The 71403-nt window shown below is 40.3% G+C and overlaps 3 protein-coding genes and 1 pseudogene across 3 annotated transcripts; all 4 read left to right on the forward strand.

Annotated features, from left to right (window-relative positions):
* Positions 1-5678: 5678 nt before the first annotated feature.
* Positions 5679-13847, forward strand: NFATC2IP (nuclear factor of activated T cells 2 interacting protein). Its single transcript, XM_074197370.1, has 9 exons — positions 5679-5939; positions 6039-6296; positions 6395-6467; positions 10609-10717; positions 11337-11423; positions 11550-11736; positions 11919-12063; positions 12173-12291; positions 13217-13847. Exons 1-9 carry the CDS (start codon positions 5928-5930, stop codon positions 13373-13375), a joined length of 1149 nt encoding a protein of 382 aa, XP_074053471.1. The 5' UTR covers positions 5679-5927; the 3' UTR covers positions 13376-13847.
* Positions 13848-14757: 910 nt separating this feature from the next.
* On the forward strand, positions 14758-22055 carry SPNS1 (SPNS lysolipid transporter 1, lysophospholipid). Its single transcript, XM_074197369.1, has 13 exons — positions 14758-14881; positions 15548-15866; positions 16380-16445; positions 16606-16742; positions 17040-17191; positions 17381-17447; positions 17587-17732; positions 18115-18270; positions 19326-19515; positions 19735-19800; positions 20227-20325; positions 21164-21335; positions 21621-22055. Exons 2-13 carry the CDS (start codon positions 15608-15610, stop codon positions 21713-21715), a joined length of 1605 nt encoding a protein of 534 aa, XP_074053470.1. The 5' UTR covers positions 14758-14881; positions 15548-15607; the 3' UTR covers positions 21716-22055.
* Positions 22056-22274: 219 nt separating this feature from the next.
* LAT (linker for activation of T cells) lies at positions 22275-28065 on the forward strand. The gene is given in 14 exon segments (XM_074197371.1): positions 22275-22886; positions 22888-22953; positions 23522-23624; positions 23843-23873; positions 24062-24105; positions 25911-25998; positions 26252-26313; positions 26431-26457; positions 26612-26663; positions 26750-26841; positions 27057-27107; positions 27309-27371; positions 27532-27609; positions 27795-28065. Coding segments are annotated over 14 exon segments (900 nt in total). The 5' UTR covers positions 22275-22748; the 3' UTR covers positions 27800-28065.
* A 37959-nt stretch (positions 28066-66024) lies between these two features.
* On the forward strand, positions 66025-67134 carry LOC141494827 (protein FAM131C pseudogene; annotated as a pseudogene).
* Positions 67135-71403: the final 4269 nt, after the last annotated feature.

Consider the following 71403-nt stretch of genomic DNA (forward strand, 5'->3'; position numbering starts at 1 on the left):
TCACCTATTGACTCCTTTTGACTGAAAGATGGTTTCTTTTTTTTTTTTTTTTTTTGCAAGGCAATGGAGTTAAATGGCTTGCCCAAGGCCACACAGCTAGGTAATTATTAAGTGTCTGAGGAGGGATTTGAACTCAGGTTCTCCTGACTCCGAGGCCAGTGCTCTATCCACTGCACCACCTAGCTGCCCCTGAAAGATGATTTCTTATATGAAATTATCTCCCTGCCTCAGAACTAGAGATCTCAGAGCCTCTTAGTATTTCTCATAATAACTGTGTCACCTAGCTGCCCTCTTCTTTTTTTTCAAATCATTGACTAGAGATTTCCTTTCCAGAAAGTGATTCTTTGCTCCAGTCCTTTAGCTCTGCAGAGTAAATAACACTGAAGCTTGCATATCTATCAGAGATGAACATCCATAAGGCCTCTGTTTAATTTCTGGTAGCTAGTTTATATACAAAAATATGTGTACATATATATATATATGTGTATATATATCTATATGCATATATATATGTGTATATATATATATATATATATATATGAGAGAGGTGATGGAGGCAAATGAAAAGATGCAGATTGAATGTTGTAGGGAATATATACTAGTCATCAGCACTATAGAAGTTATTGTTTCTCTAAACTGACATTGATTCTGGTGTTCCCCCCAATTGCTTAATTGAAAAACTTTCTTTCCTTTGTAAATAAATGGGGAGAGTATTGGAAGACAACTCAACTCAAGATACATATTGCTTTATTTTCTTCTAGTTGCAACAGTCTTACCTTTATTAGGTATATGTAGCAACCCAAACTTTCCCAGTCTTTGTGTTCACTCTTTTATTTTTTTGTTTAATTTTAGGGGTTTTTTGGAAGACAATGGGGTTGAGTGACTTGCCCCAAGGTCATAAAGCTAGGTAATTTTAAGTGTCTGCATCCACATTTGAACTCAGGTTCTCTTTGAGTTCACTCTTACACAAAGTAAATATGAAGTAATTTCTAGAGGGAAGGGATTAGGAAAGATCTCACTTAGGAGGGAGTACCTGAATTGACGGGAACTAGGGATTCAAAGTTATAGAAGAAAGGAGGGAAAGCATTTCAATGATGAGCTGCAAAAGAATGGAAGTAGGATGGTCTAGAAAGTAAACACCCTAAGAACTAATTTTTGTCTTTGTGCCCCCCTGTTCTTAGCATAGTTTCTGACATAAACTAGGTGTTCGAAAATACATATTGATTCATGTGTATTATAATGTATAGACCAAATAGAATCTGTGATGAGAAGTAATATGAAATCAATTTGAAAAGCTAGACTAGAGCTAGGTTGGTGGCCTTTTATTGTCCAACAGAAGAATTTTTATTTTATCCTAAAGATGACAGAGTAAGAATCCTAGAAGCTACTTAAGGAGGGGTATGCCATGGACAGAACTGTGCTTTCTAAGTATCAGTTTGGTAACTGGATAGTGATTCATTGCCTCTAGAATAAAATATAAATCTCTTATTTTGGTATTCCAGTCCTTTCTTCTCAAGAGCACTGTAAGGTAGTTAACATGACTATTATTATCTTTACTTTTTAGAGGAGGGAAGAGAGTCCCTGAAATATTAAGTGTATTCTGACTTTAAGCCAGTGATCAAGCTATAGGGCTATGGGTTGTATTTTGTAGTATATGGTAAATATTTAACAACTGACTCTCCAGAAAAACAATGTACTTATGACACATTTTTACTTTTCATCTGCATCATTAAAATTTTCTGTCACTTTCTTATGTCTAAACAGTCAACAAAACAATGAGTTAAGTTTTTTTTTTAAGTGATCCATTTCTAAATGCTCTCACAGAATATTTCGCAATGGACTCTCGCACATCTTTGGATTCCAGGCTCATAAAAAGATGGTCTCATCCTTCTTGGAATCTTCTAGGGGAATAGGATACACACACCCATATAATGATTATATAATATTAATAGTTGCTAGCATTTATCTATTTAATTATTTTTTTAAAGTTTTTGCAAGGCAAATGGGGTTAAATGGCTTGCCTAAGGCCACACGGCTAGGTAATTATTAAGTGTCTGAGACTGGATTTGAACCCAGGTACTCCTGACTACAGGGCTGGTGCTTTATCGACTGTGCCACCTAGTCACCCCCAGCATTTATTTTTAAATAAGTTTTTATTGATATTCTATTTTCTTTACATATTCATAGTTTCTTCTAGTAACTTCTTCCCAGAAAACCATTCCATTAATAATAGTTTTTAAACAAAAAAGGAAAAGATAGGAAAAATCTTCATAACTGATCAGTATATTAAAAAAATTGAAAGTTTATATATTGCACATTTGTGGACCTGTCTCCTCTCCAAAGGAATGGAGTGGGAGTACCTTCTTTTTTTATTTTTTTAGGTTTTTGCAAGGCAAATGGGGTTAAGTGGCTTGCCCAAGGCCACACAGCTAGGTAATTATGTCTGAGACTGCATTTGAACCCAGGTACTCCTGACTCCAAGGCCAGTGCTTTAACCACTATGCCACCTAGCCGCCCTCCACTATGCCACCTAGCCTCCCTGGAATACCTTCTTATGTCTTTTCTGTCCAGTCATACTTGTTCTCTACAATTTTGCAACATTTGCTTGATTTTTTTGCCCCAGGTGTGGAGGTGGGGCACAATGTTCCTTTGAAGTCTAAACCTAGTCCAGGATAAGTGGAGAGTGAGCTCAGTCCTCTCCAAAGGAACTCCCTCCAGTCAGAGGAGAATGAGGATAGGGAGTTGAGAAGGAGCTGAGTATACAAAACTGATACTATTTCAGGTATTCCATTAATGCAATGTATTCCAAGCAAACATCTATGACATTCAAGTGCCATAATTTGGTGCTTCCAAGTCTTTGCTGTCTTGGAAAGTGCTAAATAGCTTGTATTTATAGAGTTAACACTTTGCAGTATATCCTCACAACTCAGAGGGAGATGAAGAAAAGGAGGCAGACTTAAGTGACTTGCCCTGAGTCACACAGCAATAAGAGACTGTATTTGATCTGAGGTCTTTCTAATGCCAAGCCCAGCATTCTACTTGTTGCATCACTTAGCTGCCTTGGGTTAAACAGCTTGGTTAGTACATAGAGAAAATATCACACCTTATTGATGAAACCCTAGTCTTTTCTATTTACAATGTATGGTAGTCACAACTTTTATTAGACTAGTTCACCACTGAGGGGAGAGGAGTAGGAAGAGAGGGTGGCAGAAAAATGTGTGACTTATGCAAGTGAAAGAATGTTGAAAAACTTTCATAACATGTAATTGGAAAAATGAAAGGAAAATAAAAGTCAAACAGTTTATGGTATTCAAAAAAAAAACGAAAGATAAAATTCCACAGTCAGATAAAACCTTTACAAAATCAACGTTTTAGGTTTTTTACCAAAAGGAACTCTAGAAATATTAATGTTTGGAGATACACCCTAGGAGAGAAAATCTTCCAGGAAAGAAAACCAAGGTCAGATCCTAGGAAAAATAAAAAATCACTTTGGCTAGTCTCTCTACTAAAAGAAGAGGGCATTACCTTTGGTTAACAAAAGGATGTTCCTTCTTTAACCCTTTTCCTCTGAGGATTCTTCTTTGAATATGGTCCATGGAGAACAAAAAGGGGTACTTTATTGTATAACAAAGAATGTTCCAGCCCTAAATCTGATCACATCCTTAACTTTTGGGGGAATTAGGACTCAAGACTAAGTAAGAATGAGAACTGATTTGGGTTTCCATAAATAAGAAGTGAGACTCCAGAAAATAATAATAGGTACCATTTATATGAGGCAGCTAGGTGGTTCAATGGCTAGAGAATTGGGCTTGAAGTCAGAAGGCCTGAGTGTGACTAAGTCATTTAATTTCTGCCTTAATACAATGGAGAAGAAATTGGAAAACCACTCCAGAATCTGTCAAGAAAACCTCCTAGACAGTTTGGTTCACTGAGTCACGAATAATTGGATATGACTGAACAACTCAACAAAAATCATTTACATAATGCTTTCAGGTTCACAAAACTCTTTAAAAACATTATTTCATTTATCTTCACAATGATCCTGGGAAGTTTGTGGTATTATTATTCCCATTTTGCAGATGAGGAAACAGAGATAGAAAAAGGTTGTGCCCTGCCTAAGATCACACAGTTAGTAAGCTGTCTGAGTCAGGATTCAAACTCATGCCTTCCAGATTCCTGACTTTAAGAACTGGGCTGTGTCCATTTATAAGCGGTGGTTGATGTTGTTGGTGATGGTGCTTGTAACTAGGCTGCTACTGGTGGTAATAAACATTTACTTAGCATTTTAACGGTGGTAAGTTGTTTTCTATATATTCTTATTTAATCAGAAAAATTTGGCTAAATGTGGTAGAATGTGAAGTAGAGGATCTTTGATGAGTATCACAACCCTAAATCTTTTGTCCCAGGTCATCTTGCTAGTAAATAACAGAACCGGGAATATGACCCAGGTTTTCTGAATACAAGACTAGAATTTTCCCCAAATTCAGTAAACAGTAAATACCAACCCTGCGCAGATCTCTAAATTGCGGGAATAAAAACCTTTAGCCACGGTGACAATGTAACATTGACCGGTACAAGAAGCGACGGCTTTCCAGGATGTGTTTGGGGATGTGGATGTGGCCACTGATGCACATTTAGGGTTTCTCTTTCAGAAAGAAAGAGCCCCACCTGTTGGGAGGTTATAGGGATTAGGCTGTCAACCTTAGCGTCAGTATGGGGGTCCAGTAGATCAGGTGGGGGATGCTATAGGTAGGCGGGTGTCAAATGTCTGTGCATGCAGAGTCTGCGCTTCTGGTGCTGGGCAAGTAACATAAATATTCTGGAGAGCAAAGAAGGGTGGAATGCCCTCTGAAATCAGTTTTTAAAGTCATATGTGTGTAAGAGGATATCCTGGGACACTACGTCGGAGGAGGAGGAGGAGGAGGGGGAGGAGGAGGAGGAGGAGGAGGAGGAGAGGAGGGGGAGGAGGAGGGGGGAGGAGGAGGAGGAGGAGGAGGAAAGAAAGAGACCCTGGGCAAGCAAGCTCTCCTCACCCCATTTAAAGATCTTTATAGTCTGCTCTACTGAAGGAGAAAGTGCAGGCAGCGCCCTCTAAGCAGAGCACGAATGAATCGGCTCCGATTGAGTCTCCGGTGCAGGGCCAGCCACTATGTTGGAAAGGTGTGTGGATTAATAGTGATCGGAGGCGTTTAAGTCTAAACGTACCTATTGTTGGGGATGGATTCCCGACCTTATGTGGATGTAAGATGTTTCGTTCGGGATGTGTTGGGCATGTGAATGAGGTCAATCAATCAATCAATCAAGGATCAACCCAGTAATTGACTATAATACGCCGGGCGCCACCCAAAGCTCTGGCGATACAGAAACGATAAAAAAAAAACAACAAAAAACCCCCCAAAAACCCACTAGTGATGACAGAGAGAACGAATTTCCCCACGGGCAGGAGCCGAGAGGCTCAATTAGTCCCAGAACCGCTGACTTTGCGGTGGGCATCAGAGTTCAGCGCTCCACTCCTTTAGCCACAGTCTTGCTCAGGAACTACAATTCCCAGAAAGCCTCGGACAGAGATTGGGGGTGGGGCGGGGGGAGGGGCAAGGGGAGTGGCTTATTGCATTGACAAATCACCAAGAGACTGGAAACTGGAAGGAGAATGATTCGTTGGAGAGATCCTATTGCGAGACCAGGAAGAAGGCGTAATGGGAAAAGCGGAAGCTGCACCAATCGCAGAGCTCAGAGGCTGTCGCGGAGGCGGGAGCAGAAGACCGATCGCCGATGTATGTTCGTAGCGTGGGAAGACTGGGGGTGGAGGGAAATCGTTACCCAATGTACCGTGACCAATGAGCAGCAGAAGCGACGGCGAGGGGCGGATCCGGCGCTGACTAGCAGGTCCCTCGACCTGTAGATTTGATTGGTGTAGGGCGGGCGCGATGGCCGCGTTGGTGAGCCGGGGCTCGTGGGGCCGGGAGGAGGGTGCGAGCCGTGGGGGGGGGGGCGTCCTGCCGGGCGGCCGGGTCAGGCTGCCTGCCGTCTGTCCGCAGGATCCCGTGGTGGTGGACCTGGTCAGCGACAGCGACGGGGAGGCGGGCGCGAGCGGGGCCAGGGGCGGCAAGGGCCCGGCCCACTCTCGAGGCGGCGGACGCGGCGGAGGTCGCGTCCTGGACAGCGACAGCGACAGCGAGGAGGAGGAGGGGGCCGGGGCGGCGGCGCGGCTGCGGCCCCGGCCCCCGGCCCCGCGGCGGCGGCGCCTTCTGCTCGGGGCCGGGGAGGCCCCCGCGGTTCCCGTGTACTCGGGCAAGGTGGGGGCGCCGGGGGCCCGCGGGGGGCGGGGCGGGGCCGGGGGGGCGCCGGGGCCCCCCGCCAGCTGACCCCCGCCCCGCCCCCTCCCGCTCCGTAGGTGAAGAGCAGCCTCCGCTTCTTCCCCAAGGACCTCAGGGAGCCGGTGCTCACCGAAAGCCCTGGCCGGGAAGGTGAGCCGGGGGTCGGGGAGGTGGAGGCCGCAGCCCCGCAGGCCGGCCGGGCACGTGGCCCCGGAGCCGCTCCCGGCGCCTTCCCCCGGAGCTCCTCCCGCAGACCGCTGCTGGCGCCGGGGCCCGCCCCGAAGGAGCGCCCGCGGACGGCCTCTTGGTAGGGGATGGTTTTTATGGTCCAAATCATTTTTTAAAACGTTAATCCGCGCTTTACTCCATTAAGTGAGCAAATTAAAGCCCTTCAATCGTAATCTGTGCAGGTTAACCAAGATCAAAAAAAAAAAAAGATCCGCTTTCAGAAAGTGTTTAAAAAGGTCTTTGCACTTTTCCCCTAAAATTGTCTAATATAGCATTAATATTCACACATCATAGACGAACGATTTAACAGTTCCCCAATTACAGACCTCTTGGACTACCAAGAAGAATGCTATAGAAGTTTTTTGTCATTATCGATAGTTTTATCTTAAACCCGGTAATAGTTTTAGCTGGTCAAAAGGTATAATTTTGGGGGCTTATTTTTGAATTGTTTTCCAGAATGACAGCACCATTTCATAGCTCCACCAGACAGTGCACTAATGTATTTCAGATGGCACATTCTTTCTGGAGTTTATTCTTTTAACAGGGAAAGTTGTCCCTCAGTGGGGGGAGAGATTAGGACAAGAGAGAAAGAAATGATGCCTGAGCATTTTTTTAAGGGAGAGAGATGTATCCATATTTGTAGATAACCATATTTCTCAATCTTTTTAAACATATACACAAATAGATAATGAAATCGATGATGTAACAAATATACCTGAGCCCATACATCCCAGTCATTTTCCTTGTATAGTAGCCTCCATTCAAAAACCATATACTTATTCCAGGAGTAGATAAAGGGTTCAGGATACAGAGACTAAAATAAAATAGTTTTTGCCCTCAAGAATTTTAGATCTGCATGATGAAATGACATTTACATATATAGACACGTATGAAGAGGATATTCAATAATTCTGTAGAGAGAAAGTTATTTAACAACTGTGGACAATTGGAAATGGTTTAATGTAGGATATAGTCTGTCAGCAGAATTTCAAAGAAACTAGGGTTTTAAAGAGGAGGAAGTGAATTTTCCATAGTAAAGACCTATAATCTGGAAATGGAGTGCCTTGTATGAGGAATACTAAAATGTCTGGTAGGGAGAATAGGATGGTCAGTAATGTGTAATGAGACTGGCAAAGTACGTGAGCCAAGTCCCAAGAATTTATATTTGATCTTTGAGGTGACAAAGGAACCACTTGATTTTTTTGAGTTAGAGGAGTGACATGGTCAGATTTGTACTTAGGAAAATTATTTGGGCAACTGAGGGGAGAGACTTGAAGCAGGGAGACCAAATTGGAGATGACTGAGGGCCTGAACTATTGTAGGACTTACGTAAGTGAATAGAAGACAACATATGCAAGAGATCTGCAGACAGACACAGATTTGGCAAGTGGATACAAGCATAAGGAAAGGAACTGGAGTAGTGGTTTAATTTGAATGGGGAACTCCATTTTCCAGTATAGGTCAGCACTTTTATTACAATTTTTAGACTTAGGCAGTGGTCTAGGGCACTGAGAGTTAAATGGCTGGCACAGTATCAGAGAGGTTGGCCTTGAACCCAGATCTTTCTGGCTGTCTACTAACCCTATGCTGGAGTTACTAAACCAAAAAGTTATCTTAAGGAGCTTAGATTTTAATTCAGGGAGACTCATTTAGGGAATGGTAGCTAGGGAAGGATGGAAGGTCATGGGGATAGTGAGTGCCCTTCCACTGACATGCCATTTCTGTAGTAATATTGATTACTGACCAGAAAATGACTAGGGTAATCAATCAGTCCACAAGCTCCCCTCTCTGAAGTTAGAAGCAAAGGTTTAAGCTTTCTCACGATCACTAATAAAGAAAAACTAAACCATGTTTGGCAATTGAAGACTCATGAAATATTCTAAGGGGTTTGTTATTTTAGCATCGCTTGCAAAGCGCTTTGTACCAAGGAAACTTGTCCCTCAAGCATCTGAGAACTCCAAGCCACAGACCCCTTTATTAATAGTTTTGGCACTCTATTTATTAACTGTTACCTTGCTTGGAAAGAATGTGCCTCAGTGTATCTTTTGTTGAGGTTTACTGGAGATAGTAAAGCCAAACTCTTGAATAGTCACGGATCCCATTTAGGAGGCTTGTTGGTGATGGGATTCCTCGTTCCTCAAACTGAACTCGCAGCTTTGATACCTAGAGTCCGAAATAGAAAAGTCCTTATTAGATATAATTCTGGAGGTCTTTGTCTGGGTCTCACTACTCATATCTTTGCCCAGATTTTTATTTGCTATGTTTGATCATAAAGGTTATGCATTTCAGTCTTTACCAGCAAAATTGTTGGCTCATAATCTTGGTCTGGTTAAAGAGCCTCTGTTCCTATTGAGCTTCACTGGAAATCCAAGGACTGGGTATAACAAAAGCAGTGACTTTACTGTTATCTTGGATTTCACTCCTTTGTAGTTTTGGTCTCTTTTTAGGAGCTGCTGTGGAAAGATTGCTGTCATATCTTTCTTTGTATCTATCTGTCCCATTTCACCTTGTTCCTGACCTTCCCACCTTCAGTTGTTCTTTGCTTAGTTTTCTGAACCATCTCTGGAAACTCCTTTTCCTTTTATAGTCACTTTTTCACCATTTGGACTTGCATCTCTTTTTGTGAGCAATCAGCTTCAGCGAGTTTGGCAGATTTTTTTCATTAATATGAACTGTCTTCAGTCCTCTACCCATCACCAGCCAGACATTTGTCTGCTGAAATGTTGTAATCCTTTGCATTTTTCCAGTTTTAAGTACAGAGAGAAATTTTCCCCTTTTTCTTCATAGCCATCTTTTGTTTAGGAAAGTGTATGGTAGCTGCGGGAGAAGATCAGTCAAGAATTTTCTTATTTTGAATCTTTTTTTTTTTTTTTTTTTTTGCAAGGCAATAGGATTAAGTGGCTTGCCCAAGGCCACACAGCTAGGTAATTTTAATTGTCTGAGGCCAGATTTGCACTCAGGTATTCCTGACTCCAGGACCGGTGCGCTATCCACTGTGCCACCTGGCCGCCCCCTTATTTTGAATCTTGGAAGTTCCATTGAGTCTCTTTGCAATTCCATCTTCTGTATAACTCTTAGCTTCAAAGTTGAAAGCCACTTTTTTGCTTAGAGAGTGTGTACCCCAAGTATTGATTTAGTTTATCTGCTGCTTGAATTGATATATCTTCTGAGATATTTCTAGGGCTACTCATTTCTTATGTTATCTCTAATGGTTTCTTCATCAGCTCTTTGCTGGTCTGGGTCATCAGCATTTATAACTTCTTTAGAAACCCCATTATTTTGCTATGTATGTCTTTTAATTGTCCCCTGTTGAGCAAAGGCATCATAATTAACTTTCCTTTCTACATTGACCTGAATAGACAGGGCATTGGATTTTTTTTTTCTTTCCATATGCAATGGCTATTGGGCCACATGTAATTTTGGAAAGCCACCTCCATATCCAAAATCCTCTTTACAATTTAGGTATCCACCCTTCCTGATATCTGTATCTCTTGATAATGGAACAAGTGCAACCTGCCTTGATCTCTGTAATCTAACCCATTTATACAATCTCATGTTGGTTCAGAAAAGCTGAGTAAATGCAAATGCAAAGCTGGTCAGCGCCATATATTCTGTTGACATGATCATTTATATTGTTTTCCTGATTGATGTGTTCTTTCCATGCTTCTCAGAATTCATCTTCATGGTTTTTTATGACCTAGTGATCCTCCATTGCATTCATATGTTACTTGAGTATCTCTTTAATTTCCATTTCATTGCTACCACACAGAGTTGCTGCTGTTAGTATTTCCCTATATATGGTACTTGGCTACCTGTGTGACTTTTTTGGAAGAAGAATGCCGACAGATTTTGGCAGCTTTTGTAGTTGAGAGAAGTAGTTAAACTGTGATGTTGAGTTGGGATGGCTGTAAGAAGGAACAATGTGATTGAAGCTGTCTATAGTTGCTGTAAACAGCAGGGGATCTCTTGGCTTTTTTCCTTTGCTTTTCCAAATTTTATCTCTGTTGCTGCCTCTTACCTGTAGTTTCTCCTTCCTTCCTTGTTACTTTCCCTTTTCTCCCAGTTGTGGATTTGGATTCAGATAGACCTCTCTCTGAGACCATTCTTTTACCAGTTTCTTCTAAAGAAAAGAATCAAAAGGCTAATGATGAAGATGAGGAGAACCATTTTTCGTGAGTATGCTGAATACTTATTCCAATTATTTGTAAAGATAATTTTCAACAATCATTTTTATAAGGTTTCTCCCTTACACCTTTCCCTTCCCCCCACTCTGGGATAGTAAGTAATCTGATATAGGTTATATATGTATAGTCATGTTACACATATTTCCATTTTACACTGAAAGAAGAATCAGAACAAAAGGGAAAACTATGTGAAGGATAAAACAAAAAAAATATTAAAAAGTGAAAATAGTATGCTTTGATCTGCATTCAGATTCTATAGTTCTCTCTCTGGCTGTGGATGGCATTTTCCATCGCAGGTCTTTTAGAATTGTCTTTGGTCACTGTATTGCTGAGAAGAGCTAAATCTATCACAGTTGATCATCACACAGTGTTGCTGTTAATATATATAGTGTTCTCCTGGTTCTGCTCATTTCACTCAGCATTAGTTCATGTAAGTCTTTCCAAGTTTTTCTGAAATCATGCAGAATACTTATGGGAACAGGAGAATGTTTGGTGTTGAAAACTAGTGGTTAGCAAGGATCCAAAGGTAACTGGGATCTTTATTTCTCCTTATCATTGACTGCTCTGGGATCTACTACCCATTTTCTTTTGTATATTTTCTCTTCAGGGTTCGGGACAGTTCTTCTTCCCCTTCTCCCCCTCCCAGGCGCCGTGGGCCATCCAGGAAACCACCAAGAGCCCTTGGGAAGATAAGGTGAAGTCTTTTCTCTCCATTGGAAGCAGGGGCTGGATTGCAACTGTTTGGAAGCACTGAATTGAGAGTAGTTGGTACTTAGTGACTGGGTGGGTGAGTCCTTGACTCATTTCTCTGACCCTACAGGGAGGTAAATAAGCGCTTACAGGGTCTCAGATCTTACCTGAGCCCCCTATCACCCAAAGACCGTGTTTCTGAGAACTCCGAGGATGAAGTGATCTTGGTGGAGGAGACCAATGTTAGGGAGAGCCCTCGACTCTTAACTCTTAAAGTGAGGTGCCGGGCTGACCTTATCAGATTGCCTCTCAGTACGGTGAGAAATTGGGAGCAATTATAATGCATTAATTTGGGGAAACATGGGGCCAAGTAGCTGACTTTGATTTCCTTGGTTTTCAATTCAGGGGACTGGAAGGTTGGTCAGTTAGATATGAATTTTAGGTGGATTGTGCTGAGATTGGGCATGATAGTGTTTCCTCCTCTTCCTTTTATTCCCAGACTGATCCTTTGCAGGTTGTTGTGGATCACATGGCAACTCGCCTAGGAGTGTCTCCTGCCCGAATTCTTCTTCTGTTCCGAGAAATAGAACTTTCCCCTAGTGCCACCCTCAGCTCTCTAAAAATTGGAGTGACTGACATCATTGGTGAGTGGAGGTAGCTGTGGGGCTGAATCATGGTAAGGCATGAAAACCTATTGGAAGGAGTCCAAGCTGCCTGCTGAGTACCTCTACTTCCTTCCCTCTCCCTTACAAGATTGTGTGGTGCTGTCTAGTACTCCTGAGTCTTTGAAAGAGTCAGAATTGGGTGAGGAACTTCGACTCAGAGTTCAGGGGCAAGAGAAACACCAGGTCTTGGAGGTCACTGTACCCCGGGTAAGTGGGTAATGGGGAAACTTTCTTCTCATACTCTCAGCATTCTCTGTAACCTTTACCACTCTGAGAATGAATCCTTTCTGATAAAGGCACCCAGAGGCTTTCTCTGGGATCCTCTTTACTTTATCTTTTCAAACTTCAATTTTTGTCTTAAAAAGAAAGAAGAGGAAGAGTCTTTCTGAGGCTGAGAATCTTGCTTTCCTTTCTTCTGTCTTCAGGGCCCTCTACTTAATCATTAGGTTAAAACTAGAAGAAAACTTAGAGGTTAATTCAACCCTCTTGTTTTCAAAAAAATGTTTTGTATGATTTTTTTTTTAAGGATTAGTTGAGTATTTTTTTAAAATTTTATTTATTTAAGGCAATGGGATTAAGTGACTTGTCCAAGGTCACACAGCTAGGCAATCAAATGTCTGAGGGCTGTATTTGAACTCAGGTCCTCCTGACTCCAGGACTGGTGCTCTATCTACTCCACCACCTAGCTGCCCCCTGGATATTCTTAATCTGTTGGTTTTACTATGCAAATTTTGTTCTGATGTTCTAATCTATGAAATAACCTAGAGGCATTTTGATTAATATTTTATTAAATCTGCTAATTTGGGAATTGTGCTATTTTTCTCCACTTAACCATTTCCCATAAAAATTACTCATTGTATATATCTCCTGTATACTGAGATAAATTAATGCATAGATTATTTGCTATATTTTTATTAAATAATATTTCTCTTAAATTTTTATTTATTCTGGGTTATAGTTTATATCTTTGATGACAGAGGAACAACTGGGGCCCAGAGAGGGGAAATTATCTTGTCCAAGGCCTTTCAGTGATATTTATTATTATTCCACTCCCACCAAAAATGCTGTATCACCTCTCTATGAAAATCCCCACAATCCTTTTACTCTGGCTTATGGTTCTTTCTTCCTTTAGGGTGCTCCTCTTAGAACACTGATGTCTCACTATGCAGAGGTCATGGGACTTAAAGGACGTAAACTCTCTTTCTTCTTTGATGGTGAGAAACTTTCGGGTCAAGGTACCCCAGCAGAGTTAGGCATGGAGCAAGAGGACCTCATTGAAGTTAGAGGTTGAAGTGCAGTGTTCTGCCTTCTACCTCCACTCCTCCTGCCTTTTCAAACAGTGAGATGTGAAGCTCGGAGATTATTTGTTCTTCTGGTCTTCCTTTTTCTTCTTCTGTCTTCCAGTTGCTCCAACACTAGATCTGAGAAAACAACCTTCCCTTTCCCCCCTTCCATTTCCCTTGTCACCTTTTACCACCTCACCCTCTTCCACAGGTATCCTGGGTGGGGAGCTGCTACTCCAGCATTTGCTCTTATCAATTCCTTTGAGTGCATCCTAGTCCCCTTCTGCTAGCCAACAGATTGTTGAGTCCCAGTTTCCTGTATATATATGTAAATGTGTCCTTTGATCTCTTTCCCTTGCAATAATTCTTTTGGATCTTGGGGTGTGAAGATATGTTGCAGACCTCTTGTTTCCAAATATCTTTTAATGAAACCCGTCATTTTTGTAACTGGAGTTAAAATAAAATGAATGATGTAATTTGGATCTTGGTTAAACTCAATTCCTCCAAGGTCTTTGCCTTTTTGCTGGGATGGGGAATGGAGAGTCAAAGCCTGGTCACGTGGATTAAGGATATTTAGGGGCAGGGAGCAGAGTGTTCCAGAAGGTCCATTACTCTGAATGGAGTTGGGCTGGCTTGGTGGGAGAGGGTCATCCTGTTGCTTATGCCACCTCTCCTCTTCCACTTCTGTGGCTCCCCAGAACACCTGGACTCTGTTTTCAGTATTGTGCTGGAATAGGAAGATTAACGGAGACTTGGTCATGCCCCCAATGGACTCCGAATTCAGTTGGCCGTGCCCAGGCAGTCACCGTGCTTATTATTTCAGTAACTGTGATTTTATAGGTCTGTGTACAAATCCATCAGGTACAGCTCCTGACATTCAGGAGATCTGGAATTAGCGGGCCTGAAGACCCTCACCAGCCCAGGGCCAGCCCCGCCCTCGGAGCTAGGGCCCTCCTGCGTTCTGGGTCGGCTTCTTGCCCGGGGGCATCGAGCAACAGTCCTAGCGGCGCCTGGGCTTTAAAGGGCCCACGGGGCGCGGGAAACAGGAGCTACAGCCGGCGGCCTGCCGCCTTTCCCGGCTCCCCCGCGGCCGAGGGGGGCGTCCACGCCCCTGACACCAAGCACCGAGGTTCGGGGTGGGGGACCCGTGGGCCCGCGGCCTGGGCGGCCGTCCCCGGCAAACCCCGGGAGTTGGGAGGGAGCCCGACGTCGGCCAGGGCCTTGGGCCGGCCTCCCACTCTGCGGGTGCGGGCCGGGGCCTTGGCAAGGGTCGGGGCCGCCACTTTATCGCCGTGGGAACGCGTGCCTGCTCCGTCACGTGTCCGGTGGGCCGGAGATGTCACGTGACGCATCGGTCCAGGCGCCGAACTCACGCACGGTCCCGGGTCACATGACTGTGCGTAACCATCATGGCGCCGGCGGCGGTACGGCCAGGAGCCTGAGGCCTCTGGGTTAGCGGCGGCGGCGGCTGAGCCTCGGGGGCTCCGGAACCGACGGCGTTCGGAGTCAAGGAGGTCCGTGGCCCGAGGGGGAGGGTGGCTTGGAGTGACGCTGCCCCGTGGGCGGGGGGGGCTCACGGAACTATCTTTCCCGCCCCTTTCCCCCTGCAAACTTGGCCTCTTTGGGTTCCTCTCCCCGGACTCCTCTGTCCCGCCCTCCGCGAGCTGAGGCCCCCTCCCCGATAGCTGGCCTTTGGTGCCCTTGCCCGTGCCCCCAACAGCAGCTCCCACGGCGCCGGGCGCAGGAGCCACATGGGCGTGTTTTGTGTCCACCCTCCCGGGTGGGGGGCGGGGGACGGGGCCCTGCCGCCGCCTGGAGGCTGGGGGGGGTCTCACCTGGACATGAGCGCAGACTGTAAATACACATGGAACAGTTACATTAAATGTGAACAGGCATTTTTCCAGGGGCCTTTTTTACCCCATCTGGGGACCGTCTGAGGAATTTTTCTTAAGATTTGTTAGGAGTTGTGAGCTAAGATTCAGGGAATCTGGGTTCCAGCCCTTTCTTTGATTTAACTTCTTTATAACTCTGACTCTTTGGACCAAGTATCTTTCTTTGTAAAAATCACAATTTAGAGCCAGTAGCGACTTAAAAAAGGATCTAGATTTAATTTTCAAGGCTCTGTCTGATGCCTATTTTATGTCTTCTTCATAGGGAACATATCTTTCTCTTCCCTCCAGGTTCAACTGACTGGGACTGACAGTCTAGTAATTACAGAGAGAGCTGGCTGAGGGGCAGCTATGTCTGGGCTGCTGGGTCAGCCAGACACAGCCCCATTTCTCAGCCAAGCTGATGACACAGAAGAAGGAATGGGGGGCCCAATCCCAAGGACTAGCAAGACTCCGAGTTTGGGGGGACCAGAGCCCCAAGACAGAGAAGACCCAGATGGGGAAGGGCTGCAGCTGATAACAGGCATTTCACCTGGACATGCAACTTTGATTGTGGGTGTGCTTTGCTATATCAACCTTCTTAACTACATGGACCGATTTACTGTGGCAGGTAATTAATTTAGAAGGACTTTTGTAACAACACAAAATCTTTGAAGGTTGTGGTTGTTTGCAGTTTTCAGTTGTGTCTGACTTTTCATAATACCATTTTAGGGTTTTCTTAGCAAAGATACTGGAGTGGTTTGCTATTTTGTTCTCCCATCTCATTTTACAGATGAGGAACTGAAGCAAACAGGGCTAAGTGACTTGCTCAGGGTCACACAGCTTGTTAGTATCTGAGAGCAGATTTGAACTCAGGAAGATGAGTCTTCCTGACTTCAAGTCCAGCACTCTGTCCACTATACCACCTAGCTGCCCATTCTTGAAGGTAGAGACTATTTAATTTTTGGTTTTATATCTTGAATACTTTGCCCATAATGGTGCTTAATAAACATTGGATTGAATTTTGAGGCAACCCAATGCTCTTGGAAGTAATTCCATTGCTGGTAAGAAGAGGGAGATAAGCTTGATTTGAAGAATATTTTTCTTCCCTTGCCACCTTCCTTTCCACTGAACTGTTTTTCAGGTGTTCTTCCAGACATTGAGCAGTTCTTTGCTATTGGTGATAGCAGCTCTGGCCTCATCCAGACTGGTGAGTGGGACTTTGTCCCTTGGGTAAGCAGCTTTTACTATGAGGAGGAATGTCACAAAGTCTGAGAAAATTTTTCCTCCACCGTGACTCTTCTGTGTTATGGGTGGGAGAAGATAGGGCATTCTGATGAGAAGGTTTAATGCTTCTGTCTCTTCTCCAGTGTTTATTTCCAGTTACATGGTCCTGGCCCCTGTGTTTGGCTACTTGGGTGACAGATATAACAGGAAATACCTCATGTGTGGTGGCATTGCCTTCTGGTCACTGGTGACTCTGGGTTCTTCATTCATCCCTAGAGAGGTGAACATGGTTCTGGCCCTACTCTTCATTCATCCCTAGAGAGGTGAACATGGTTCTGGCCCCACATTTACCAGTTATCTGTTTTGGGATCCAGCTACAACTCCCTTAAGTGAACTGAACCATCTACATGGTAGCTTATGATTTTTATGTGGATAACCCCTAAGTAAGCATTTAAGGTAGACTTAATTCATTTAATTTTGCCAAGAAGCTTCTTGGCAAAGCCAGGAGTCAGTAAAAGGCTTTTGAAACTCTAAGGTTGAAAATGAACATTTTTTTTTTTTTTAATTCTTCCCCTAGAGATTTTGGCTGCTTCTCTTTACTCGGGGCCTGGTAGGTGTCGGGGAAGCCAGTTATTCTACCATTGCCCCCACCCTCATTGCTGATCTCTTTGTAGCTGATCAGCGGAGTCGAATGCTCAGTGTCTTCTATTTTGCCATCCCTGTGGGCAGGTGAGAGCATGGGGGGGAAGAAGTAGGAGGAATGAGGACTCTGTTTTCAGATTGGGAGAAGGGCTTTCAGGCCTGGAGAACAAGAGACAAAAAAGCTGGTCAGGGTTGAGATTTTAACCTCATCTGGGGAGAGGAGGAAGCTTCTGTGTGGCACATCCTCTAACCTGTATCCCAACATCTTTTATCCAGTGGTCTGGGTTATATCGCAGGATCAAAGGTCAAGGATGTGGCTGGCGATTGGCACTGGGCCCTCAGGGTGAGTCTTCCAACAGGGATGGAGAGAGTGTGCAAATCAGCTTTCCTGAAACTGATTGTGTGCATGTGTGTATGTTTTCCTTCTCTAACCTCCACTTGGTCCTGAGGTTTGGGGCGGGGGGACTGCTCTCTCTCTTCAGGTCACTCCAGGTCTTGGGATGGTAGCAGTATTGCTATTGTTTCTGGTGGTGAGGGAACCCCCCCGTGGAGCTGTAGAGGGACACTCTGACACCCCTCCCTTGAACCCCACCTCTTGGTGGGCTGATCTGCAAGCTCTGGCTCGGAAGTGAGTACCTGGGACTTTTATATTTTCCTACCTGGGACTTTTATATTTTCCTTGACTTATACCCCTTGGCCTCTTTAAATAGGTTCTTTTACACTTCCAGTAATGAAGTGGGAGTTCTTCCTTTAGGGATAGAATCCTTTTCTCCATCTAGTGACTGGATAATGAAATTGCAGTCCAGATATTGGAGAAAATTAACAACTTCATTTTATGTCTCCTTCCTTTGTAAGGGTAATTGGCACTTGTACCTGGTGATATCCTACCAGTTTTTACCCTGCTTTCCTTCCCTTTCACTTCCCTAAATTAACTCTTGCCCTTTCCTTGAGTGTTAGTGAGGGATGGGAGTTAGCTGTTCTGAACTCTAACCTTCTCTCTTCTGCTACAGTCGCAGTTTTGTGCTCTCTTCCTTGGGTTTCACGGCTGTGGCCTTTGTCACGGGTTCCCTGGCACTGTGGGCACCAGCATTCTTGCTCCGAGCTCGAGTAGTCTTAGGAGAGACACCGCCCTGCCTCCCTGGAGATTCCTGTTCCTCTTCAGACAGGTACTGGGAAGGACTCTTAGGGTGGGGAGGGACTCTGGATTCAAGTTTTTCCTGAATGGGAACAGCTTGGGCTGGATAAGTGGTCCTTCTTACTCCCCTATCAAAACTCTATTTTCTGGGCTGATATGTATGTGGCAGCTAGGTAAAAAGATCCAAGAAGGAGCAGATGCTAGATTGGACATTTAGTTTATAGTAGCCAAAGAAGAGAGTGATTAGGGATAAGATATTGTAAGTCTTTAGTTCAGGGAGCCAGAGACTTTGGAACCAGGAAGGTTCAGGAAACTTATTGAGAAATTCAGCTGGGGTTTTGAGAAAATCAAAGGTTTAGAAAGTAGGAGGCAAGTATTAAGAGAGTGGAAGGAAACATGGATTTGGAATAACAGTGCAGATCTTTTCAAATCTTTTCCGTTTCATTTGACCGTTTACTTCTTTTAGACTGAGGGTCCTCATCTATAGAATGAAGATGGACCTGCCCATTTCTCAGGTTCAAGCTCTAATGTTTGCCCTTCATTCTTGAAGAAGACCATAACGTTAGGGAGGTGATGCCAAGACAACCATGTGAATTAGATTTGAATGGGGGGTGCCGTGCTAAGTCACCAGCCTCACTTTCTCCTCCAGAGCCATCTGGGTCCAGTGGCCAGATACAAATCAGAATGACTGGAGATGACCCTGGATGCAAAACAATCAGGGTTAAGTGATATACCCAGGGTCACACAGCTGTCAAGTGTCTGAGGCCAGATTTGAACTCCCATCCTCCTGATTCTAAGGCCAGAGCTCTATCCACTGAGCCACCTAAGCTCTAAAACTCTATAGGAATAATATTTGCTAGTGAAAGTTAAAAGTCCTGGAGCCAAGAACCAGCACTCCCTGTCATACCAGAACTTGGTTTAGGCCAGGGCAGGAGCTCTCACCCATTTGTGATGTCAGCCTTTGGGCCTAGTCCTGCTAGGAGGAGAAGGACACTGAACTTTGGAAAGAAGAGAAAAACCTTTGTCAGAAGTATGCCCAGTCGTGGACCACTTTCTCCCCCTGTCTTCCTCTTTTCTCTTTCCCAGTCTCATCTTTGGGCTGATCACCTGTGTGACAGGGATTCTGGGTGTGGCCTCTGGAGTGGAGATCAGCCGCCGTCTTCGCCACACCAACCCCAGAGCTGATCCCTTGGTTTGTGCAGCTGGATTACTAGGCTCTGCTCCTTTTCTGTTCCTGGCTCTGGCTTGTGCCCAGAACAGCATTATAGTTACCTATGTGAGTGTCCTCAATTTTTCTCAATTTCCAGATGCTACCCAACTCCCAACATACATGAGCGCATACACACAACTCTCCCTTGAGCTTGGAGATGGGGGGGCAGGGAGCAAAACTCATGGTCCCCAGGTTTAATCCCACATTTCCTCTTGTGGGTTAAGAAAGGCAGAGAGCTGCTCATCTTTCCTGAGTTACTCTCTGATGTCCAATTTCTCTTCTCAGGTTTTCATCTTCATTGGAGAGATTCTGCTGTCCATGAACTGGGCCATTGTGGCAGACATTCTGCTGGTGAGAAAGTGGGCCATCTCTGACCTGACATCCACAGCTGGAGACTTATCCTAGTGATTAGTGCTTTGCCTAGTGAGATCTTGGTGAGGGTTTTTGTTCCCTTGGGTCAGTTACTTGGTTCTGTCCTAAGAAACAGTCCCATGACTTTGTCTCACTCATCCTTGTGGATGGGTAATTGGTTGGCTGGTTGCTATGAGTGTGGGTGGCCTAGTGGAGGCCATCCCTGCTCTTGGGTCAGAACTCAGAATTCCACTTGTCCTGGAAGGAGGGCAGTCTTTCTCTTCTATCTCCCTCCATGTAGTTTGAGCTGAGCAGCTGAATTCAGAATGTGTTGATGGGATTTCACGCCCCTCTATCCTGGGCTGTCTTCTCAGCTCCTCTGACCTCTTGTGCAATCTTAACTCTGGCTCTCAATTCCCTACCTAGTATGTGGTTATTCCTACACGCCGGTCAACAGCTGAGGCCTTCCAGATTGTCCTGTCCCATCTGCTGGGGGATGCTGGAAGTCCCTACCTCATTGGGCTGGTGAGTGAGTTTTTTTTTTTTAATGTTTTTGTAAGGCAAGTGGGGTTAAGTGGTTTGCCCAAGGCCACATGGCTAGGTAATTCATTGTCTGAGACCAGGTTTGAACCCAGGTACTCCTGACTCCAGGGCCGGTGCTTTATCCACTGCACCACCTAGCCGCCCCCCAAGTGTGAGTCTTTTTTGGGAGGCTTTAACCCTGGCTGGGTCAACCCACCTAGGGTGGGTTAGGAAGCAATGAGGATGGGACAGGGCTGGGGAAGGCAAAGAGAGACAGACAGACAGAGAGATTGCCTGTCAGCCAGGAAGGGGATCCAGCTCTGTCACCTGAGGGATAAAGAGTTCTCCTGTGGAAAGGGAGATCACACTTGTTCTTACCTCTGGGAGGCAGGTTTTTGATTTGATGTAAGAGTTCAGAAAATGAAAAGGGATTTCCTTTGTGTCAGGTGGTGCGTGCTGCTGAATGACTACTTATTAGGAAAGTTTTCATGGTGGGGCCATATAGTTTGGGGTGTTCAGGTCATTTCTGCATGAATTCTGAATCTGATTTGGAGGGAGAAGACAATATGGTCCTGGAGCCTCTGTAGGGAGATAAGACTCATATCATGCTGGAAAGCTGTTCAAGACAGCATTTGACCAAATGTGTGATAGTGAGGGGCACACAGTACAGACAGTCTGGCTGTTTCTGGACTTCCCCACTGCTCTTGGACTCTATGCCCTCCTCCCTCTGTCTCCTCCTGCTATCCTTTGTCCTGCTCCCCTCTCTCTGACTCTCCCCCTTCCCTTCCCCCTCCCCTACTCCCATCTGTGACCACTGTTCACTCTCTGTTCTCTCCTTTAGATCTCTGACCGTCTTCGCCGTGACTGGCCCCCTTCCTTCCTCTCCCAGTTCCGGGCCCTGCAGTTCTCCCTCATGCTTTGTGCCTTTGTTGGGGCACTGGGGGGTGCAGCTTTCCTGGGCACTGCCATGTTCATTGAAGATGATCGGAAGAGAGCCCAGCTTCATGTGCAAGGTAAGCTTTCCTTCAGAGGCCTCCAGCCTCAGCTCTTTGGGCAGGGTAGGGACCTTTGTGAAAGCTCATGCCTAGACCCAGATAACTCTCTCCATTCTCCTAGAGTCTTGTCATCATCAGTTCCCACTCTCTCTTTCATCTCCCTCCTTCCTAACTTTCTGTTCCTTCTAACCCTCCCTTCCCCTGGGGTGCCCGTGTCCCCTCCCCATAGGTTGTGTCTGTCTCTTGTCCCCTGCTCCTCTCAGAGATGTTTGTCATTCCTGGTGTCATAATCTCTCTCCCCAGGACTCCTGAGGGACATGCCGCCACCAGACGATCAGATCGTGGTCCCTCAGCGTGGCCGTTCGACCAAGGTCCCAGTGTCCAGTGTGCTTATCTGATTGGGTGGACTATGACCTGAGGCCACCTCATGTTCTGGTTCCCCCCGGTGTGGGGGGGGATAGGTGGGTGGTGGATAGTCCAGGACTTTGAGTGACTCCAGAACCTGGACTGTTACCCCCTCCTTGGACCAGGCGAGGGACCATGACCTCCAACCTGGGACCTCAGGAGTGGGACCATGGCTGAGGTTCGTCCCTTTTCCCTCCCTGTACTCATGCACACATAGACACTAAATGCCAAGCAATACCAGTCAGGGAATGATTCTGGATCAGGGAGGGGCAGGCACCCTCAGGGTTGTGTGGGTCTGTTTGGGGAGGGGAGATCTTTTTTCCCTCTGCCTCTGTCAGGCTCTACGTGGTTTCCAAGCTGCCTTCCTGGGTTCAGGGGCAAGGTGCCCCCACCATCCAGGCAAGAGGGCTTGGTGCTATTTTTATTTGAATAAACTTTGTAACCAGAACCTAGTGTCATCTTGTGTCCTTCCCCTCCCAGCGCCCACCCTGGAGAGCAGAAGAGCCCTGCAAGGTGGCAGCAGAACCCATCTCTGCTCAGGGTTCTCTGGGTGCTAGCATTAGAACTTGGACTGGTCTGTCTGAGGAGCCCTTCCTGCCCTGGCGAGTCTGATGCAGTGAGGTCCAGTGTGACACTGACTCACCCACTGCCTTTTCCTAATAGACGCTTTAGAAGCTTGTCCTCTCATCGTCTGACAGGCAGTCTGGCTATCAGGGATGATGAGATAGGAGCTGTCCTGTTCCTCTAACCCGGATGATAAAATCTCGGCCATCCTTCATCCAGCCCACTCCTTATAAAGATGAAAGTTGAGACTGAGAAATGTTAAAAGTTCAATTCTTTTCCCCATCCTCTCTTCTCTTCTCCCCTCCCCATTAGTGTCTTGTTAAATGAACAAGACCCCCAAACGGGGAATATATGGTTCCTAACAATCTATGGTGCTAACCCTAATCATCCAGAACAACTGGGACATCTTGGTTACCAAGGCCCCTAAGAGACCATCCCAGGTAGGATTGTTCGGTTGGGCCAATGAGGGAGACCTGGGGTGCTCCCCTCCCCCTGGGGGGCACAAGAATGGGGGTGGGAGGCGGGCGCAGCCATGCGAGGAGCCACGATAACTTCCTGTCCCCGCCCGGAGCTCACCACAGCTTCCTGCTGCGGGCGGGCAGGCGCTGAGTGTAGGAGAGGAGGGGATCGGGGATCGGGGAACAGAACCTTCAGGACCAGGGACCAGGTACGGAGACATGGAGGGGAGTGGAGAGGGTTTCTGGTGCCCAAAAAGGACCCCTCCCCAGCCAATCAGTCCAGTTCCCAAGAGGCTAGGAAGGCTCAACAGAGACCATGGTGAACTTAAGCTTGTCTTCCATACCCACCCTAATCCTGAGTGCTGAAGAGGTAAAAAGAGCCTCAAAGTCAGCCTTTATTTGCCCAAATTAGCTTCTTGATATCATCCCAAGCCCCAAGATATACAGTCGACTGAGCCCACTGCTTCCTTCTGAATCCTGGGTGCCTCTGCTCCAAGTCTTGTTGCTGGGCGCTTCTGGCTTCCACTCCTTATGTGGGCCTGCCTTTTGAGACAGTGCTCCCCTGACTGAGGGCTTAGGTGTTCTCTACCTCCAAACCTTTTGACTCTTCCCTTTTCTCTACCCATTGTCTTGGGAGGAGTTTGGGATCCGAGTGTAGAATTCTTGCTCTGTCCTGTCAAGTGGGAAGGGGAATATATTGGGTCGGAAATGGGTGGAAGTCTTTCTGGGTCTGGCCTTCCAGGTTGCCCTAACCTGTGGGCCTTGGCCTGTGCCCAGATGGAGACCACCTCTCTGGGGCCCAGCCTCTTCTGGCTCCTCATCCTACTCTTCCCAGCCCTACTTGTCACTGCCCTGTGTTTGTGTTGCCGGGACTTCCCTGGTAAGTGGAAATACTTCTAGCTCATCTCTAGCTTGGATGCCCCTAGACCCAGTCAACCCCATAAACCATCCCTTCACCTTACTCAAAGTTGTCCCCACACTCACAAATTCATCCACTGTACCTCTTTTGGGTCACCTCTCCCTTGTTCCTTGCCTTAGTCTAAAGGAAGTCCTGTTCTTGTCCCATCCCTTCAGCCTCATCTGCCTCCTCCTTCACAGGCCCCAACTCTGAGATCCTCCCAAGGTATGGGTGAGTGGCTTTGACTATTCCTCATTCCCAAATGGTGTCTGTAATGGATTGGTAATTGGCAGGAAGGGAGCTAGCTGAGGAGGGGTTGGTTGGTGAAAGGATGTTGGGGAGGTGGATGGAGATGGGTGTGGAAGTATGGGCCTTCTCTTCTACCACCCCCCAGCCCATGCCTTCCTTCTTCCCACCAGCTCATCTCCGCCAGGCAGTGGATTAGTCATCATCAAACCCCCCGGTGAGTTTGGCAGGAGGTCTCTATATAATTGCTCTCTTCCTTATACTTCCTTGGGATTACTTTGAGGAATAGGGGAACGAAGTCTTGGGGGAGAGTCACTGTGCCGGCGAGTATGTGTCTCTATATAATTTTGTGAGAATTTGAAAGAAATAGCTTTTGTTGTATCCACATTGTATTGGTTGAGGATTTGTTTTCAGTCTCCTGTGCTGGAATGTTTACCACAATCTTTGACTCATGGCATCATTGAATTTAGAATTGGAAGCTATTTTGGAGATTATCTGACCTCATTTAACAGATGATAAAACTGAGACACAAATTTAAGGGGTGGGAGGATGAAACCCAGGGTAAGGGACAAGTTGCCCAATGACCCAAAACAGAGCTCAGTTCTTTGAACCATCTCTAAGCCCAGCTCTGATGTAAAGTGATGCTTTAAGGCAGGGATTCTTTACCGTTTTTATACCATGATTCCTGTGACCCCCCCCCCCCACTGGGACCTCTGGATCCTTTCCAGAAAAATCATTTGTTGCCTTCATTCATAATTGAAGGAAATGCTCCAAATAAAGATGTAAGTTCACAGATCAAGCTCATGGATCCCCTGAAATGTATCCACAGACCCCATGTTAAGAACCTTCCTTAAAACTAGGCTCCTCAGACCTGAGGATCTTCAGCCTTCTAATAGCGCTCAGAGGGAAGGACTGTTTTTCATGTTTGTATTTCTTACTACCTCAAGTGGTAAGAATGGACCATTTAATAAATTCAGTTTGTTGAATTAAATTAGCCAATTGCAAACCATTTAGTTCTATTCAATAAGCATTTAATCAATTGCCTACTCCCTGGCAGGCCTCTAGGTTAGCCATAAAAAGACCGAAAAGATAATCCTTGTTTACGAGTAGCTTCCATTCTCATGGGCAGGTGGTGATGGGAACTAACCACAGATAAATAAAGAGTTGAGAGTTGAGGGAGAGTTGAGTACTAAATGACTTTGAAGAGTGAGGAAAGGCTTCTTGTAGGAGAAGCTACTTGAATTGAGACTTGAAGGGAGTCAAGTCCCAAGAGGCCATTACTTTCTAGTGACTCATATAATACATCCCCCACGTGTGGCTCTCACCTCCTCCTTTATTGGTTTGGGAAAAGTAATAGGGAGACCTGAAGAAAAAGAGTGCCTACAGATCATACAGGATTGGGAAGCTTGGGAGATGACAAGCTACAATTTTCATGTGCTTTCTGCTGTGATTGACATTTTTATTGCTGTATTTATTTTATCCAATATTATTTTTTAGCCCTCTTGTGTCCCACTGAGTTTCCATTGGGTAGATTGAGGGAAAGGGAAGATTTCCTTGTTAAAGGCTAAGAGCTGAAGAATTTCAAATACCCCAGGGGGGGACTTGGCAAGAACTATTAAATGACCACTTCTGGAGAGACCAAGTAGAAATATCCCTAAGGTTGGAGTTGAAAGAACAGAGTTTGAAAGCTTATCCTGTGTTACCTATTAGCTGTGTGGACTTTGGACAGATAGTTCTCTGTAAAGTGAGGGAATTAAGCCAAATGTGAACTTCTGAGGTCTAACAGCTTTAAATTCTGTGAACTTATATTGTCAAAATTACTGTATGTAATAATAATATTTTTAAAATAATATTAGTTATAATACAAATCAAGTAAAAATTAAAAAGAAAGAAACAAAAGAATTTCTCAAAGACAGTGTCATTCTAGGCACTGAGGGGCCACATACTTTGGGTAGGATCTCACTTTCCTTTACGTCTCCTTGGAATTCTCAGCCCTGTCCTTATTCCTTCCCACCACTCCAGGTCCTCGGATACCGGCTGCCACTAATCCTTACCCTACAGACACTAATATTATATGGCCATCCAGCCGGCTAGATGTACCCCCTGTCCCGTGAGTATCTGTTTGCTCAAGTTTCCTCTTTGGTGTCCCTTGAGCCTGGGGCTTCTATTTTCCCAGCCACTAGTCTCACCTGAAGTCTGGAGCCCTGGCCTCGGACAAATATCTTCATCACTGCCCTTAGACTTCTGTCTTACTACATTTATGCATCCCCTGAGCTAAGATATCACTACTCCCCCCAACTCCTGTGGATTTTCAAAGCTCCCTCCTTTCCCCAAGTGGTGACTCCTAATTTTTAACCCTTTAGGAGATCTCCACAAAATGTAGGGGTGCCACATCAGAGTCCTTCTCAACAGGATATAGATAGCCGTGAGTTGGGCAATGAACTGGGTATGGAGGGTGGTTCTGTACCTGAAGTGGGTGGGAGAGGGATCCTGGCTAAGACTGGGTGGTTGAGCTGATGGTGACTCTCCCTTTCCTTCCCAGGCAGTGAGCCCAGCTACGAGAATGAGGGTATATCAATCAGTCTCCACTGGTAGTAGGGGTTGGGCTGGGATCTTGGGCAGGGGGAGGAAGGAGGGAATGGGTCTAATTAGACAGCTTTTGGGTTGGGGAGAAGGCCTCCCCAGATCACCTGCTCTTATTTCTGTGTTTCTCCTGGATTTAGAACCTGAGGATGCTGAAGAAGATGATTATCACAATGACAATGAAGGCTATCTGTGAGTAGTAGGTTTGACTTCAAGGAGAGGGTCTTTGAGAAAGGAAGAGGCTTGGGGGTTCACAGCATCCTGTTTCCCTTTGGCAGTGAGGTTCTACCGGATGTCTGCCCAAACTCTCAAAAGCCCAGGTCACCAACTAACCCAGACACTCCCAGCCTTAGGGATAGTCCATCTTCCAGTGAGTTGGGTGTGATTAAGGGTCTGGGTTGGGGGGAGAGTCATTGACTGGGCAATTGGACTGGGCAGGGATGGGGGCGTTTTTTTGTAAGGGGTAAAGAAGGGTATGTATATGTGGGATAGTTATGGATGACAGAAATGTGAGTGTATGTGTGTGGGTGGTGGTCTCTGGGTGTCCTGGGTCTGACTTCTTCATCCTGGGTCATTTTCCTATAGTGTGGGGAGAGGATTATGTGAATGTCTCAGAGAGTACAGAGGTGTCTCTGGGTAAGTAACTGTTTTCTCCATGTTCTTCTGCCTTCCCTAATCAGCAGGACTCTTCCCCTCCCAGAGTGGAATTCTCCCCCTCCTCCTTCCCTCTTGTTACTCTCCCCTCCTTTTTCTCCTGCACTTTCCTTTCTTCCACTGCTCCCTCCCTTATACCCTCCCAATGTAACTCCTTTTCATTCTTTCCTTCCCTTTGTCCAGGTGGTAGCTGTGAATATGTGAATGTGCCAGAAGCCCAGGAGGAAAGAACGCCTTCTAATCAAAGTGAGTCTGGAGTGGAGGGGAGGGGGGGAAGAGTTTCCAACTGGGACTGGCCCCTTGGTGGGGATGAGGAGGGAGCACACTAGGGAAGGGAGGGTATAAAGGAATCATCAAACTAAGAGTTTGAAGGATTAGGATTCACATTCATCCTTTCTCCCTGCAGCCCCTGTGACTGACCAGGATGGTGAAGAAGAGGGGCCGGATTATGAAAATGTACAGGAACAAAATGGACATTCCTTCAGTGAGAGATTCCCCAAATTTTTCTCTCCCCCCTCTCAACTCTGATCCTAATAAGTGCCCTCCCCCTCCTATTATTCCTTGAATTCCAGTGGTGTTCTCCTTCCATCACTCTCCACAGAACCATCCCTCCTTAGGAACCCTTCTCATCCCCAGTCATCATTCTCACTGCCTTCTTTTATTTGACAGCCTGAGGTCCTGTGTCTCGGATATGGGGAAAGGGAAGCATCAGTGGAACTGCTGACCACCCCTGACCTCTGATTCCCATCCTGAAACCATCCTGAGAGTCAGCCCTTCCTTTAACTTATTGTCACTTTGGAAATTTCCCTTCCCTTACCTGTTCCCATGCAATCTGCACCTTTTTCCTGACGAAGCCTGAGAATTAACCAATCCTCTTTGCTCCCTAGCCTGTGGCTATAGTCCTTCCTTAGTGTATTGAATAAAGTCCAAGACTTTTTAATTTAGTGTGACTCTGGTGCTGTGTGGAGTATGTAAAGATTGAGGGTATGACAGAGTGTATGTGCCCATGTTTATAGCCTTGGGTCTGATATATCTGCATCTATATAGGGAAAAAAAATATCCACTGTGCTTTAGATACTAGAATGGCTACTGAAAATCAGATAGACCTGGATTAATGAATAATTTGCATTCTAAATGTTCATTTAAACACATTTTTTTTTTGGAACTGTATGAAGGAATGTCCCAAATACTGATGATAACTGAAATGAACATTGAAATAATTTTAAGGATCTACTTCATACTCTGCAAATGAGTAAAGTTGGCAAAAGATGGGAAAAGCCAAATGTTTGGGAAAGGCAGACGCATTCATGTACAATTGGATGGAGCCATAAATTGGTACGATCGCTCTTGCAAAACCATTTGGAATTACATTAAGGAAGGGACTAAACCAAGAGACCTCAATGCTGGTATGTATGTTTCCTAAAGCAGATCAGAGGTAAAAGAGAAAGGACCAACATATACTAAAACATTTTTAATAGCATCTTATGTGGTAGCAAAGAACTGGGAACAAAGTATATGTCTATCAAATGAGGAATGGCTGAACAAATCATAGTATAGGAATGTAATGGGATTTTACTGAGCTTCAAGGTTATAGCAAATATGAAGAAGCATGAGAAAGTATGAAGTGATGCAGAGTGAAGTACAGAACCAGGAAAATTATACATATATATATATATATATATATATATATATATATATATATATATAATTATGACAATGTAAAGGGAAAGAATGGAGATAATTACAAAAACTGAATGCTACATGATTATAATGACCAAGTTTGACACCCTTTCTCCTAGTCCCTCCCCTCCACACAATGAGAAAAAACAACACATTCTTTGTGGGGATAGGGGATTAAGGGAATGGGATGTTTGTTTTTGGTCTTTTCCTGAACTGCTTTTTTTTCTTATTGTTTAGAAGATGGAAGGTTGAGGATCTATTTGGAAATGAAAGCAATATAAGAGATACCTTTAATCTTTTTTTTTTTTTTGTGAGGCAGTAGGTGATTTGCCCAAGGTCATGCTGCTAGGTAATTATTAAGTGTCTGAGGTCAAATTTGAACTCAGGTCCTGACTCCACAGGCCGATGCTCTTATCCCCGTGCTACCTAGCTGCCCAAAGAGATAAATTAAAAAACAGTTATTAGAACTTAGAATGTTTCTCCTCTTGTTTTGATATGGTTAAGATCATGGACAACCTTGCAAAAACCTATCATAACCATAATATAACTAAAATCTTTTACTTTTTAATAGATAAGATTTAGAGATAAAAGAAACCTTAGAGATTACAGACATTCTCAAACTTTACTTTCAGGATCCCTGGACCTTCTTAAAAATTATTGAGGACTCTTTATGTCCTTCCCTTCAACCCCAAGAGCCTCTGTTTATGTGGGTGATATCTTGTGATATTTATCATATTAAAATTGATAAATATTAGTTCCTGTGAAAACAACTCATTCCACATTAACATAAATGATGTATTTTTAATGAAAAATTACTTCCAAAACACCTGTGCTGCATCTCTTGAATTCTTCTCTGACACTGCCACAAACCTGGTACAGGTCCTCAGTACCTCATGTTTGTACTATAGAAATAATGTTTGTCCTTCATTTCCAAAGAAGACCACATCAGGGAGATGATGCCAAGACAAGCACGGGAATTGGATTTGAGTGAGGGGGAGCTGTGCTAAGTCACCAGCCTCACTTTGTCCTCCAGAGCCATCTGGGTCCAGTGGCCAGATATGAATCAGGATGACTGGAAATGATCTGGATGCGAGGCAATCAGGGTTAAGTGACTTCCCCAAGCTCACATAGTAAGTGGCAAGTGTCTGATGTTGGATTTGAACTCCTATCTTGAATCCAAGGCCAGTGTTCTATACACTGTACCACCTAGCTGCCTTGATATAACTTGCTGGTGGATCTGCCTGCCTCAGGTCTCAACCTACTGTAGTCTATCCTCTATTTAGCCACTAAAATGATTTTCCTAAAGTGCAGATCTAATCATGTCACCCCCCCATTCTTACTCAGTAAAAATTCTCAGTAAAATGATATTTGATATTTAAAGCCCTTCAAAACCCTAGCCATTCTTCCCCTAACTCCTCTACCTTACGAGTCTTCCTTATTCTAGTGACACTGGTCTCCTGGCTATTCCACGAACAAGACTCCTCCATCTTTGGGCTCCCTGGTCCCTTCTTATTTATGCCTCCTGGTTTTCTTTTTTGTTTTTCAACAGTTTCAGTTGTGTCCAACTTTTCATAATTCCATTTGGGTTTTCTTGGCAAAGATACTGAAGTGGTTTGTCATTTCCTTCTCCAGTTCATTTTACTGATGAGGAAAATGAGGCAAAAAGAGTAAGGGACTTATCTGGGTTCACACAGCTAGTAAGTATCTGAGGCTGGATTTGAACTTGCAAAAATTAATTTTTCTGATTTTTAAGCCCAGTATACCATCCACTTTGCTGCATTGCTTACAAGTCAAAATTAAAATACCATCTTCTACAGGAAGCTTTCCCCAACCCATCTTAATTCTAGGTCCTTTCCTCTTTTAATTATTTTCTATTTATCTTGTCTACAGTTTGTATAAACTTGTTAAATTATATATATATATATATATATATATATATATATATACACATATATATATTGTTTGTATATATATGTTATATTGTTAAGTTGTGAACCCCTTTGAGGGTAGCTACTGTCTTTTATTTTTTTAAGTTTTAGCAACGCAATGGGATTGAATGACTTACCCAAGGTGACACAGTTAGTAAGTAATAAGTGTCTGAGGTCACATTTGAACTCAGGTCTATCCTGACTCCGGGGCAGGTGCTCTATCTACTGCCCCACTTAGCTGCCCTTTAACTACTGTCTTTTGCCTCTTTCTGTAGGTCTAGTGCTTAGTACAGTGTCTGGTACATAGTTGTTGCTTAATAAATGTTTTTTTAACTGACTGAAAACCTGAAAACCACCAAGTATCCTCAATGGACAGATGAAGACACAGATATAGAGAGGTGGAGCAGCTTGTTTTCAGTTAAAAAAAAATAACCAGAATTTGAATACAAATGCTCTCGACTCCAAATTCAAAGTTAATCCCATCATAACTTGCTACTTTTTAAAAATGATTTTTTAAATGTATAATGAAAAGATGGTTAAAATACATAACAAAAATCCAACCCCATATAGTTGTAATATTAGTAATAAAAAATGAATTAGCTATATTTTAAAAACTCTCAAATGATAGTGTTCAAGGAAAAGATGCTTTGTTAGAATAGCAGAGACCGCTAGCATTTCTGAAAGGATTTTTCAAAACTAAGACCTTTGTTTCTAATTTTTCTTTAAAATGCAAGACTTTTTTGTGGCATAGGTGCACCACCAGCACAACTGTGATAACTGGCCTCAGTCTAATCATTTAATACTCCAGTTTACTAATTTTTCTACATTGCTACCTCAACTCTTCTCTCAGAGGGATTCCTGCTGCAGTACTATTCTCAATATTTCATTAATCTTAACTCCAGCAGTTCCTTTATTAGATAGCAAAATCTCTTATTCCTTCTTACTCTTTTGGTAATTTCTCTTGTTATATGAGAATGAATATATTAAACACACTGTATTCATATGTGTTGTACATATATATGTATAAACATGTGTGTATGTGCAAATATCCATATATTCTTATCTATAAATGAATGTACACATACATATTTATATATGACTATAATACATGTATAGATATATGAAATAAAACAAAGAAAAGGAAAGAGTGAGAGATACTTCCATCTAATAAAGGGATTGCTAGAGTTATGAGTAGTGAAATATAGAGAAAGGCAGCATTGTGGCAAGATTCTGTCCTGGGGGAACAACGGAGGTGGCAGGGTAGAGAAACTGGATCAGATAGTTCCACCACAACAGTGAACAGACCAGCCTCTTTAGATTGAAAGGAGCATTCTGAGACAAGGTAGTCACAAATCTTGAAAGTCAGCAAATTAAAAAAAAAAAGTCAGGAAATTGACAATGCAACAGAAAGATATTACTGGTTCTCCCATAGGGATCATGAAATTTAGAGATTGAAAGGACTTTAATTAAACTCTCTAATTTTATAAATTAGGAAGGTAAGGTATAGAGGAAGAAGTAATTTGCTTTTATATCCCCAGCACCTAGCAGAGTACTCTAATAATATTAATATATGTATATATTGACCGGAGTAAAGAATACTGAAATTTAAATCCAGGTCTTGTGACTACATCCAGTATTCTTGCCATTCTTTTTTTCTGTGGCTGCTTCTCAGAAATGACATTAGAACTTTATTCTTTGATGTTGCATGGAGGTGACCCTTGATTCTTGAAAGTTCTGCCTTGGCTGTATAAACTGCATAAAGCTCCCATATATTGATCATGGGTCTGTGTCTGTGACCGAAGACCAGACTCTTTACCTTTGGAAAGCATCAATGCCAGAATGTTGGTTATCAGGGGGTGAATGCTTTTTGTTTTATTGCAACTTATAAAGACCACTGACTTAAGCATGGAGAATTTGTGTCTATGTCTGTGGAAACTGTACTTATATGGGAGAAATTATGGAACCTGGAAGTATTGAAGTCAATCAGTGTATGGGATGATTTGAAGTACAGAGGATTGCTTTAAGATTGCAATGGATAGGGTGCCAAGCCTGAAATCTGAGTTCATCTTCCAGAGTTCAAATCTGACCTCAGACACTTACTAGCTGTGAGATCCTGGGCAAGGCACTAACCCTGTTTACCTTAGTTTCCTCATCTGTAAAATGAATTGGTGAAAGAAGTGACAAACCATTCCAGTATCTTTGTCAAGAAAACTCCAAATTAGGTTATAAAGAATCTGACCCAAATGAAATGACTGAATAACAACAACAATCTGTGGGGTGACTTGCAGTACAGAGAATCTAGAATATAAAGATTTAATTCAGTAAATGTTATCTACTCTATCGAACACTGAGGTTGATGCTGGGAAAGATGCAAACAATATTGTAAATATCAGCCCTTGCCCTTATAGAGTTCCTAATCTAGTAAATGAGGTATCACACTTGCAAAAATCACTGAAACCAAATAACATCAAAGTATTTGAGAAGTTCAAAGAAAAGGCTCTGTGAAGTTTAAGGTAAGGAGATTTAATATCCACTGAGGAGGCAGGGGAAGCTTCCTGAAGAAGGTATTATTGAGGTGGCCTTTAAAGGATGATTATAAATGGATGGAAGATGGAGGCATTCTAGGTTTAGGGAACAGTGTGTCGTTCTTCATTCTTAAAGAGAACGATCGGGGCAGCTAGGTGGTGCAGTGGATAGAGCACCGGCCCTGGAGTCAGGTATACCTGAGTTCAAATCTGGCCTCAGATATTTAATAATTACCTAGCTGTGTGGCCTTGGGCAAGCCATTTTACCCCATTTGCCTTGCAAAAGCTAAAACAAAACAACAACAAAAAAGAGGACGATGCCATCAGGGAGGTGATGCTATGATGAGCAAGTAAGTGCTGTGCTAAGCCACCAACCTCACTTTCTCCTCCAGATCCATCCGGGTCCAGTGGTCAGATTTAGATCAGAGGACTAGAGATGACTCTGGATGTCAAGGAGATGGGCAAGCTTAGACTTAGGACTCCAATTTGACCCAAGCATGGAGGAAGGGGATTAGTATGAGACAAGGTCAGAAAGATGGGATGGTACCAGATTGTGGAGGGACCTAAGGAGTTGGCATTTTTTTCTGTAGTTGTTGGTAGCCACTGTAGATTTTTGGGTAGAGGATAATGCAACCAAGAAAATCACATAAAGATTAGTCTAACTGGGGATAACAGGCAGGGAAATTTTTTTTTTCAGATCCAGGAGTTTATTTTAATATTGGGATGATTACCTTGGCATATAGGTATGGACAACCATTTCCTGTCCTAATATAGGTATGTTTGGATGGTGGTGGTAATGAAATAAAAATAGGAATAAATGTGTAACAACTAAGATGAACTTTGCTCATCACAAGACTAAAAGACTCGTGATAGAAAATACTATCCATATCCAGAGAAGGAACATGGAGTCTGAATGCAAACCAAAGCTTTTTTCAATTTTTAATATTTGTTTTTTATGTTATGGTTTATTATTCTTTCACAAGATGATTGATATGGATATAAACAACATAGTTTTATATCTATAACTTATATTAGCTTACTTTCTGTCAAGTGCGGGGAGGAGGGAATGGAGAAGAGAGAAAAATGTGCAACTTAAAACCTTACAAAATGATTGTTGAAAATTCTCTGCCATTGGAAAGTAAACATTTTAAATTATTAAATTAAATTATTAAAAATAAAATAAAAAAGAATAAATATGTAATCTCATGATTTTTTAAATTATATTTTGGGGTTGTATACAGGCAAACTAAGTCATGACCAACTAGAGAGAAATAAATATAAGGCACATTGGACAAAATATGACATTTTCCATCATAAGCTTAGTATATTTTCCTTGGAATGCTGAATAGTTTTATTAAAAAAATTTTAAATTCAATTTTATATTATTTTCAGTTCCAAATTCTCTCTCCTTCACCCTTTTCTTATCCATTGAGACAAGAATTATACTACCAATTATATATATATATATATATATATATATATATATATATATGAAATTGTGCAGATCAATTCCACATTAGACATATTCTGAAAAAAAAGCAAGAAAAAGGAAAAAGAAAAAATATGCTTTAATCTGCATTCTGAGACAATCAGTTCTCTCTCTCTGGAGGTAGATAGCATTTTCATCACAAGTCCTTTGGAAATTGTGGTTGATCATTATAGTAGATAGTTACTAAGCCTTTTACAATTAGTTATTTTTACAATATTATTATTATACAAATTGTTTACCTGGTTTTACTTATTTTGCTTTGCAACAGTTAATACAAATTTTCAGGTTTTTTGGAAATCATCGTTTTAAAAAATTTATTTACACATTACTAAAATATTCTTGTTGTAAGTGTATATATAACCCTCCCTCCCCCCCTAAAAATAAAAAACCTCATGAGAAATAAAGTGAAAGAAAGAGAAAAAAAAGTGTTTCAGTCTGTGTTCAATACCATCAACTCTGTCGCAGGTGGATTGAGTTCTTTATCATAAGTCCATCAGAGAACTTCCATATTTTTCCACAGTTGCTGTTGCTGATTGCAATTCCCTCCATCCATTCCTCCCCACTACCATCTATTATATTTTTTCTCTACTTTCACTCTGTTGTTTTTCTTCAAAAATGTGCTGTGGGGCAACCGAGTGGCACAGTGGTCAAAACATTGGTCCTTGGGCCAAGAAGCCCCAAGCCTACATCCCACCCCCAGAGACCAAGCAACCACCCAGCCCCTCCTTGGTCCTGGACAGGGCACCCAATCCCACCACCTTACAAAAAGTAAAAAAGAAAATGTGTTATATCTGACTATTCTCTCCCATGATTTACCCTCTTCTCTATTACCTACATCCCCTTCCCCTCCCCCATCCCCTTTCTCTCCTTTTTCTTCTAGATTTCTATACCCTATTGAATATGCAAGGTAGGGAAATGTTAAGTTGTTGCGACAGTCCAAGTGGTTAGTAATGAGGGTCTGTCTATATTATGATGGTGGTAGTGGGAATAAAGATGAGGGTATGGATCCTAAAGAGATTGTTGGGGTACATTCAACAAGACTGATTGATTATTAATGGTAGGGAGGAGGTGGGAGGGAGAGAAAAACATCAAAGATAACAATTAGGTTGTAAATCTGAGAGACTGGGTTCCTAACTTCACCCTGCTTCCTATCCTGAAATAAAATCAGAAGTCGAAGCCAGTTAGCACATAGAATAAACTCTAGTTTAGATATTGTAAAAGCATGTTGAGATCTCCTTTTTAGTTTAACTGAAAATATTAACAGATAAATATTTCTCCTGTGTGAAGTCCTTTCTGGATTTACCTAAAGGAAGGAAACTTTTATCAATATTTAAGTAAACATCAGAAAACACTTCTTTTCACTTAAATCCTTTCCCTCCTCCCCTTTTCTTTTAAGCCTAAGCACTTTCTTTTAGGAAAATATATACAAGGTCATTTGTTACTTAAAACTTCCAATGTCTTCTTTTCTCCTAAAGGAATTAAGGACACATCTAAGGCCTGTACCCTCTTAATTGATTTTCTGAAGGGTTTAGCATATTGAAGGTGGTCATCTGATTACCTCACATAATCTGTGACTAGCTGCGGCTGAAGGTTGGGTGAGGAAAACCCTTGAAAGGAAATGTGAAAAGGAATTGAGTGGTTTTAGAATTGTTCTTCAGGTTCTTAAGAGGAAAGATTAAGTGATTGTTCTATTTGATAAAGTAAAATGTTAACCTATAATTGAGTTTTTTTATCATATTGTGAAATTTTTCTTGTCCAAGATTCCTATAAATGTTGTTTAAAAAACATGTTGGGTTAGCAAATAGGTCTTAGGTCATGTGAAATCTTTGATAGGACATTTCTCTAATAAAACTAGAAATGCTTGGATTTAAAAGATGTGTTAATTTAAAAAATGTTTCTGGAAGACTTGTGTCTAAAACACAAGTTAAGTAAATACACACACATACACACACACAGACACACACAGAAACAGACACACATTCTATGCGTCTGTCTCTGTCTCACACACACATTTTCTTTTTCTTTGATAATGTTTTGAGATTGAAGAGTTGGTTCAAAATGTCCCATAAGTAGTTGGAGATGCAAGTATCAAGCTCAGGAAAGATGTCAGGGCTGGAGGCATAGATTCCTGAGTTATATGAATATAATTGAAGCTTTGAAAGTGAATGATATTCTTCTTGCACAAAATGACTAATATGGAAATATTTTACATGATTGCATATGAATAAACTACATCTGATTTTTTACCATCTCAGGAAGGAGGGGAAGGGAAGGAAGGAAGGAGGGATAAAATTTGGAACTCAAAACATTAAAAAATTGTTAAACATTGTTTGAACATGTAATTGGGGGAAAATAAAATATAAAAAAAAGAAAGTTTATGACATTGTCAATGCAGGAGAAGCACCAAGGTTGCTTTGGGGAACACACAACTTAAGGAGTTAGGAAGCAGACCCATTGAAGGAAACAAAAGAGAGGGAAGATGAGTCTGAAGTCAAAGGAAGAAAGCATATGCATAGGTTTAAAATGCTATAGAGAGATCAAAGAAATTTAGTAGAATAAGAAGTAGAGAATTGATGTTATCAGTCAGGTCCCACTCTTTGTGATCCTGTTTGGGGTTTTCTTGGCAAGGATACTGTGGTTATTTGCCATTTCTGTCTCCAGCATATTTTACAGATGAGAAAAATGAGCCAAGGAGGGTTAATTTATTTGCCCAGGGTCTCACATCTAGCAAGTATCTGAGATCAGATTCAAACTTAGGAAGATGAGTTCCTCCTGACTTCAAGCCCAGCACTCTTTTTACTGTGCCAGAGGAGACAACATGGTAAGGTGGAAAGAGTCCTAGAGTTGAGGTCAGAAGCAAGAGTAGGGACACACATTTGTAAACCTTGTTACCAGGGAAACTGAGACTGATGGATAATTTGGACACAGGAGTTCTGAGTTGCAGTGTGGCTAAGCTAAGCAGGTGTTCACACTAGGTCAGACACTAATATGATAAGCCCCCAGGGATGAGAGGTGTTGGTAGGGGAGAGGGAGTGGAGGAACAAATTGGCCAGGTAAGAAACAGAACAAGTCAAAACTCCTCCAGATCTGTAGAGGGACTGGATCTGCAAATAGTTCTCAGATTTTTAGCTTAGGCAATGTAAGGAGAGCTAGTCTCCTTGGCTTCTGCTCAAAAAATGTAAGAGACTCTGGGTTCAAATCTTAGCTCTACTACTTACTACCTTGGGCAAGTTCCTTCATTTCTCTCTGGGCCTTGATTTCCTCATCTATAAGTAGATGACCTCTAAAGTCCTTTGTAGCTCTATATCCTAAGATCCTGAGGGGACCTTTAAGAGAGCAGTTTCAGGACAGTGTTAGGAACAAAAGCTAGACTTCAAGGGATGGAAGAAAGAATGGGAAGTGAGGGAGGAGAGGAAGTGGACAATGATTACTCAAAATATTAGATCATAAATGGACAAAAAAGAAAAGAGATGGAGTAGATAAGTGAAAGAAATGACCTTTAGGACTGTGGAGACCCGATCATGTTTGCAAGCAGATAGGAGATATTCTAAAGGGAGAAGCTGAAGATATATGATAAAGGACATATGTACTGGAGCAAGTTCATAGAGGAGGCAACTGGGGATAAGATCAAGAGTATGTTCAGAAGCATTAGGCAAAGGGTTAGGGATCTCTCTCTTTGATCAAAGCTTCATATCCTTTCATTTCTCCCTCTGCCTTACTACTGGTAAATATATTCTTCATCCTCACCTTGACCTCTAATTTCCCTGCTCCTAGCTATGCTTCTACTCCACTCCTCTTGCCTCACTTTTCTCCCTTCATTCTTGATTTTGTGGTTGACTAGTTCAACCATATACTACAGAATTTACTCTTAAATCTCTTGTCAGTCTCATCTTGCTGTTTTCTATTTCTGTCTAACCCCATCTTCCTTCTCAGCTTCTACTCTTATACTACTGATTGCTATTGTATTAAGTCATATAACAGTGCCAATTGAGTCCACTACAAATTTGTTACCTAATCTCAACCAAACCTTCATTGATGCCAAGAAATCCTGTTATTCTTTCCTGGTTTAATCTCTGTAAAATTCTTCCCAGTAGCTATTCCATCTTCTCAAGCTTCTTTTACTATTTCTACTCTCATCTCTATTATCAGAGGACCTTATTTCTTATTTGAGGTCATCTGTTATGAAGTCCCCCATTTCCTCCGCTCCACACTTCAAACCCTTTCTATTCATCTCTCATCCAGTCTCAGATAAAGAGATGAACTTTCTCCAAACTGTAAGCTTTTCACTGGATAGAATTCAGCATAAAGGCCAAGGGTTTTATTGGTGATACACTTATGAAGTGCACCAGGAAGACAGTTTCCTTTGCATTACTTTTGTTGTTGCAAACTTTATTTCCATTCCAATTATAGAAGCTCTTGGACCTTGAACTGTATTTCATAGCTCTAGTATGGACCACACATAGCTCCAGGGATTTCTTTCATCAGAGTCCCTAAAATGAACTTTGGTGGGCATGGGCACAGCATCATGAATTAATGAGAGTTATAAGAACTTTTCTGACTCTAGTTGTTTGGGACAATGGATGTGGAGTCAGCATTAGCTATAGGCAGTCAAAATAATAGATTAAATCTTAGTCCAGGGACTTCAGTTGCATTTTTTCTGGCTCTCTTTCTTTGACAAGAAAACACATTTGCTCCATTGGTTAGCACCACACAATTCATATGTGGAATCATTGGTTACAGCAAATGGAGGAGTTTTAAATACTGTGGATATGTTCATTTACCTTGACATTCTTGGGAAGTACACATTGATACTGAGGCTGACACATAGATTTCCAGAGCTCACTCAGTATTTGAGAAGCACCGAAAGAAATTGTGAGAGAGAGAAGTATTAGATTGATTACCAAACTGAAAGTCTATAGAGCTGTTGTGCTGACTTGCTATATACCTGTGATACCTGGACAGTCTACCATCATCATGCCAAGAAACTAAATAACTTCCATTTGAATTGTGTTAGGAAGATTCTGAAGGTCACCTGGCAGGATAAGATACCAGACACTGAGGTCCTTTCTTGAACCAAGCTGCCAGGCATCCAAACTCTACTATAGAGAGTGTAATTCTGATGGGCTGGTCACATTGTTTGAATACCAAATGTAAGCTTGCCAAAAAGACTTTTATAGAGAACTCACATGAGGCAAATTCTCACAGGGGTTCAGAAAAAGGGATACAAGGACACTCTCAATGTCTTTCTTAAGAATTTTGGAACTAATTATGCAACATGGGAGACACAGGCACAAGATCGCCCAATATGTTGTGCCCTCATTAGAGAGGGTGTTGTTCTCTATGAGCAAAGCAGAATTGAAATAGTTCACAGGAAATGTGAGATGCACAACTTTAGAGTATCCACTCCAGGTGTTCATTGTGGACTATTCTTGTCTGACCTGTAGTAGAGCATTCTGATGTCATATCAGATTGTTCTGTTCAACCACAGTCAGACACACTGCAAGACCCTACCATAGTGATGCCATTTTTTCTCTTTGATAGTGGACAACAACCAACTATGATGGATTATAGTCCAAGTGACTAAGCACTAAAAGTCTTGTCTGTCTGCCCAAATAATGAGCATAATATTAGCAGATGACAAATGAGATGACCCTTAAGAGATAGAACCTAGAATTTGGGAGCTGAAAATGATCAAGAGGGCAAGGTCCCAGAGAAGATGACCATGAAACCATTGGAGAGTTATCAAGAAGAAATGATCTTCCCCATGGAGAATAGAATGATGATATCACTTTTGGACATTAGCAGTCTTATAGTATTGGAAGTATGAATTGCATATGTGTTCCTTGTATGTATTTGCCTCTGTACATTTATTATGTATGCCTATACATAAATATGTATGCCTATCCCCTATGGGCATATGGTATGGTATCCTGTGGGAGAGTATTCTATACCTACTCAATTAAATTTTATTTTTTTTGCTCTGTTGTTTGATTAGATGTCTCTAGTTTTGAACAAATGTATTCTCTGACTGGCTGACTCATAAAAGAGACATTGGTAGGAGTTCCTGAAGTCTGGTTTTGAGTGGCATAGTTTTCTTGGGGTCCCATGCATGAGAGAGGTATCATGAATGATTTATTCCCAAGCTGAACCTCTCTCCTTGTGCTCTGGATATTATGTTCTTGGTAAGTTTGAAATATGTGATAAACTGAGAGATAATGATCTGCTCATGATCAATTTATTGGTTAGGCTAGTTGTGACCAATAAATTGGTTCAAAAGCCTCTCTGAATGCACAAAGACCCTGACATAGGAGTCACCAGCCTTAATATAGTTTTGGGGAATATATAGATGAGTAGGTGGAGAAAACAATATGATTGAATACAAGGGGGTGGGGATAACATGATTGGTTATTTTAAAGAAAGTGGACTAGCATACATTTGTGGCTAGTGACTACCCCTATCCGACAATTAAGGAATGTTAATTGTTTTATGGAACCCATCAGCATACCACAGGCCTTGTTTAATAGACCTGAGTTAGCAGATTGCCTGAAACCTAACAGGGTTTATTAGAGAGATAAGAGTTGTACAAGGACAGGCAAGGATGTACAATGTAACTTTTGAGTAGGATAATAAGTTAACTTATAACTTTAAAGTAACTTGGAAGAAAAGCTTTAACTCAAGGAAGGGGAAATGTGGACTGAGCAATTATTCAAAATGAGGCAGTAATACAGAATAGAGTCAATTACAGAATAGAAGCAATCATTTAATGATACAGAATCATTTTAATTTCCTCACCTTCTTATCTTCTCTTAAAACTTTCTCCCTCAGTATTGTTCTATCTTTTGCTTATCTTCACTTTCTCATTGCATACTAGCTTCTTCTCTATTACTTATGCCTAGGACTCTCTCAATGTTAAGAAGTCTTCACATGACCCTGCCACCCTTTCAAGTAATCATCCTATATCCCAAAGTCTTCCTGTTGCCAAAAAAGGATTAAGGATACATCTAAGGACAGTTCTCTTTCTCCATTTTTTGAAAGTTTAAGATATTGATGGTGGTCATCTGATTACTTTATTTATCATTCAATTCCTTCTTCCATCACAGCCAAAACCTTAGAAAGGGTTGTTTACATTTATTACTTCACTTGTTCACTTCCAACTCATTCCTGTATCCCCCAGTCTCCCATGGAAACTTGTCAACATATTTTTTTAACTGTTAAATTCAATGTTGTCTTCATTTTAAATGATCTCTCTGCAGATTTTTATATTATAAATCCTGGACACTCTCCTCCTTTGGCTTCTGGTGCATCACTTTCTCATGTCCCCCCCCCCCCCTTTCTAACTATTCCTTCGCAGTAATATTTGCTGGATTATCCTTCTCCTTCTATCCTCAATAAAGTTCTATCCTAGGCCCTCTTCTTTTTCTATCTTATTGATTCCCACGGGTTCATTTATTACCTTTATGCAGATAACTGCCAAATCTACATACTCAGTCCTAATTCTTCCCATGAACCTCAGGCCCACATGGTAAATGCCCTGAGGGACATCTTTCTGCTTGAATGTCTAATAAGCCTGGGTGTCCCATAGGTATCTCTAACTCAATATATACAAAAGAGAATTCATTTTCTTTTCCCCAAACAAAACCCTACAATGCTGTGGAGAGCACCACCCAAATGGGAAGATATCATAAGACTAGAACTGGTCAAATATTACTATTTATTTTTTGTAATCCTTTTAAAAAAATCAATGCTTTGGATAAAGGCCTAGATGCTAGCCAAGCCCATCTGATTGTAAAAGAATGTGAATTTTGGAAGGGAACTCTAGATGACAGTCAGGGTCTAGAAAGATGCTACTAGGCTAGAGAACTGGACTGATGAAAACATGTTCAGATTTTTAAAATTGACTTTCTTGGGTACAAGTTGGAGGTAGTATGGTTAGCTGAAAGATCAATCTAATACATTTTGGGAAGTTCTGCTGAACTGTAAGATCAATTTGTGTCAACAATGTGATATGGCAGCCAATGTGTTCTTGGGCTACATTGATAATCCAATCCAATTAGGAAGAAGGAGGTAAGGATCCCACTCTTTTTTTGCCTTGGTTAGACTATATCTGAAATAATGTCTTCAGTTCTGGGCACTATATTTTAGGAAAGATCTTGATAAGAGAGTATCCAGAGGAATGCAACCAGGATGATGAAGGGCCTCAAGTTCATGCCACATGAAGACCAGTTGGATGAATTGGGGGTGTTTAACCTGGAAAAGAGATTTGAGGGAGAACATCATAGTTGCCTCAAAGGATAATTATGTGAAGGAGTAAAGATTAGACTTTTTCCTTTTTATCCCAGAGCACAGAATGAGGAACAATGGGTAGAAATAGTAAAGATATAGATTTAAGCTTGGACAGACTTTCCAACAGAGCTATCCTGAAGTGGAATGGTTGTTTCAGCAGATATGGATTCCTTTTCATGACCTCTGTTTTAAGCAAAGACTGAATGATCAGGTAATATGTAACTCCTATCCCAAATAGCATTAATATAGGATGCTGTCTTTATTGGTGAAGTTGAAGGAGAGCAGAGTTGATGAGAGGTGAGAGAGCTCCAGCCTTTACCAGTTTCCCCTTTGAATCTCAAACTGCTGTGTTTTTTAGACTTATCTGGTGCCCTTCTAACTTTGAGAGAAAAGATTGAAGAGTGAACCCCACTTCAGGTTACTGAAGAAAAAGACTGAGAAGTCCTGAGAGGAGCTGGCAGTTTCCATTATGTTCCTATTCTACTCTACAGTTACTATACAAACTTCAGTTTGTATACAGTTACTATACAAATTTCACCCTGGGGTGAGATTCAGAACTCTCTCTTGGGTGAACTGAGCTATTTCTTCTCAATGGGAGAGCTTCTTTACTCTGTATTGTCTGGCATATATGTGCATATATATATATATATTTATATACATTTTTATATGCATATCTTATCAGATAGGAAAGGTATCAAGCTAAAGAGACTGGGGTCCCCTTCTTAACTAAAATGCCAAAGTGATTTAAAGTTAGCTCAAACCCTATCATATTTCCTAGATGATCAATACTTAAGAGAACAGATATACTTCTAGCCTGGTACTCCCTCTCTCTAAAGAGAGGAGAGTAACCTTGGCCTTAGCTTTCTGTTTCCCCTTGTGGTAGAAATGAAAATCTCCCTTGAAGAAGGGTGAGTGCAGAGGAAGCTAGACATATCTATTCTGCCTCTCTTCAAGCCATGTAGTATGACAGACTTTGGAGCACATGGGCTTTTTTACACATGGTGGGCCCCACTCTATCATTACATGTATGTTGTTGAGGAAATCTTTTTTTTTCAGTTCAAATTATAATAGGAAGCCTTTGAGATGTTATCTGGCTCTGAAATCGTTAGTACTTTCTTCTTCCTGAAATTATTTTGTATATACTTGATTCTGGAGCCATGATTGGTGACTGTTTTAAATTAAAGTTTTAAGGTTTTTCAGCATTGTTTTCTTTTTAAACAAAGTTGTCATCAGTATTATGTATTATATATAAATTGTTCTCCTGGTTCTGCTCATTTTTCTGTATCAGTCTATGCAGATCTTACAGGTTCCTCTAAATCATCTCTTTAGACTTTTCTTACTATAAACTCAATAATATTCTATAATTCTAATAATATTAGTTTCAGTTGTGGTTGAATTTTTGTGATCCCATTTGCAGTTTTCTTTAAATTTTTTGTTCTTTGTTTTTGTGAAGCAATGGAGTTAAATGATTTGCCCAAGGTCATACAAGTATTAAACATCTGAGGTCACATTTGAACTCAGGTCCTCCTGGCTTCAGGGCCTGTGCTCTATCCACTGTCCCACCTAGCTGCCCTTCTTTGGGGTTTTCTTGACAGAAATACTGGAGTGGTTCACCATGTCCTTCTCCAGTTCATTTTACAGATAAGGAGATTTAGGTAAACAAGGTTAAGTGACTTGCTCAGGGTCTCATGGGTGGTAAATGTTTGAGATCTTCCTGATTCCAGACCTGGTGCTCTACCTGGGATACCTAGCAACCCTTTAGATGATAAATTAGTTTTGTTAAAGCATGGATCTGCTCATATCATTGTCCTACTCACAAATTTTCAGTGGCTCCCTATTATCTAAGTCTGGCATTTAAAGTCCTTAGAGAGCTGGCTCCCTCATACCTTTTCAGGAAAGCCATAATTGGGCAGCTAGGTGGAAAAGTAGATGAAGCACCAGGCCTAGAGTCAGGAAGACCTGAATTTACTTCCTACTGTGTGACCCTGGGTTAGTCACTTCTGTTTGCCTCAGTTTCATCAACTGTAAAATGGTGACAATGATAACGCCTACTTCTCAGAGATATTGTGAAGATTAAATGCGATAATATTTTTAAAACACTTAGCACAGTGTCTGACATGTGGTAGGGACTATATTTATTAATTCCAATTATTATTAATAGCTAGGACACTGAAAATTAGGTGTAAAAATATCAGATGCATGCTACTTCTAAAGTAGAATATATTAACAACTTTACTGCTCAAAGGAAATTTCCTCAATTACTTCTCAACAATCATTTTTTAAATAAATTTTGAGTTTCACATTTTTCTTCCTCCCTCCCCCTTCTCTGACAGAAAGCAATCTATTAATTATAGGTTATACATATATGTATTAGTATACTATGTTAAACAAATATTATGTGAATCATGTTGTGAAAGAAGAATCAATTCAAAAAGGGAAAAAAATTTCAATTGCTTTTTACTATGATTTTCACTGCCTGAATCACATAATTGATTTGAAGTCCCATTCCATATTCCTTGCCCTGGGTTGGGTACTTGCTCTGGGCACCAAAATGACTAGTTTATAACTCTTTATTTTAGGCTTATTTCACATCAAGGATTTTTTATTCCAATTTAGCTGAGGTCCTAGTTGGTCCCACTTACTAGAAGGTCAATCACTTCTATGCCTTTATGTAGCAAGATTTCTTCCATGCTTAGAATGCATTTCTTCCTCGTTTTTTTCCCTTTTTAGAATCTTCCAAGGCACATCTCAGGTCTCGAGTCAGGAAGACCTGAGTTTACTTCCTACTGTGTGACCCTGGGTTAGTCACTTCTGTTTGCCTCAGTTTCATCAACTGTAAAATGGTGACAATAATAACGCCTACTTCTCAGAGATATTGTGAAGATTAAATGCGATAATATTTTTAAAACACTTAGCACAGTGTCTGACATGTAGTATTATTTCCTTCCTGAAATTACTTAGATATAGACAAAAGCATGTATCTGTATCTTAAAGCTTTGCTCTCACCAAAGGATCTTTATCTATCTCAAAATCTTCAAGATTACTTGAAAAATATGACAGCAACAACAACAACTTCATTGACAATTCTAGGAGAACTCCCAGTATAGTGGATAGATTCTCAGTGGCAAGTTTATTAGATGGTATAGATGACAGTTGCACAATATTTGACAAGAATGGACTGGTTGTCATTTGTTATCACTGGGGAGAATACTCAGATCCATGAGACTGCAGATCCCTTTAAGCATTGGAATACTGGCATTCATTTCCTTTCCATATATCCCCACATCAGTAGAATTAAACTTTTTGAAGAGTAAGGCTTTTATTTTTATATTCTCAGCCCCTAGCTCAGTTCTTCATCATAATTATCCTATACTTAGAATGTACTTAATAAATGTTTGGTGAATTGAAGTGAATTGTTATTGTTGTTTGTCCTTTATTCTCAAAGAGGAGCATGGCATCATGGATGTGATGCCATGACATGGAAGTGTATTAGATTGAAGTGAAAGAGGGCTATGCAAAGTCACCAGTCTCACTTTCTCCTTCGGGTCCAATAGTCAGATATGAATCAGGATGACTGGAGATGGTCTTGGATACATTGGGAGAACTGAATTAAAGAAGAAAAGAAGAGAGAACATGATGATTCTGAAAAGTAGAAGAGTTAATTGAGTTCCTGTCTGTTGGCTTCAATCTCAGTCAAGTATGAGACTAAGTTATTTGCTCCAAGGTGTGCTTGGGTTCTTGAGGAGAAAAGAAAAGATTGTTTCTTTGGAAAGTGAAATAGGGAGTTATAAATATGTTAGGAGAATTACTGAACTGCTTGAAGTGCTAGCTGAGGTGATTTTTGGAAATTAATTTTACTTTAAAAAATTATCATCATTTCCCAACCCTCTCTTATCTCCTCTCCCTTTTAATGAAAATCAAATCAAAACAAAACAAAACCTCAAAACCTTATAAAAGATGACCATAGTCACTAACTGTGTTACCCATGGCAAGTCACTCAACTTCGATTGCCTCACTTTCCATCCCCTGCAAAAAAATAAAAAAGATAACCATAATCAAGCAAGGCAAATTCTCATGTTTTCCATGTTCCAAAATATGTCTCTTTCTGCATCTTAAGTCTAATACAACTGTGAGGTAACTTATTTCTTCCTCTGGTTGGTCAATGCATTGATCAAAATTCTTAAGTCTTTGAAAGTTGTTTTTCTTTATAATATTCTGTTCCTTGGATAAATGTTTCTCCTGATTTTGCTCACTTCACACAGCATCACTTTATATAAATCTTCCCAGATTTTTCTGAATTGTGTTTTTACTTATTTCTTAAAGCATGAACATATTCCACTAAATTAATATACCATATTTATTTAACCATTTCCTGGTTGATGGGCACACACTTCATTTTTAGTCCTTTGCTACTACAAAAAGATCCAACTATATACCAAAAAGATACCATAACTTCATAGTAGTTGAGATCAATTCAATTTTGGCATAATTAAATGTGCCAGGTATCTCTAAGCACAACCCAATGTCTTCTAATATTTGGAGAGGACATTTTATGTCTGTTTTTTAAATTTGCATTTTTTAAGTACCATGCCTTTGAAGGCAAGAAGATCTGTGTTCAAGTTCTGCCTTTGATATATATTGATCTTGGGCATCATTTATTCTCTCAGAACTCTAGGGAGCTCTAAAATTATAAGATGCAGAGAAGATGCCAAACTGCATTGGAAAAGTAAATTTGCTGACCCAGGAACCACCAGTGATCCTATTTTATAATTCAATAAATGATCCCTATAAAAATATTCCTCAGGGGGCATGCCCTAATGAAAGACTTTGTACTAACCTATGTTTTCTTCAGTGATGTTCAGCAGCACTGGAACAGGAACAGAGAAATTGGATAGGGGAAGAGGGTGGTTCACAAACTAGGAATGCAAGTAGTTTCAGAGTCTTATTTAAGGGTAACTGCTGGTAGAGCATGAAAATGGCAAATTATGAGGCTAGGTAGGAAAGCAAGTGAAGTCTGAATAAAGGAAATGGATTGTGAGAACAGGGATGAGTCAAGAGAAGTCATGATGTTGGTTAAAGACATTTTGTGGCAGATCTACTCACTCCGTAGGAAACATTGCATCAAACAGGGAGCAGAAAAATAAAGATTCAGGAGACAATCTTGAAAAATATGACCACTGACAGCAAAGAAAAGAGCTAGTTCTGACTTTAAGAGAAAATTATCCCTTATGATTGGGAGTCAAGTTTCAGAAAGAAGATCCTGGGTGAATGATCTGCTCAGCAGAGACCCTATGAGAAGAGAAAAAAAACAGCAAAAGTCCCTCAGTGCTGGAGGCACGAGTATTTTATAATCATTCATATTTATTGTACATGTGCCTCTTTACCAATATTCTTTATGTATATGCCCATTCTTCCTACTGATACCATATGTATTTGTGAAAGAATGGTCCTAGGTTTTTGAGGGAAAGTTTTGTAGATAATGTTCTTATCATGTCATTTTATTAAATGCCTTTATTTTAGACTAAATGTTTCCCCAAGGCTGCTTATTAAAGGAAACTACACCAGTGGGGGCTAAGAAATCAGTTTTAGGAGTTTTGAGGGAATGAATAACCCCGAAGGAGTGCTATATTAACATGTACTAAAATTGTAGGTGGCAGGCATTGATGGTTTCATATAAAATCCTCTTTTCTATTCTTTGTTTATTGAAATGTTAATGTTAAGTTTATAATAGATAAGACATTTAAGAAAATCAATGGAGTGTGGTAACTGAATGAGTCAAGGTCAAGGGAAAAGTCAGATATCTTCAATTTTTCTAATATAGGGGATTGAAACAATATGGCATCATTCATAAGAATAAGGAAGTCAGAAAAAGAAGTTAGTTTTGGGAAAAAGATGAAGACTTTAGTTTTGGATGTGGTGAAACTTCCACTAACATCCCATTCCAACCCCTCATTGTGGCTTGGATATGTCCCTGACTTATCAAAGACTTTAAAAATGAAAAAATTTAGAAAAGTTTTGAAAATGGACCCAGTGATGGACTATGTATTTTCTATATGAAGTCTAGACTAGGCAAGTAAATACACAGTGATACATCACCAGAAGACTGGTCACTAGGATTTATGAAAAATTATTTACAATGGTGTACAGGAGCTTCAGGCTAAATTAAAGGAAGAAATGCCCACATAGATAAAATAATGATCTTTGTAAGAGTCAAAGTAAGAGTTTGAGATGTTATTAGAACATGCAGATGGAGATGTCCATGAGTACCTGGAGCACATGAAAGAATTAGGACTGGAAATGACACAGATTTTTTTATTTTCCTGTGGAGAGTATGTTTTTGCCCTTTAGGGTCTTCTGAAGTATAGTTCTCAGGAATTAATGAAGAAATGCTTAGTTTGTGAAATTGACTGTGGAAGCATCTTTTCTATGTGTTGGCTAACATAAAGAAGTCTTTGTTACAGATCTGCCAATGTAGAAATCTTCAAGGAACAGCAAATCGAGGTCCAGGGAGTGTGCCCTGGACTGAAAAAGAAATGGAGAAAGCAAGGAATTCCGGGATCTCGTTTTTCTGTAGTATTGTGGGGTACCAGCCTCCTACCTAGAAGAGGGAGGAGGTCCTAGCTATCAAAGTCCCAGAATCTGTCCTTCAGTCAAGAAAAAGGGGATTTTGTGGACTGCTCTAGCCTGTTGGGGAGAGGATGGAGCATGTGGCCTCCATAGTTGAAGGAATGACAAGAAACTAGTTAAAAGCAAAAGATGGAGAAGCAAAAGAAGCAGCTTCTGTCCCTAGCTATTACCATTAATTACTTAGGGAGTTAACTCTACTTGGAAATAAGTACCATGTCTAGAAATTCTAGATTAATTTTCCTTTTTGTTTTTTAGGTTTTTGCCAGGCAATGGGGTTTAGTGGCTTGCCCAAAGCCACACAGCTAGGTAATTATTAAGTGTCTGAGGTCATATTTGAACTCAGGTACTCCTGACTCCAGGGCTGGTGCTCTATCCACTGCGCCACCTAGCTGCCCCCTGATTCATTTTCATTCTAAGGAGATTCCAAAGCATCAAGGTTAAAGTCTGAAAGTCTGCAAGGATCAATTAAAGTAAGACTAGTAGCAAAGATAGGTGAGTTGCCTCAAAAGCAACTTCAACTTTTTTTCCATCCTAGGAAAGTCCAAATCTCAAGTTAGTTCTCTGAATTTGGAGTACTTTTGAACCCTGGGTAAAAGCCCAACTCACAGAACAGGAAGAATAATTATATTGATTCTTTGTGATTACTTTGAGGCTTTTTATGTTTTGTAAATTTTTCATAAGATTGAATAAAGCCTATCTATCCCCTACCTGAAATATGGTCAATCCTTAACTTTTGCCGGAATAACATTCCTAGAAAACACTGCAAAAATAAAAAAAAAATGAATGTAGATATATTGAACCTATGGGAAGCAAGGAGTTAGGGTCCCATAATCATCAAAAACTATGATCTTTTGCTAGTGATCACTTAAAAATACTTTTATGCATATAATTTTTATAACAAAATATTAATGCTGATATTAAGCACCTTTCCTAATACAGTAAACATGGAATAATCCATAAAATTCAGTATACAAAATAAATGGATAATATGCAAAATGGTTTTTTCTTGCTAGTAATTTCCTAGAATTGTCACCTTTTATACTTATACCTCAATTTTAAAAAACCCCATTAATCTCAATCAATATTCACTTCTCATGACTTATATGTATAGTATCATAAATACTTCATAGTAAATAAAATTCTTAAAGCTAAAGCTTTTTTTTTAACTTAAATCTTACCTTTCATTCTAATACTTTGTGTTGGAAAGTCTTTGTATTGTATTATATTGCTATAAACCTCTCTATCTTGTTCATCTTCTGAAAACTAAGGGAGAGATTGTTGGGATTTTAGTAGCTGCTGTTGGAAGACTGAGGCTGGTGAAGTCCCAACATCACCTCCAACACCCTTTCCTTCCTAGTTGGTGGATGGCATTAGACATTGTGGATGATGTACCAGTTTGAAATACTTTCCCTTTTTTGATTTAACAAATCATGCCTTGATATCAAATTCACTGTGGACAGTGGCTATAGACATTCCAGCACCAAGTTTATCTAACACCTTTATTTTCTCACTAAACTGCATCATGACTTTTCATATTTTAAGACAGTAGAGCCCAGTGGATTTGCCTTATACTTTAGGGTCATAATTGTAACACAAAACTTGAGTTTTAAAGGCAAACAATACTACTATCCAAATAATGCACAAAGAAGCTCTTTGCAACCCTAGGGGAGAACAAGACCAGTGAAGGGTCTAGTGGGATACCAGCCATTCCAAAAACTTATGAGCATAAAGCCTTTCAAATTTTTTCAACTTTGCATAATTATGAATGTTGTGAGGTTTTTGAAATGAGAGTGAAAATGAGGCTACTAATAAAAATCACAAGAATGCTTAAAGTTGAGAAAATTGAGGATGGAAGGTTGAGAATTGCCTATATATGTTCTTTGTTTATGGGATCTGGGACCTTTTTCTTATATCTGTGGAGATCTAGACAAAAATTATACTCAAACTATATTCTGAAATTTCCCAAAAGCAATTCTGAGTAGGGGGAAGTACAGAAATAATTTGGGGACCTCTCTAATTGTGAGTATGATTAATTGATGTTTGTTCTTTTTTCTTGAAGAAGAGTGTAACATCAGAATTGTGAGCCTAGTCCATTCCTGATTATGCTTCTATCTTAGAATCATCCTGGAAAAAAGGCAAAAAAGGGAAAAGTCCAAATCCCATGATGAAGACTCTCTTTTATTGACTAGAACAAAAGGTGTTTCCTCCTATAATGTCCTCCCTTTGGGAACATCTCAAAGATGTCCAGGCCAACCAATTAATTTCCAGTCCATGAAAAGGGGCTTATCCTCCAGTAGCACAAAAGGGCATGTTTGTACCCTCAGGAAGCTATAGAGTTCCAAAGTCTCACATCCTTATAAATTCTTCAAGTTGATTGGGGAATACTTCCAATTAACCTCTTTTAGACAGATGTCCATAATTCATGAATGTTATTACAGTGCTAATGCATCAGAGATGTACCACATAATGGTGTTCTCTGCAAGATTTAAGGAGCAAGGTTGTTGCTAGTCAGAAGAATAAGGAAAGGCTTACTGAGTAAGGCTTTGGAGTATAGGCTAAGATTTTTAAGAAAATTTCTCAAATTGAATTTTCCTTATTTATTTTAATTCATTGCTTTGTTTTTTAAAAAAGTTTTCATTTTTTTTTTTTTAGGTTTTTGCAAGGCAATAGGGTTAAGTGGCTTGCCCAAGGTCACATGGCTAGGTAATTTTTAAGTGTCTGAGACCAGATTTGAACCTAGGTACTCCTGACTCCAGGGCCAGTGCTTTATCCACTGCGCCACCTAGCCGCCCCAAAAGTCTTCAATTTTATTTGTAATTTTTCCAATTACATGCAAAGATAGGTTTCAACATTCATCATTTTGCAAACTTTCGAGTTCAAAATTTTTGTTTGTTTTTTGTTTTGTTTTGTTTTGCAAAACAGTGGAATTGTCCAAGGTTTCACAGCTAGGTAATTATTAAGTGTTTGAGGTCATATTTGAACTCAGGTCCTCCTGACTCCAGGGTCAGTGCTCTACCCACTGAGCAACCTAGTTGCCCTGAGTTCCAAATTTTTTAACCACTCTCCCTTCCCTTCCTTCTTTCCATGGCTGTAATATGATATAGATGGTAGAAGTACACTTGTATCACATTCATTTATAAATGTATCTTTCTCCCATCTCTTATCCTTCCTCTGTAACAAGATTAAACAAAAGTTCAGTAAAAATCAACTGCCACGTGATATGATCATAGGATCATAAATTTGGAGCTTGAAAGGAACTTAGAGGCCATTAAGTCCAAGTCCCTTATTTTACAGATGAAGAAACTGAAGTTGAGAAGTATTAAGTGACTTGCTACTGTCTAGAAGTGTAGGCAACATTCTACAGCCATAGACCATCACCTCTTCAAAGGAAGGAACAGTTGTATTTTTATATCTTTTTTTCCTGGAGCCAAGATTGATCATTATAATTTAAAATTTTTTATTGTCTTTCATTTTAAATTTCCAAATATATTTGTGGATAACTATGTATTCCCCAGTTTACTGAGCCATCCATTGTGATGGAAAGAGGAACAGTTCAACAAAACTATCACACCAGCTGAATCTGATAGTGTATACAGTGTGTTGTGTTCATACCCTCTACTTCTCTAAAGCAGGGAGGAAGGTATATTTTCTATCTACCTTTTTTTTTTTTTTTTTTGCAAGGCAGTGGGGTTAAGTGACTTCCCCAAGGCTAGGTGATTATTATGTCCTGATTCCAGGGCCAGTACTCTATCCACTGTGCCATCTAGCTGCCCTGGAAGGTACATTTTCTTAACTTTTCTCCCAGGGTAAGCTTAGTTGCTATAATTACACATCATTCAAATCCAGTTCTTTAGAGCCAAATTTAGAGGAGTCATTTGCATGGCTGTAGTCACTGTGTATATTTTTTCTTGGTTCAGATAATTTCATATTTCCTAATTCAGATAGATCTTCCCATTTTTCTCAAAATTCTTATTATGCTCATCATTTCTTATTGCACATTCATGAAAAATAATTTGTATAGTTATCTTCTAATTGTTTTGTTCTAGCCAATAAAAGATCTACTGCAAAAAGTGATAGGCAATAATTTGATAGGAAAGTGCCAGGGCAGAGAATGAATTACAGATTGTCACTATCTATCTATTACCTATCACTGTGACTATGTCAGATTACTTGTTTCTCTGCATTCTACACTCTAGCCAAATGGAACAACTCTCTACATTCCAATACGTGCTTAGCTCTGCTGCCTCTGACTTTGTTCACAATTTCTTATTCTTAGAATGCCTACCCTTCCTCTCATTGTCTAATTGATTCCTTCAGAGTCAGGGAAATTCTTCTCAGGAAAGCTGTCTGCCTTTCAAACCTACTGAATATAATTCTTTCCCCTGCTAGCATTATGGGGACCAAGGGATCACTGTTTCATTCCAAAGTACCAAATCCTTTGACCCTGAGCCAAAGCACAGTGAGGTAGTCTATGGGAAGTGACCAGGGCTTGTTAACTCAGCTCTTTGAGGAGTGTCCTAGCCAGAGCACGTGATGGGAGATGGGGCAGGGAAGGAGGAGAGAGAAAAGTCCATGCTTATTTCACGACATCAATGTTCATCAAACATTAAGTAAACATTTATTGTGCACAAAGTATCATGCTAATCATGGGTGGGGGTGGGGAAGGGAGGAGTAGATACAAAATTTAGATAAAATATATTTTGTTTATTAAATCATATATTCATTCATTCTTTAAATGTGGCATGATGCAGTGGAAAGACTACTGGTTTTGAAATCAGAGGACCTGGGATTGAAATCCAGCTTTACTACTTTATCTGTGTGACCTTAGATCCTTAATTTCATCTGAATTCCTCATCTATAAAATGAGAGCACTGGACTACATTAGAGAGACAGGCGATTCCTTCCAGTATGAATCTATGATTCTTGTGGAGATTGCAGTCTGGCAGGGAAATAAGACAGAAATACAATATAATAGTAAAGCATGTTGATTAGTTATTAATTAATATTGCATCTCTCTCCCCCCCCACCCCTCATTGACCTCCTCTAAAAATAGAAGCAATGTTGCATGTGCTACTAAGGAATGTAGCTAAAGTAACTACTTGGAATATAATATTTGGGTAAGCAACAGGTGGCATTCTATGTTATGATCCTACTTCTCTCAGTGGGCAGTCCCATGGGATCCCTATGAGCCTCTCTTTCAATCACTCTGCTGCACACATAGACAGTACTAACCTCTATACTTTTCTGCTTATTTTCATTTCTAGGTTTCCCTCTAAAAATAGCAATTTTATTTGTATTTATTTAATTAATTTTTTATAAGAAAGATTTTATTTATTTTGAGTTTTACGATTTTTCCTCTATTCTTGCTTCCCTCCTCCACCCCCCCATCCACAGAAGGCAATTTGCCAGTCTTTACATTGTTTCCATGGTATACATTGATCTAAGTTGAATGTGATGAGAGAGAAATCATATCCTTAAGGAAGAAACAAAAAGTAGAAGATATAGCAAAATTACATAATAAGATAATGGGTTTTTTCCCTAAATTGAAGGTAATAGTCTTTGGTCTTTGTTCAAACTCCACAATTCTTTCTCTGTATACTGATGATATTCTCCATTGGAGATAGCCCTAAATTGTCCCTGGTTGTTGCACTGATGAAATGAGCAAGTCCATCAAGATTGATCATCACCCCCATGTTGCTGTTAGGGTGAATGATGTTTTTCTGGTTCTGCATCAGTTCATGCAAATCCTTCCAGGCTTCCCTGAATTTCCATCCCTCCTGGTTTCTAATACAACAGTGGTGTTCCATCACAAACATATACCACAGTTTGTTAAGCCATTACCCAATTGAAGGACATTCACTTAATTTCCAATTCTTTGCCACCACAAACAGGGCTGCTATGAATATTTTTGTATAAGTGATGTTTTTACCCTTTTTCATATCTATCTATCTATCTATATATATCTATCTATCTATCTATCATCTATCTATCTATCTATCTATCTATCTATCTATCTATCTATCTATATATACATATACCTCTTCAGGGTATAGACTCAGTAGTGGTATTTTTGGATCAAAGGGTATGAACATTTTTGTTGCCCTTTGGGCGTAGTTCCAAATTGCTCTCTAGAAAGGTTGGATGAATTCACAGCTCCACCAACAATGTATTAGAGTTCCAGATTTCCCACATCCCTTCCAACATTTATCATTTTCCTTTCTGGTCATATTGTCCAGTCTGAGAGGTGTGAGGTGGTATCTCAGAGATGCTTTAATTTGCATTTCTCTAATAAGTAATGCTTTAGAGAAATAAAATAGCAATTTTCAAAGTGTAGTCTGTGAACCCCCCCAAGGTCCCTAAGATCCTTTCAGGGGGTCCATAAAGTCAAAACTATTTTCATGATTTGCTAAAATATTATTTGCCATTTAAAATAATACTCTCTTTTCCATCTACCTATCTGTGTGAGACTGGATTTTCTTCTTATACTTCAATCAAAACAACACATTGCAACAGATTGAATGCAAAAGCAGAAAAGTGAATACAGCTGTCTTCTAATAAGCTAGACATTTAAAGAGATCTGCAAAAAATTTGTAAAACGATGTCATTCTTCTCAATAAGTTTTTTATTTTGGAAAATATGATTATTTTTCATAAAATACTATTCAACATTGTGAATAGTACTTGGGTTGTTATTACTATTTAAGTGATTTAATAAATATTTTAGATATCAGTTTTCTTTCTAATGGTAATATGGTAAATATTGATAAATATAAACCAGTTTCTTTAGGGTCTTCAATCAGGGATCCTGAACTTAAAAATTTAAGAGACTTGGATTAAAGGCATTCTTATTTTAAGAGCATTACTCACTTGGCTTGTTTTTTTATTCCTCCTTCCCAATTATTTGAATATGAATTAAATGAAATTTTTACTATTTTGAAAATTAAAATTATGATGTTAGCTTTAAAATATCAAGTGACTAGCAACTGTTCATGTTAATGGTCTATATTTTCATCTTTCCCCACTCTATCTTCTACATGTTTTTATAAGTACATTAAAGGATTCTGTTGGTAGGAAATTTCTCCTGAAAGCAGTTTTGGTATAAAAAATAAAGGGATGGATAGGTTCTCTAGGCTTTATCACATTCATCTCTTATTTCTACTTCTAGGTAATTCCCAGCTTAGTCCTCAACTCATTATAATACTGGGAGACTTCTGGTGAGATGGCCCATCTTCTCCCAGTGTCAACAACAGTATGTTTGACAAAGCCACTGACACTAGGTGCTCTCTTGCTACCAGCTCTGATCCTAACACCTAATATTTCACACAAATTTGTGATTTTTGCCTTTTAAAGTTCCTCAATCAGAAAAGAACTTCTTTGACTTCTTTTATTCCCCCTACTGTAATCTCTTGAGATCATTCAACCCCAATTTTCTGCTACTTAGAGAACCATGAAATTCTAGGGAAAGACTGACCACTGACCCATTCAGGCCAAGATCTGCTTCACAAAGGAGTTATACTACAATATACAAAATTTCACAATAAGTATATGGGAGAGATGTTAGATAAACTGTTCTCTGAATACAGTAGGTGCTTAATAAAATTTTCTTTCTGTTGTTACTGGTACTTTTCTTTTTTTTAAATTTTTATTTATTTAAGGCAATGGGATTAAGTAACTTGCCCAAGGTCACACAGCTAGGCAATTATTAAGTGTCTGAGGCCAAATTTGAACTCAGGTTTTCCTGACTCCTGAGTAAGTTCTCTATCCACTGTGCTACCTAGATGCCCCTCCTTTCTTTTTTTTAAAATGAATTAATTTATTTTTCCAACTATATGCAAAGAAAGTTTTCAGCATTCATTTTTCTATAAGATTTTAAGTTGCACATTTTTCCCTTTTCTCCCTTCTCTCCCCTCTCCCTTTGACAGTGAGTAATCTGATATAGATTATACATGTACAATTATGTTAAATGTATCTCTATATTAGTCATGTTGTGACAGAAGAATCAGAAGTAAAGGGAAAAACTATAAGGAAGAATAAAAGCATAAAACAAAGTAAAAAAATTGAAAATAATATGTTTTAGCCTGCATTCAGATGCCATAATTCCTTCTCTGGATATGGATGGCATTTTCCATCACAAGTCATTTCGAATTGTCTTTGATCATTTTACTGCTGAGAAGAGCTAAACCCGCCATAACTGATCTTTACACAAAATTGCTGTTATATGTTCTTTTTGTTCTGCTCATTTCACTCAGCATCAGTTTATTCAAGTCTTTCCAGACTTTTCTGAAGTTTGCCCATTCGTGATTTCTTATAGAGAAATTATACTCCATCACATTCATATACACTCAATTGATGGGCATCCCTTCAGTTTCCAATTCTTAGCCACCACAAAAAGAGCCGTTTTAATAATTTTTATATGTTAGTCTTTTCCCCCTTTTTATGATTTTTTGGAATATAGACCTAATAGTAGTTTTGCTGGATCAAGGAGTATGCAACTTAATTGCCCTTTGGGCATAATTCCAAATTGCTCTCTAGATTGGTTGAATCTGTTATTGGTACCTTTCTTATAAAAGATAACATCCTGCCCTGTAGTTACTTGAATGTCACCAGCTCTTACCAAAGTGGGATGACTGGGGGGTGGGGCAGCCTGCTGCTGAGCACTTCGTTTACAGAGTTGTCATGCCTGAGTTTCTTTCTGCATGAAGGACTTACTGAATTGGTTCTTTGTGTGTTCCTTACTTCAAGAGAAGATTTGTAAGCATCTATCAACACTGTAAAGATAAATAAAACAACAGTCCATACCCTCAAGGTGCTTACAGAGTTGGGATGGGGCAAGACTAAGATGTGGACCCAGATAAACAAAATACAAATTTGGATAAAAGTTTATAAGAAAGCATACATAGTGTTATGAGATCTGGTAAGGAAGATCTTGCTTCCACTTAAGGGATCAGGAAAGCTATAAGAAGGAAGTGGTGTGTAGATGAGCCTGAAATATTAAATTGATCATCTATAGACCCAAGGAGAGAGGCTGATGAACAGTAGCGCAGGATAGGACAGGACACAACTTGCATCTTCCTTTGCCCTATGCTTAGTTTTGGAAATTTGCTTTAGAAAGTGCACTTCGGGCTAAGAGATGCAAAAAAAGTTAACTGTTTTTTCTTACACTTTCCCATTCTCCTTCCCTACTCCTACCCCTTTTTTCTCTACTTTTCTTTGATTCCACCCCTCCCCCCTTCCCACATCCTGCACTGTCTCTGGGGAACGGAAACTCAGAGGATGAGAGTGAGATAGGGGACTCTCAGCTGCTGCTGCTCAGATATGGGCATGAGGGTGGAGGTGGGGAAGCCAAGGGGATTCTGGGAGGAGAGTGAGGCTTGGCCATAGGACACTAGTTGTCTGGAAAGGAGTTTGGTCAAAGGTTGGTGGAAAGCATTGTTTAAATCCTAATGTCTAAGAGAGAGTTGGGGAATTCTTTTTTTGGGGAGTGGCTTGGCCATGGACAATATACTTAGATGCCCAGGGTCTCTGCCTTATAAATGGAACCTTGCTCAAGGTTATTCCCTGGATTGTCTCTGCTAAATTCAGTTATTTCTCTGCCCAGTTTGGGAAAAAGATATGGAAGAGAATAAGGGTAATATTTCTGAAGATCCTGAACTCTTCTCTCCTATTTCCCCCTTTTCCTTTTCTTTTTTCACTTCTCTCCCCTTCTATTTTCTTCTTCCTTCTCCTGCCTTCTTCTCTTCTCTTCTGTTTAATCTTATTGTCCACCCCTGTAGGCAGGGGTATACGCTTGTGTCGAATAAATAGAGTTCTTTGGACTGAGGGGAATGGTCGCAGTCCTGTGAGTGGGCATCCTCGGGCTTCTATCTGAACCTTGTTAACTCTCCAAGTTGGATTTCCTCTTGGAATCAAATCCTTCCTTCCCCTCCTCTCTCTGCTCCCACTAGCAAGTCTTTGATATAATGATATGGTCTTCCCCAGGTTTATCTTGACTTTACCTCTATGCCAAGTCATATCCATCACCTTCAAGATCTGTGTCTAGGAAACCTTCCTTGGTGAATGCTGGAATCAAAGGATCTAGGTCTGAATCCAACTCCTACATTCATTTGCTCTGTAAACAAATCTCCTCAGCTGTCTAAGTCTCAGTTTCCTTAACTGGAAAATTGGAATAAATAGATCTGTACTCTCTACTTCATGGGATTATTATAACGAAAGTGCTTGATAAATTTCAAATTGCTCTAGAAATGGGTGCTCCAATTGTTGTTGTTTCCCACAGTAAGCATTCCTTTTATAGCATGGAGCGCTCAGATGTTATATTAATCAGTCAGTATTCTCAGTGTACAAGTCACAGAGTTGTTATTATGCTGTGAGGAGTTCTCTGATGGTGCTGCTTCTGCCTGCAATGAGCTTATAGTCTAATGCATTGACAGGTGACTTAGGATAGATGGTGGTGAATGCCAAATAGTCTCTGAATGGTTAAGTGCTAGAGGAGCTGGGAGGAGACAGAACTCCCTGGGGATTGAAGTGATCGAGGAAGGCTTCTAGGAGAAAGAGGAGAGTGTTGCACTGGCTCTTCATTCATTTCAGAGGCAGCTAGGTGGTACAGTGATTAGAGTGCTGATGGGAAGCTGAGTTCATATTCAGTCTCAGATACTTTTTAACTGTGTGACCCTGGGCAAATCACTTCACCTCCATTTCCTCAACTATAAAATAGGGATAATGATAGGCCCCTACCTTGTTGTATCATGCCCTAACCATCCCTTTTCCACCCTCCCAATTTATTCCAGTATCAGTTGTGAGTTGTTTAAATTGTAATATCTCATGCTTATTCAAATGTCAGATTAAATAGATTTTGCTGTGCTGGGTTTCTTTATTCATTTGGTAACTTGTCATGTTCTTTCATTTTTCTCTTGGGTGTCTCATCTCCCTCAAGACCACAAACTCTTAGAGTTGGGGAAATTTCTCTTTGTGTCTCCTCCATTGTATACAGCTCTGCTCTGCACACAGGTGGTAATGTTTGTTGGTTTTTTAATTCAGTTTTTGCAGTGTGTGTGTGTGTGTGTGTGTGTGTGTGTGTGTGTGTGTGTGGTATGTGTAAAATAGGAATTTAGAACTTGACAGGGCCATAGAGATCAAAGTCCAATTTTCTCATTTTTATAAAGAAGGGCAGCAAAAAGATAGAAGTGACTTGACTAAGCTCAAACAGGAAATAGGTTAAGTGAAATTCGAACCCTTGAGCTTCTAATATGCCAGGATAAAATTTACTCTTGGCTGGTGTGTGCTGAGCTAGATTTGAGAGTCAGAAGAATTTGGACCTCTGCTTAGGAACTATTTTTATGATCTTGGGCAAGTCACAACCTCTCTAGGCCTCAATTTTCTCATCTGGAAAAAGAGGTTGAATTAGATGACATTTAAGGTCCCTTTTAGATATATGTCAATGATCCTATGAATGCAAATGATCAACCACCATATTAAAAAATTCTCAAAAAACACTAATGATAAGAGAAATATCAAGGAAAGAACTTCCCATTCATGCAATTGTCAAAGATGATTAAAAAAAAGAGAGAGACATTGGAGGGGTAATGGGAAAATAGGTACATATGTTGGTGAAGTTGTGAATTAGTTAAATTAATTGCAATGAATACTTTTAAAGAAAAGAGAATGAAAAATCCATCCTTTTTCTAGAACACTGGAAAACAATTTGATGATCAGCCCATGAGTCCAGAAAATTGATGATGATGATGCTAATCACTTCCTGACATGAAGGACTTAAAGACAGGGTGAAACATACATTTTTTAAATTAATTTTTATTAAAGATATTATTTGAGTTTTACAATTTTCCCCCCAATCTTACTTCCCCCCCCCCCAGAAAGCAATCTGTCAATCTTTACTTTGTTTCCATGTTGTACCTTGATCTAAATTGGGTGTGATGAGAGAGAAATCATATCCTTTGAGAAGAGACAAGAATTCTAAGAGGTAACAAGATCAGACAATAAGCTATCTGTTTTTTTCCTAAAGGGAATAGTCCTTGAACTTTGTTCAAACTCCACAGCTCCTTAACTGGATACAGATGGCACTCTCCTTTGCTGACAGCCCAAAATTTCTCCCAATTGTTGCACTGATGGAATGAGCAAGTCCTTCAGGGTTGTTCATCACTCCCATGAAACATACATTTTTGAATGTAGCCAATAAAATGAATTTGTTTTGCTCGACTATACATAATTTTTTTTAGGTTTTTTTTTATTTTGCAAGGCAAATGGGGTTACGTGGCTTGCCCAAAGCCACACAGCTAGGTAATTATTAAATGTCTGAGACCAGATTTGAACCCAGGTACTCCTGACTCCAAGGCTGGTGCTTTATCCACTATGTCACCTAGCCACCCCTTATACATATTTGTTAAAAGAGTTTTGTTTCTTTTTTTTTGAGGGGTGAGGTGGTAAAGGGAGAAAATAAATGCTTGTTAATTGAAATTTTAAAAATGAATATTTTAAAAAAGTAATATAAAGAATTCAGAAAAGGCTAGAGATATAAATTAATATAAAGGAAGCAGAACTAGGAAAACAATAACGACAATGATTTCAACAGTATGAAAAGAAAACCAAATATATAAAGGGCGGCTAGGTGGTGCAGTGGATAGAGTATTGGCTCTGGAGTCAGGAGTACCTGAGTTCAAATGCAACTTCAGACACTTAATAATTACCTAGCTGTGTGGCCTTGGGCAAGCCACTTAACCCCATTTACCTTGCAAAAACCTAAAAAAAAATAAAGAAAGAAATATTATAAAAACCTAAAAAAAAAGCTTGATACTAGAGAAGAGCTGAGAAAATACCCTTAATCCCCTGCTTTGTAAAAGTAAAGGATAGAATATTGCATTTATGGTTAGCTGTAGTTAATATATTGGGAGATTTGCTAAATTTTTTTTCTTTTTAAATCTATGTAAAAAGAGATAGCTTACCAGAGGAAAATATTTAGAAATAAAGTATTTTAAGAACAAAAACTAACTATAGAAGTAAAATTAAAGAAAAAAAGAAAAAATTTAAAATTATTATTTCTTAAAAGTCACTAAATTGTTCTTATTCTTTAATCTCAGTGATCTCACTTTTGTGTCAGTCAGCCAGTCAAAAATATTTATTAAACACTTCTTATGGGTCAAATCTCATGTTAATTTCTGACATAGAATGTATGCCTGATCATTAGTCCTTTGGAATTGTATTCAATCATTGTATTGTTGAGAGTAACCAAGTCATTTACAATTGATCATGATATAATATTGCTGTTACTATGTATAATGGTCTGCTTACTTCACTTTGCATCAATTCATGTAAGTTTTTCAAAGTTTTTCTGAATGCCTTCTGCACATCATTTCTTATAGCACAATAATATTCTATCACACTCATATTTCACAATTTGTTTAGCTATTCCCCAGTGGATGGGCATGCCTTCACTTTCTAATTCTTTGCCACCACAAAAAGCTGTTATAACTATTTTTGTTACTATAGGTCTTTTTCTTTTTCTTTTTTTCTTTCTTTATAAAAAAAATCCCTTTGGGATACAGACAATAGTAGTATTGCTGGATCAAAAGGTATGTACAAATTTATAGGCTTTTGAACATAGTTCCAAAATGCTGTCTGGAAAGGTTGGATCAGTCCACAATTCCACCAATAGGTCATTAGTGTTCTAATTTTCCCACATCTTCTCCAACATGTATCATTATCCTTTTTTGTCACATTGACCACTCTGATAAGTGTGAGGTGGTACCACAGAGTTGTTTTAATTTGCCTTTCCATAATCAATAGTGATTTAAAGCATTTTTATATGACCACAGCTTTGATTTTTTTCATCTGAAAACTGTTCATATCCTTTGACTAATTGCCAATTGGAGAATAACCTGTGTTTTTATAAATTTGACTCTATTTTCTATATATTTGAGAAATGAAGCTTTTATCAGAGAAATTTGCTGTAAATTCACTCCCCCTCCCCAGTTTCCTGTTTTCCTTGTAATCTTGGCTACATTGGTTTTGTTTGTGAAACTTTTAAACTTAATGTAATCAAAACTCTCCATCTTAAATTCCATAATGCTCTCTATTTCTTATTTGATTACAAATTCTTCCCTTATCCATAGATCTGACAAGCAAAACGTTCCATGCTCCCCTAATTTGCATACGATATTACCCTTTATGTCTAAATCATATACTCATTTTGATTTTATCTTGGTATACAATGTGTGGTATTGGCTTATATCTAGTTTCTACTGAATTGTTTTTCAGTTTTCCCAGAGATTTTTTGACAAATAGTGACTTCTTGACCCCAAATCTTGTAGTTTTAGGTTTATCAAACACTAGATTACTATGGCTATTTATTATTGTGTATTATGGACATAATCTATTCCACTGCTCCACCCTCTACTTCTTAACCAAGACCATGTTGTTTTGGAGTGTTTTCCACTTTATGACACAGTTTGAGATCTGGTACTGCTAGACCACCTTCCTTTATATATTTTTTCCATTGATTCCTCCAATATTCTTGACCTTTTGTTCTTCCAGGTGAATTTTGATATTATTTTTTCTAACTCTCTAAAATAATTTTTAGTAGTTTGACTGGTATGTCATTGAATAAAGTAATTTAAGTAGAAGTGCCATTTTTTATTATATTGACTTGGCCTATCCATGAGCAATTATTTCTCCTGTGGTTTAGATCTCATTTTGTGTGAAAAGTGTTTTGTAATTATGTTCATATAGATACTGGATTTGTCTTGCCAAGTATTTTATAATGTCTGCAGTTATTTTAAAATGAAATTTCTTTTTCTATCTCTTCCTGATGAATTTTGATGATGAGTTTATTTTATATCCTGCAAATAGCTTCTTAGGTCATTCTTCTTCTTCTTCTTCTTCTTCTTCTTCTTCTCTCTCTCTCTCTCTCTCTCTCTCTCTCTCTCTCTCTCGTTTTTTGTGGGACAGTGGGGTTAAGTGACTTGCCCAAGGTCATTCAGCTGATAAATATTTAGTGTCTGATTTCGGATTTGAACTCAGGTCCTCCTGACTCCAGGGCTAGTGCTATATCCACACTGTATCACCTAGCTGCTCCTAGGTGATTCTCTAAGTATACCATTATATCATTTTCAAAGAGTGATACTTTTGTTTCCTCATTGCTTATCCAAATTCCTTCATATTTTTCTTCTCTTATTGTTATAGCTAGCATTTTTAGTACAGTTTTGAATAAAATTGGTGATATGAGCATCCTTACTTCACCCTGATCTTATTAGGAAGGCTTCTAACATCCCCTTTACAGCTAATATTTGCTGATGGTTTTAGATACATACCATTTATCATTTTAAGGAAAACTTCAAAAGAGGGGTGGCTAGGTGGCATAGTGGATGAAGCACCAGCCCTGGAGTCAGGAGTACCTGGGTTCAAATCCAGTCTCAGACACTTAATAATTACCTAGCTGTGTGGCCTTGGGCATGCCACTTAACCCCATTTGCCTTACAAAAAAGAAACCTAAAAAAAAAAGGAAAGCTTCATTTATTCTAAGTTTTATAGTACTTTTAATAGAAATGAATATTGTATTTTTTCAAAAGTTTTTCTGCATCTATTGATACAATCATGTGATTTCTGTTAGGTTTGTTATTAGTATGATCAATTATACTGATACCTTTCCTAATACTGAACCAGAAAACAGAAGGTGGCATCAATCTTACCTGGACATAATGTAGGATCTTTGTGACATATAATGTTGTAATCTTGCTAGTATTTTATTTAAAATTTTTGTACCAATATTCATTAGGAAAATTGGTCTATAGTTTTCTTTCTCTGTTTTTGATTTTCTTGATTTAGGTTACAGCATCATATTTGTGTTGTAAAAGGAATTTTGTAGGAATTCTTCCTTGCCTATTTTTCAAAATAGTTTTTATTTTACTAAAATTAAATGTTTGATAGTAGTCACTTGGGAATCTATCTGATCCTTAGAATTTTTTTCTTTGGAAGTTCATTGATGTTTTTTAAATTTCTTTGTCTAAGATAGGGTTATTTAAGTATACTATTTCTTCTTCTCTTACTCAAAGCAATTTATATTTTTATAAATATTCATTTGTTTCACTTAGATTACCAGATTTATTAGCATAGAACTGGGAAAATATCTCCTAATAATTACTTTAGTTTAGTTTCTTTCCACTGATGTTGAATTTACTCTTTTCTTTTTTGATACTGGTAGTTTGTTTTTCTCCTAGTTTTTTAAAAAATCAAATTAGCGAGTCCCACGGGCCGGGACCCCAGAGGGCCCAGGCGGGTGCGCGGAGCCTGCCCGGGGGCCCGGGCGCGGGGCCCAGAGACATGAGCGGCGCCCCGGGCTGGACTGAAGAAGGACGGCGGCGCCGCGCGGCCCGGGATGGGCTCCTGCGTCTCCCGAGAATTGTTCACAAGTGCCCACAAGGACTGCCCCTTGCCCAGGGACATAGATTGCCCAGCCCCAGACCTCTCCTCTGGTTTCCTTGCCCCTGCTGCTCCAGGCCATGGCACCAGTAAGGAAAAACAAATGGATTTCTGTTGGGATCCCTGGCAGAAATGCTTCCGGACACCCAATGGCTTCCTTTCTGAGTCCAAGACCTGCTCTAGTAACTACAATGTGGCCACCCTAGCCACCTCATCCCTTGTGGGTGTGATGCAGAGCATCAAAGACCACATCGTCAAGCCCACAGCCATGGCTCGAGGCCGAGTAGCCCACCTAATTGAGTGGAAAGGCTGGAGCGCCCAGCAGTCGGGCTGGGACCCATATCCAGTAGAAGAGGAACATTACAGCTATTCTCCCTGATGAACTTCGGGAGGCTCGATTTGCCGCAGGTGTTGCTGAACAGTTTGCCATCACTGAGGCCACATTGAGTGCCTGGTCCTCAATAGAGGATGAGGAACTGTGCCGTGGGGAGAATTCCCAGGATGTCATCCCTCTACTGGACTTTGGAAGCATCTACCTGCAAGACAACCTCCTGAATGGACCCTTGCTGGAGGGGCAGCCACCAGGCCTTCTCCTCCTCCCTCTCCTCATCCCTCCCTGCCCCTGGGCTGCCTCCTGAGAACTGGGACTCACCGGAGGAGCCCTCCACAGCAGGGCCCTGGCCTCCCAGCTCTGAAAAACAGTGGTTACTGCTGCAAGGAGAAGCCGAAGCCAGTGAGGACCAAGCCCAAGCAGAGTCCAGGACCCAGCTCCACGACTCTCTCCACTATGTGGACAGCAGCTCCCTGTCAGAGGATGAGGTCTTCTATAACTGAGGTTGGGCCCTAGGCTGGCACTGGGGTGGGCCTCCTTTCTTCACTGACCCCATTGACCTCCCTGATGCTCATGCCATACCAAGGGGTGGCACCAGGAGCATGCTTGCCCCTACTGGCTGTGGCTCTGGACTATGGAACATCAGTTTTCAGTATCTAGATTTGAGGGGCTGCTCCCCTGTAGGGCATGGACTCATGCTTCTCTCTGGGTCCTCTGGCATCTTGAGGAGAAGCACAAGTTAGGCACCAGGTGGGCATGGGGCCATGGTGGAGTCATTAAGACTCCTTAGGAAACCAACCGGTGCCTCAGTTTACCCCCTTGTTCAATGGGAGCCATATCCCTCCACCCTTCTCTTTTCCCTTCTGTTTGGAAGGTAAGGTTGGTCAGAAGCTGGCTCAGGAAGTCTTCTATATGCCATTCCTTCCCATAGCCTCTGACCCTTCTTAACCCTTCCTTAGGGTCCAGCAAAATACTGAGCTCTGTGACATCAGGAATGTCCCTGAAAAGACCCCCTGCCATCATCCTGTTAATGGTGGCATGGATGGCACTGGAAGGAAGCAAAGGATTGAGTGGGATATTTGCACCTCTGAATTCCATTCTCAGTCTCCCCTGACATCTCACCCTTCTACCTGGGGGGTGAGTCTCTTATGCCTCTATACTTCTTCCTGCCCCCTCCCCCAGCTCTCCTGCGAGGTGGTGACTGGCAGCTAAAGGCCCCTCTCTTGTCAGTGTGACCGTCTGTCCATCCTCACACTGTAGCACTTCCTGGACACCCCAGGGATTGGCTTCCAAGTCACTGGAGATCCTTTTCTGACCCTTGGTGGACAGTCTTCCTCTCTCTCTCTCTCTACCCATCCCCCCCCGCCTTCCCCTACCTCCATGTTGTCTGAAGACATTAAAGTGGTGGATTTATCCAGTAGCTAACCAGTTTGATCTCTTAGGGGTTGGAGTGGCGGGGTGTGTGTAAATTCTTGGGAACCTAGTTCCATCAGAACCTCTACATAGACACCACAGAAACCTACTGAGGCAGTTAGCTGTGTAACCTTGAGCAAGTCACTTAATCCCAATTGCCTCTCATCCAGGGCCATCTCCAGACATCCTGATTCCTATCTGGCTCCTGGATCCAGATGGTTCTGGAGGAGAAAGTGAGGCTGGTGACTCAGCATAGCCCCCTCTCACTCAAATCCAATTGGTTGGTTGGTTCTTGACCTTCATTATTGAAGAAGATAAAAATGACATCACTATGCTAGAGGCAAATGACTGTATTTTACTGTGGCTGATCAGACCAATAAGAGCTTGGAATGCTCCAGCACAAATAGTCCATGGGAACATCTGGGGTTCCAATTCACATGCTTGCCATGGTATCACCTCCCTGATGTCATAATCTTCTTTGAGAATGAAGGACAAACAACAACAGAAACCTAGTTAGGGAGCCAACCTTGACCAGAACTGTAGTTTATTGTGATAGCCAACCAAGTGAGGCTCTCTTGGCTTACATATTTGCTCCCTGCCTTCTTAGCCCTATTTTAGTTTGACCAGTTGGGTCTAACACAAGGGGCAAAAACTTATTAATTCCCAAGGGCAACCTTTCGGCTGGGAAATAGAACAAATAAAGTTTTACCTTCCAAAATCAAAAAAAAAATCAAATTAGCTAATGGCTTATCTATTTTATTAATATTTCCCTATAAAACCAACCTGTAGGTTTATTTATTATTTTAATGGTTGTTTTCTTACTTTCAATTTAATAATCTCTCTTTTGATTTTTAGGATTTTCAGTTTGGTAGTAATTTGTCCTTTCTCTAGTTATTTTTAATGTATACCCAATCATTGATCTGCTTCTTTTCTATTTTGCTGATGTAAATGTTTATTGTATAAAATTTCCCCTAAGTTCTGCTTTGACTGCACCCCATAAATTTGGTATGTTGTCTCATTGTTGTCTTTCTCCTTGATGAAATTTATTGATTATTTCTATGATATGTTCTTTGACCTATTCATCTAATGATTTAGTTTCCAAATAATTTTTAAACTTTAATATTTCCTTAGTCATTTATTGAATGTAATTTTTATCATATTATGATCTGAAAAGCAGGCATTTAATATTTTCACTTTTCTGCATTTGATTGTAAGGTTTGTGTCCCCCAAAACATGATTAGTTTTATCTTCTTAACTTCTTTCTTGTTTATATTTTTTTTAGATTTATCTAGTTCTGAGAGGAGAAAGTTGAGATCACCTGCTAGCATAGTTTTACTCTTTATTTCTTCCAATAAGTCATTTAACTTTTCTTTAAGAATTGGGATGGGGCAGCTAGGTGGCACAATGGATAGAGCACCGGCCCTGAAGTCAGGAGTACTTGAGTTCAAATCCGGCCTCAGACACTTAATAATTACTGAACTGTGTGGCCTTGGGCAAGCCACTTAACTCCATTTGCCTTGCAAAAACCTAAAAAAACTCCCCCCAAAATGAAGAATTTGGATGCAGTGCCCTTTGACATAACTTCATTGTATATGGTACTTTTTAGAAAAATATAATTTCCCTTCTTATTTCTTATAGATCTATTTTTGTTTTTGCTTTGCCTGAGATTATGATTGCTCCCTTTGATTTTTTTAACCTCATTTGAAACATAATTGATTCTGCTCTAATTTCTTCTTTTAGCATGTGTGTTTCTTTATTTCAAGGGTGTTTTTTTGTAAAAAATGTATTATTGGATTCTGACTTGTAATCCATTGTTTTCTACTTCTGTTTTATAGGTGACTTCATCCCATTAACATTCACAGTTATGGTTATTAGCTGAGTATTTTCCTTCATCCTATTTTCTCTCTGCTTATGCTTCTCTCCCTTTTTACCCTGAACCTTTTTATAAGTCTCTTTGCTTTTAACTATTGCCTTCTCTAATCTGCCCTCCTTTCTCTCTAACCTTCCTTTGTAGGGTAAGATAGTTTTCTATTACGCATCTGAGTATGTATGTGATTCCCTTTTTACACTAATTCTTCCATGCCCTCATTTCCCCCCTCTACTATAAAACATCTTTCTTTATCAGCTTTTTATATGAGATAATTTTATCTATTCTTCTTCTGTTTCCTCATCTTCGGTTGCATCCCTCTTTCTCACTCCTTAATTTAATTTTTTTTTGGAAATCATCCCATCATAGTCAACTCTCACCCATGTCCTCTCTCTATGAATATGCTTTCTAACTATCCTAATAATGATAAAATTCTTAGGAGTTATATAAGAATTATCTCCACAAATAGGAATGTAAACAGTTTATTGAATCATTATGACTTCTCTTTCCTGTTTACTATGCTGTTCCTCTTTTGAATCTTATTTTTGAAAGTTACATTTTGTATTCAACTTTGGTCTTTTCATCAGGAATGCTTGAAACTCCTCTATTTCATTAAATATCCATTTCTTTCTCCTGAGGATTATACTCAATTTTTTAGGTAGATGATTCTTGGTTTAAATCTTAGCTCCTTTGCCTTCTGGTGTATCATATTCCAAACCCTCCATTCTTTTAAAGTGGAAGCTGCTAAATCTTGTGTGATCCTGACTGTGTTCCCTAATGTTTGAACTGCTTTTTTCTGGCTGTTTTTCCATGACCTGAGAGCTCTGGAATTTGGCTAAATTATTTCTGGAACTTTTCATTTTGGGGTCTCTTTCAGGAGGTAATTGGTGTATTCTTTCAATTTTTATTTTATCCTCTGGTTTCCCTTGATAATTTCTTAAAATATAATGCCTAGGTTCTTTTTCTGATCATAACTTTCAGTTATTTCAGTAATTCTTAAATTATCTCTTCTGAATCTATTTTCCTGGTCAGTTGTTTCTCCAATGAGATAGTTCACACTTTCTTTTATTTTTGTTCACTTTTTTACTTTGTTTTGTTGTTTCTTAATGTCTTGTGAAGTCATTAGTTTCCACTTGTCCAATTCTATCTTTTAAGGAATTATTTTCTTTAGTGAGATTTTGTACCTATTTTTCCATTTGATTAATTCTACTTTTTTAATAATTTTTCTCTTCAGTGGATTTTTGTGTCTCTTTTATCATTTGTTGACTTCTGTTTTTTAATGTATTATTTTCCTCAGTAGTTTTTTTGCAACTTTTTATGAACATGTTGATTATTTTTATAATTTTCTTGTACTAATTTCATTTATCCCCCCAATTTTTCCTCTACTTCACTTATGTGAGTTTGAAAATTCTTTTTGAATTCTTCCAGGAATTCTTATTGGACTCACATCCAATTTACATTTTCCCTTGAGACTTTGCTTGTAGCTGTTTAGACATTTTTTTTTGAGTTTTGTCTTCATCTTTCCTCCCTTTCATATTATCTTTTTATGATTAGGATCTTTTTTGTTTGTTTGCTTATTTTTACCAGTCTATTTCTTGACTTTTAACTTTATGTTAAAGTTGGGCTCTACTTCTGGGGTTGAAGGGGCAGTATTTCTAAGCAATTTTTTTTGCTGCTGTTTTCAGAACTAGTTTAAGTTGGGGAGTCTATA

This window comes from Macrotis lagotis, chromosome 8 (genome assembly GCF_037893015.1).
Source record: "Macrotis lagotis isolate mMagLag1 chromosome 8, bilby.v1.9.chrom.fasta, whole genome shotgun sequence".
NCBI classification, from domain to species: Eukaryota; Metazoa; Chordata; class Mammalia; order Peramelemorphia; family Peramelidae; genus Macrotis; species Macrotis lagotis.

Excerpts from the sequence above, each read along its gene's own strand:
- NFATC2IP (XM_074197370.1), top strand. Across the intron at positions 6,468-10,608 it reads CGAAAGCCCTGGCCGGGAAG|TTGTGGATTTGGATTCAGAT; the intron begins GTGAGCCGGGGG and ends CTTTTCTCCCAG. Across the intron at positions 12,064-12,172 it reads TGGAGTGACTGACATCATTG|ATTGTGTGGTGCTGTCTAGT; the intron begins GTGAGTGGAGGT and ends CTCCCTTACAAG.
- SPNS1 (XM_074197369.1), top strand. The coding sequence starts at position 15,608 with ATGTCTGGGCTGCTGGGTCAGCCAGACACAGCCCCATTTCTCAGCCAA. Across the intron at positions 17,448-17,586 it reads ATTGGCACTGGGCCCTCAGG|GTCACTCCAGGTCTTGGGAT; the intron begins GTGAGTCTTCCA and ends CTCTCTCTTCAG. Across the intron at positions 19,801-20,226 it reads TTGTGGCAGACATTCTGCTG|TATGTGGTTATTCCTACACG; the intron begins GTGAGAAAGTGG and ends TTCCCTACCTAG.